Source organism: Punica granatum, chromosome 8 (genome assembly GCF_007655135.1).
Source record: "Punica granatum isolate Tunisia-2019 chromosome 8, ASM765513v2, whole genome shotgun sequence".
Taxonomy (NCBI): domain Eukaryota; kingdom Viridiplantae; phylum Streptophyta; class Magnoliopsida; order Myrtales; family Lythraceae; genus Punica; species Punica granatum.
The window spans coordinates 13,765,880-13,837,968 of record NC_045134.1 but is presented as its reverse complement, the minus strand read 5'-3'; the positions used below and the strand labels follow the sequence as shown (position 1 = coordinate 13,837,968).

At 38.7% G+C, this 72,089-nt stretch overlaps 4 protein-coding genes and 1 pseudogene across 9 annotated transcripts; 2 read left to right on the top strand and 3 right to left on the bottom strand.

The window, feature by feature from the left end:
- Positions 1 to 22,055: 22,055 nt before the first annotated feature.
- Positions 22,056 to 24,754, top strand: LOC116188760 (annotated as a pseudogene).
- Positions 24,755 to 38,904: 14,150 nt separating this feature from the next.
- LOC116188481 (E3 ubiquitin-protein ligase RZF1) lies at positions 38,905 to 40,492 on the top strand. 3 transcript variants are annotated; one of them, XM_031517866.1, is made up of 2 exons: positions 38,905 to 39,904; positions 40,255 to 40,492. In XM_031517866.1, exons 1-2 carry the CDS (start codon positions 38,917 to 38,919, stop codon positions 40,290 to 40,292), a joined length of 1,026 nt encoding a protein of 341 aa, XP_031373726.1. In that variant the 5' UTR covers positions 38,905 to 38,916; the 3' UTR covers positions 40,293 to 40,492. The 3 variants fall into 3 exon arrangements, with proteins under 3 accessions (XP_031373726.1, XP_031373729.1, XP_031373727.1); XM_031517869.1 differs by having other exon boundaries at positions 40,206 to 40,492; XM_031517867.1 differs by having other exon boundaries at positions 40,203 to 40,492.
- A 68-nt stretch (positions 40,493 to 40,560) lies between these two features.
- On the bottom strand, positions 40,561 to 45,364 carry LOC116188483 (prolyl-tRNA synthetase associated domain-containing protein 1). Of its 2 annotated transcripts, none has more exons than XM_031517870.1 (13): positions 45,203 to 45,364; positions 44,992 to 45,111; positions 43,624 to 43,683; positions 43,481 to 43,534; positions 43,288 to 43,348; positions 43,063 to 43,139; positions 42,917 to 42,966; positions 42,402 to 42,484; positions 41,897 to 41,967; positions 41,662 to 41,818; positions 41,184 to 41,326; positions 41,009 to 41,107; positions 40,561 to 40,823 (listed from the first exon to the last, which is right to left on the bottom strand). In XM_031517870.1, exons 2-13 carry the CDS (start codon positions 45,028 to 45,030, stop codon positions 40,752 to 40,754), a joined length of 966 nt encoding a protein of 321 aa, XP_031373730.1. In that variant the 5' UTR covers positions 45,031 to 45,111; positions 45,203 to 45,364; the 3' UTR covers positions 40,561 to 40,751. The 2 variants fall into 2 exon arrangements, with proteins under 2 accessions (XP_031373730.1, XP_031373731.1); XM_031517871.1 differs by having other exon boundaries at positions 45,197 to 45,357.
- Positions 45,365 to 53,070: 7,706 nt separating this feature from the next.
- LOC116187239 (ethylene-responsive transcription factor ERF014) lies at positions 53,071 to 54,263 on the bottom strand. Its single transcript, XM_031515891.1, has one exon. The coding sequence runs from the start codon at positions 54,085 to 54,087 to the stop codon at positions 53,356 to 53,358; it is 732 nt and encodes a 243-aa protein (XP_031371751.1). The 5' UTR covers positions 54,088 to 54,263; the 3' UTR covers positions 53,071 to 53,355.
- A 10,458-nt stretch (positions 54,264 to 64,721) lies between these two features.
- On the bottom strand, positions 64,722 to 68,654 carry LOC116188426 (aminoacylase-1). Of its 3 annotated transcripts, none has more exons than XM_031517780.1 (7): positions 68,567 to 68,654; positions 67,373 to 68,362; positions 66,863 to 67,000; positions 66,007 to 66,246; positions 65,414 to 65,927; positions 65,133 to 65,309; positions 64,722 to 64,959 (listed from the first exon to the last, which is right to left on the bottom strand). In XM_031517780.1, the coding sequence occupies exons 2-5, from the start codon at positions 68,231 to 68,233 to the stop codon at positions 65,823 to 65,825; spliced, it is 1,344 nt and encodes a 447-aa protein (XP_031373640.1). In that variant the 5' UTR covers positions 68,234 to 68,362; positions 68,567 to 68,654; the 3' UTR covers positions 64,722 to 64,959; positions 65,133 to 65,309; positions 65,414 to 65,822. The 3 variants fall into 3 exon arrangements, with proteins under 3 accessions (XP_031373640.1, XP_031373641.1, XP_031373638.1); XM_031517781.1 differs by having other exon boundaries at positions 65,715 to 65,927; XM_031517778.1 differs by having other exon boundaries at positions 65,133 to 65,927.
- Positions 68,655 to 72,089: the final 3,435 nt, after the last annotated feature.

Here is a 72,089-nt window from a genome sequence, read left to right as displayed (position 1 = left end):
TGTTCATGTTGTTGCTGTGCAGCCATGGTCTTCGGCATTCAAAAGAAGTAATTCGTCTAATTATAATAGAATGATGTTGGATGAATTGTGGCGTTGCATTTGATATCTGAAGATGCACCTAGACAGATTAAGCGAGGTGCAATATCTATACGTTTTTCGAGTAGCTATTTCATTAGAAGGGGAGTCAAAATGATGCGCAACGGTTGAGGTTGATCTTCGTACAAATACACCAACGTCCTTACTTGTTCTGATCAATTTGGGCATGCCGAATAAAGAACAGATCTCAGGTCCGGGTCGATTTTAACATATGGAACTGAAATCAAAGTACCGAAAGTCTTCCGATGAAGTGTTGAATCACCGGATTTTGAAGTTCCAAGAGGGAGCCTGCTTTAAGGACACCGTATTCACCAAGAATACGCATACGCTCTCTATCTATAGGTGAGAGTAGCTAGGTACCTCCCTTATTAGAAATCGATATGTCATTGATAGATAAAGTTCTCACTCACTCAGTTGTAGAGATAGAAGAGAATTTTATTTACAGGTTTCAAATATAATCAAAGACAGTAATCGGATATTTACTAAAATCTTTTAAGATTTTAAATCAAATCAAATGTAATATTCATAATATCAGTATAATTATGATTTTTTTTCTTAGTTATAAGACAGATTTGTGAGTCTATCATGAAAAAATAAAAATCATAATAAAAGAATACGAGTAGTCTAATTACGAGAAACGAATATGAAACCTTAAAAATATGTGTCACTGCACTATTTTTTCTTTCTACTGCTCCTTATTTTAGGGGAGTCCACATGGGATAAGCATAAGGGAGAAATTCTTCTCCTCCCAATGCATTAATTCTAATCTCCAATTATCGTGAAATTATCACACTCCATTGTCAAAATTTATTATCACTAATTGATAGGAGAAAGCTAGAAAGTTTTTTTTTTTCTAACCAAGCAATAATTCTTCTCGCAAAATCTATACACAAAGTATAAACAAAAAAAAAGGTATAAGATAGATCTATTAATATAAGTTTGAACCGAATCGGTTCAATAAGGAATAAAATTCTCCAATCGTGAACTATTGTTATTCATTTCTAATAATCTATTATTAATACTCTGCCACGGAGAGGGAGAGAGGGAGAAATGTGGTGCGTTGGTTGTTGGGCAATCACAATCTTGCTTGCATGCGAGAGACTGCGTTTATTTAGGGAGTATTACCACCAACATTCGAAGATTCCTTCGAACGTACCTTTCTATATAAAGTTTATGCGTATGATTACGTGTTGATGCACAATTAATTATGTATTCAGCGTTTGTTTCATATATATATAATTTATAAATAAAATTCTATATAAAAGTCCAATTAATCATAATCATTGAACTTGCATTTGGGACCACCATTTGTCTCCAAAATGGACCATTCAACACTTAATCCCGGGTTGTGCATGCTGCCACACCTTCTTCAAATAGAAGCTGATTATGTGCCTCCATGTATTATATTTAGGTTTCCTAAACCATATATTCGAACATCAGCTAACTTAGGTTTGGTGGTCACAGCTCATCCGGCCATTATCCCCCCAATTATACATGACTTAATTTGTAAACAAAATCGATAACAAGTGCTTGAATACTTAATTCAATAAAAAAAAAATTGAACAAGTAGTCGAATAGATTCATTTTGACCTTGAAACCTACTTAATTGGTCGAGTTCCACGAGTTGAACTGCATACATTAATTTGATTCATACTGCGTGACCTTGCCATGTGGCTGGTTTTCCTTCTCAATCAATGCACTGGATGGTTCGGAGCTGGAATTTTTTTTTTATTACGAGATATTCTCAGTCAATCGATTAAAACTAATATTCACTTGGATGAAGATTTGCCACATTGTATTGATTATGCTATACTCATATTAACATTCCAACACCATCAAGGTCTGGCAATCTAAAGGTTAAAACTTGAGTCAATTGTCTTGACGACTTAAGTTTGAGCTACCCATGCCTAACCATAATTCTCCTAAGGCAAGAGTTTTGCGTGTAGTGGAGAAAGCCTGCAGGAGATTATCACTTGAATTTTGGGAGAGTTCATGCATGCTGACATAACTGATCCCTAACTGTTTGGTCGTGGATCGCGCATGCACTCTATGAGGATAGCCGTGCCAGCTGAAACTACCCAAACCCGAGGGTGTACTTCAACCCCTCTTTTTTTATTTTATTTTTTTATAAATCATACACCAAGAAAAATTAATATTCCAACATATTGATATCATCGACGCATCATCGGACTTTTCTTCCAGTATTATAAAAAGAAAATAATAAATTAATCTCGATTTAGCTTAACTTGTTAATTTTTTATTATAAATTTTGAGCCCAATCACTTTACGTCCTCTCTCTTTTATTTTTCTTAATGTTTTTGTTTGTTGATCAATGATATGATTTCCTATAGTGACAGGGTTATTGGTAAAGCAATGGACGGCTAAATTACGTATATCAAATTGCCAATTTGACTTTCAATTTACGCTTCTCTAATGTTGGATTAATTTTTACAATAAGTAGTCACAGATATAATGCTTATTCATTAAAAAATTACTTTGATTTATGAATACGATTTTGGACGAGTTCTTAGATTTTGTTACCGAGTCATATTTAAAATATGAAATTACCTATTGCACGTCAATTAAAACGGTTCTACTAATAATTTCTCAAGAAAAAAAAGAACTTAATAAAAAAATTGAACGTAAAACACTCATACTACTATCGATGTGAGTTGGTTCGGGTCATTCGGCGTTTGTTCCTTTTAAACAAAATCTCAGGTTTGAATGTTGTGAATGAATGGTGAAAATCTATGATTGAAAGTATTTTTACCCTTTACTACGTTGACCCAACTCGTACACAAATTAGTTGAGGCTTTTTCAACTTTTAAAAATCAGTTGAGGCACTAAGGAGAAAAAGACTAAATACTTACTACTAACAAATCATATGAATATTATCATGCCATGTAGAAGATTTTTAGGATGACTTATTAGAGAATTAGCAAAACTCGAGTGGCACGCATGGATAGCTTTGGTTTCATAGTGTTATTTTAGAATCACAATTCTAACTTAACTCAACCCACTACAAAACAAAATAACTCATACAAAGTCAAAGAGTGGGTCCCATTTATACCACTTTTTTCCATAACAAAATAACATAACTCATACAAAGTCAAAGGTGGACTCCATTTATACCACTGCTTTTCAAAATTAAAATCTGATTTTAAAATCCTACTATGAAACCAAACGCAACATTAAAACCTTTGATGTACTCTTGAAATGTACAATTACTTATTTGATCATGATACTGTAATTTTGATATTTATTCAAGAGACTAGTTTTAGGGCCCATGGGATGAACGGGTTATTTTTCTCAAAATATATATCATTCATTTTCTTAATGTGTATACTTTATCATCTTTTGCATAGTGTCTATAATATTTAAGATCTAATAATAACCGAATTTTTCAAATGTATTTATACGTGAGTACAACTATATATTTTGTAAAATTGATATATATATATATATATATACTAATAAGATATGTTGTTAAAAGTGTTATATAAGAATTAATATACAAATTTATATAACAAAGGATATTACCTTTGTTGAATTGAAGACTTGGCTAATATAATTGCATCCATGTTTTAAAATTTTAAATTTCGAGGAGCCTTCACAATAAGAATTATATAGCAAATTAAACTCGTGAGATAGAGCAATTGAAAATTTAGCATATATATATCAGTATCGAAAGTATTGTATTAACTCAAAATAAAACCTAATATATATATTGATGTAATAAGTTATTTTTAAACGGTTGGTTGTAATAATGATTAGAAAAAAGTATGTGTGAGAATTTATTATTACGTGAAAGAAAAAAGACAAAAAAAGTAGGGATTATATTATTGAATTGATGAAAGAATATAATGGAGTAGAGTGGGATTAAAATTCTAAAACCAAACGGCACCTACATACTATTCTACCTCTATTTATCATAGTGTAGTTAAGTTCATATTATATATAGATAGATTAATTACAAATTAAAAAAAAAGAAAGAAAGAGGGAGGGAGGGTTGAAACCTTTCAATCAATTATCTATTATCTGTTGGGTGATGCTATAATGATTCACACCCAAAGACAACCACCACCATTATTTTATTCTTAACTGTCGTATTCCATAACATACAATCATGACCGTACAAATGTCATATATTTTATTACTTTGAGATTCATCCCCAATGTTTTGACTATCTATATACTTTCGGCCAAGTATCTTCTAGTCAACATACGGTCTCGCCCTTGAACGAGACGGATTCAGTTTGATATTTCGATATTAAACCGAACCGAATTGCACTGCTTCAACTAAATTAAAAATTATTTAATTTGTTAATCTAACTATACATATATACAAATCTCACCTTTGTGACACACTTTTTGTGGTGCCTTGCTTCTCGGTTTGTCTATAATTCTCTTCTTTTTGGTTTAATTGTAATTCAAAATTAATTTTAATTTTTGGACTTAAAAAATTACTTTATTAGTTCCAGTGCAATAAACGGCCGCAATAAATTCTACCAATATTATAATATATATATATATATATATTGAGCTTAATCGAACCAACCTGCTTACCTCTCAAATAAGATGGATCAATATTTCTCTTGAGATCTCTTAATTAGCATAAAACAAGATCAATATCTCGTTTCATTAACTTCTTTTGATCTCAAGCAAAAGCATCGTGCTTTTGACGCTTGATCATAGCTAGTACGTACATAGTAGATGTTATTCAAATCAATATGTATGTGCTCAATAATATACGAATATTTACATGCAGAAAATAATAGGGGAAATAAAGAAACTAATTTATTTAATTGTACGACTAGTCCATTACATAACTCAAGGGAAAGAAGGTCAATTTAGACTTTGAAAATTACGTAAATGAAACTCGTGCATAATCTTTTTTGAATTTATAATTCCCTTATATCTAGATCGAGTGATACTTGCCTATAATTATATGACTCCACATATTAGCTAATATAGGTATTTTTGCTCACGGAGGAGATTGAGTATCAACAAGGAGACGTATATGGCCGAAAATTTGAATAATTAAACTGTGATGAGTGAATCTTAAACTAAAACAATCTAAAATGCGCGTTGGTTAGAATTTTAAGTGATGGTCATAAATAAAATAATCATGGTGATTATTTTTGATGCCAACCGCTCTAGAATCTCCAATTATCTGTTACTATAATAAGGAAAAAACTCCCTTAACTTGAATTTATGGCCTTGAACGTGGCCTTCTTATTCTTGGATGAAGTAACTTCTCATTTCTCCTCCCATAGCCTCCTCCCAACTTCCCGTAACTTCTTCCCAACTTTTTTAAATTAAAAAAAATTTGTTGAAATAATTTGCAGAAAAAAGAGGAAAAGTAATAAAAAATCACAAATAGAATTTCCTTCAGTGAAAACGGATTATACTTCCGTTAATGACTATTAGAAACAAACTTAAATATAAACTATCACGTACATGATGCAAGTAGTGCATATCTGATAGTTCAAGTCCCCTTTTGTAAATATTTACTATTGCGTGGTTTGCTTGAAATTACTTCATTTAGTTTGATTGTCCTTTCAAAAAGCGAATATCTTTCCGATTATCTTTTGTCGTCCGTGCATAGTGTAGGTGCATCATTCACCGGTACACACGTAAAACGAGAGAAGAGGAGGAGAGGTTAAAATTGAATGGGAGAAGAGAAAAAATATGTATGAGTAAAAAGTAAGTGGACGTTAGTTATTTGATAATTGCCCAAAATCTTGTGGTTGGAGTTAATTAAATATAAAATTTGGAAAAATGAAACGGGAGGACAGAGGTGTTCGGACTATATAATAGTAAATCTAAAGAAAAGATGAGATGTAAAGATAGAAACCAAGGCGTCGCAAATCATATAGAGTATAGACGGCTCAATGGATGATTATTTTAAATACTATTAAAAAATTAGAGATTTTACGGCCATTGATATCTAAAAAATAACCACCATGGTTATTTTATTTTTGACCATCGAATTTCCTGATATAAGACCATGACCATACAAGTGTCCCATATTTTTTTCATAAAGATTCGCCATTGATATTTCCCCGACGGTTAAGAATAAAACAACCGTGGAGGTTTTTTTTGGTGCTAAGCGCTATAGCATCACCTTAAAAGTAGCGATATGATGATGTAAAATTGCTCATGGGGGTTATGCAAATGCAATGATATTTGCGATCAACTTAAAATGAAGAAGTTTCAAATTCATTTCTCAACAATGGAAATTCCTTACACCCCTTTATTTCCACTTCCGTTAGCCCTTACTAGTCCCCCGGTCCTGGGGTATGTTCGGGAAAAAAATTGAATGCTCTTAGGCCTAGGGGCTTAGCCCAACATGTTTTGGCATAGGCTTACCACAACATGTTTCCTGACGCCCAATGTTGTAAAGAAGTAAAGCCTAATTCTTTAAGGGCATGAGCCTTTCGAGGTAGCCCAGAAGGCTGAAACCACCTATGTCCAGTCCGATACACTAAGCCCAACAAAACGTTGAAACGAAGATGGTGTCTTAGGCTCTACTGAAAAATCGATGAATCAATTATACTATATGAAAGTTGGAAAGACACTAGGAAGTGTAATGACAACATTTTTCTAGAAAATTCAGCTTAGGGTTGATTGTCTTTTCAACTGCTCGAAGAGTTTAAATTTAAAAATGATATTATAATCATTCTTAGCCGTTATACTAAAAAAAGCGCCTTTGCCGGTGCAATACATGAGTTTTTTTGCGGTGTTTGTTTGTGTTAAAATGTTATTAGAAATAAAAATTCTAACTGAAAGTTTTCTGCATGATCTTCGTTTAGAAACTGTAATGACATATGACAAAAATACAATTATGAGAAACATATGAGTAATTCCTTTATCAAGTGATTAATGCTATGAATATGCTTTGACAAGAATACAAATTTGTATTTCCAATTACCATATCATTTTTTAATCGATATTATAATAAATTATTTTCATGCCGTACAAATCATTATTAAATAATAAAAAATGTATTTGTTTATTTTCTTTAAATTATAAGAAGCAAATTATTATATATTAGTGCACAGAAATTCTACGTTAGTATATTATCAACGTTCAATATATACATATTTAACTGCTGCAACTATAAAATGAAATAAGAACAAAAAGCCTATTAATGAAATTTATTTAAAATATTTTTTGTTTATCGAGGCAGACAATTTTTAAAAATCTTTATATTTGAAACATTTCCTCGTTAATAAAATTAAAACTTATTAGTTTTTCTTTGAAAATAAAATTAGTCACTTACACTAAAATGTTTAATGCGTAATAAACATATGGATTCTCCTTTACTTTTCGTACTATAAACAAACTTCTCAATTCCCGAATAAATATTAAATTTTTTTTAGAATAAGAACTTATTAAACCATGAATAAATATTAAAAACAATAATGAAAAAATTATCTTGATAAACTAAAAATTTCTCCATAAATATTAAATAAATTTAATTTAATTTTTTCACGTATCAAGCGCAGTGTATGGGACTGCATTTATAGCATTCCAATAAAACATAGAAATCCTCGTAGACTGTCGTTCTGCCCTACAAGACTCACGCATTATCAGCATGTATATGTGCAGACTAATTACATAGCAAGTGATGATTCACTCTTTGTAATTGCGGTTTTTTATTTTTTTAGAAGAATAGGTTTTATCTAGAATGGCAATGATTGAACCCATATTATTCATTTATCAATTATTGATGATCTAGTATTACATATTCGATTTTTCTTCAAGACTTATTATTTTATTTTCTTCCAGAATTTGGATGTCCGAAGTTCAAACTATACATGCCTATATATAAGTCCATTTTAACTCACAAGCCTTTTACGACTAGTCATAAATAAAACTCGGGTCAGGGTCGAAATTAACATACTAAACCAACATGCGAAATGATCGAGAAATTTATTGAATCACCAAGCTGATTGGAGTCACTATTGGAATATGATCACAAATGGAGCATACCCTCTTTCCACAACTCAAATGTCTCTTCTGATAGTTACTCGAAAATTTATCCTAGAATTCTCTCTTATATTCTATCGTGTAACAGTATCAACTATGCTTACTTTTGTATACTCATCATTGTGGGTTGAGAGTATGTGACAAGCCCTACATTTATAAAGGCAAACAAATTTTTGCGATTTAATTCAATTGTAGCTTCCCAATACTCACCATGATTCACCTCTCACCTATTTGGGTGAATAATGTCCATTGGACTCGGTGGCTCCTTAATTTAAAGGCGAGTTATAAAGCAATATTATCGCACTTAAATTGGTCAATGGTGGCAGCAACGGAAACACAAAGAAACTAGGTAAGTTGGTTGGGCATGCACGGGTCACCTTATTAGTTACTTACACATCACGATCATGTATATTTGCATGTTGGTTTATTCATATCATAATTTTAGTATATTTAACTTGAATCTTCTATATGTTTGAAGATCCCCAAGTCTCGAGTTAATTCATGAGGATTGCCGAGTCGTGATGTGTGATTGGTGATTTCAATGATTTTGCCGGGTTTTGAGAACATGTTGATCCGAAATTGAGAAAGCGGGTCGAGATCATCATTGCATGGCTCGGATTAATTGAGGTCTGAGACATTTATGTAGAGGCCCAATTCAATGAAGTAATCACAGAAAGAAGACCAAGACAAAAGCCGTATGAAGTTTTGAGGAGCAAGCTCGTTCGGTCATTGATATTTATATATACTAATGATTATACAATCGCATAGTGTTAAATATAACAAGATTTTATTAATTTTCAAGATTGAAATCGCCTCTTACTTGCATAATTTTCGTATTATTGTAAAATTACCAAATTATTTAGATAATACTTTTATAAGAGCAGAAAACCTGTAGTTTTGATCCCGTAAGGTATGGGGTCTTAGATCAACCCAGGTCGTACTCTTGTAGTTTTTTCTTCTTCTAGCTCTTATTAATAATTGGATAAAGTTTTCGTGTTTATCAAAACAAGAACTGACTATCTACTACAAGAAAAAAGAAAAAAAAAAAAAGCTGTCCCCACGTAAGCTGCCCTCTTAAAATCTTAACACTAATCTATTAGATTGAATTTAGGAAAAGAAATTCCTCTTTCATGGGCGAGAATAACTAGGAAAGGAATTGGTCGTGCTCCAGAGGCTTACTTAATAATTAATTAACCTTTTCATTTTATTTTATTAATTCTCTTTCGATCAACATAGCGTAATACCCGAAACCCAATAACCACTATTAATCCAGTTTCGAACAGAATCAACTCACTCGGGAGTAGAAATTTCTCAATCGCGAATTTTCACTTCTCACAATTCTTGGATTTGAAAGTTTATTTAAGAGAATATATGTCGAATCAAATGATTCAACTTAATTGATTATTTATTAATTTTCTATAATATCATAATAATTGATTAAAAATTACATGGATATTAGAGCAGATGGCAATCACCGTCCATTCTCCATTGGACGGTCCACATCAAACTCCCCTCCCTCCTCCCCCTGTCCCACACATATTAATATACCGTGAGAGCCCCGTCCACGCTTCCCACTTTCCCCAACCCCCCTCTCTCTCTCTCTCTCTAAAAAGCGTAGATTTGTAGATGGAAGGCTCTCTCTCCTCTCTCACTCTCTAAAGTTGCTATCTTTTCTCATTTGCTTGTTTGAAACTTCTTCAAAGGCTCTCCTGCTAACCCGCGCACCTGCTCTACTGCTAACCCTGCGCCACCCTGACCTTAGCTATGCTGCCAGTGCGGTTCTGGTAAACCAACCTCGTCAGAATCTCTCGCTTAAAGATCAACGATGAAGATTGGTACTGATTTGGTGCAGTGGGGCCCAGTTCAGCCATATTGGTTAAGATGGACGACCAGAAAAGCTAGCTCAAGCTCACCCGGACCCACTCCTCCCTCATCTAATCATCCCCCACCTTCCGATCCTCCGCCCATAACCTCTCCTCGCCCATTGCCGAGGAAGCACCCGTCCCCGTGGAGGACCCAAAGCAGAAGGCCTTCGGGCCCAGTCCGGCCCCGATTGTTCAACACAACCAGGCCTCGTCGGCCCAAGTCGGGCCAGTTCTCGCCATGGCGTTTTCGATAGTAGCCGTCTTCCTATTCTTCTTCTACTACCGGAGGGAGGAGACACCCACTTCGGAGAATCTCCTGCTAGCCTTGATCTTCCTCGCGATCACGCTCTACTTTGTGCGCACCCGAATTTCGTCTCGTCGGGGCACGCATGCGCGCGCCTAAATGCAACGCGGCTTGGGAGTATCCACCTTCCCGGGGACGCGCGACGGACGCACGTGAGAAGGAGTCGCCACTACCTGTTTACAACCCGAAGGTCGAGGGCCGGTGAGTTGCCCGGGTCTAGGGGTACGGGGTACACCTAATCTGCTAAGGCATATGGTCTGCGAAACCCGAGGTTCCGAATTCGGGGGTTCTGTTACATGCGAGTATATATCTCGCATGCCCTATTGGTACTCTAACTTGTCTAGGCTTGCAATTTTTTATTTAATTACCGCTTAATTAAGTTTCGCTCATCTTACGCGTTTTGACACCGTAAATTCGAAGGAACACTCAGACCGTTCGCTCTACGACCGGGATTCTTACATGAATAAACATACAACATAAATCCTTACATTGTCCTCTCAAATAAATAAAATACAAGTTATAACAATTGAATCCCAGTCGGTTCGCGTTCGGTCATTATTCCACTCGTGCTCTCCGTGTAGTTTGAAAAGACTGAAATCGAAATTAAGGTGCGCACCCGGTGTTTAGGGGATTAGATCCCGTAATCTACGATTGGGGCATTGGACCCCATGTGAATCGTATCCTAAAGGATCGGGCTCGACCCGCATAACAAATAAGTGCAAGAATGCAACAAGTAAGTGCCAATAAACAAACAATGAGATTTTGTTATTGTCGAATTTACATGAGTTAATCAATTATTATCCGGGGTATCTTAGCATACAAATCCTACCCTAAAACAAACAAAAGGGATGATGGATAAGGCATGTAGCATTCGGCATTATTTAAACGAACCTGACAGACATGATGTCCGTAATCAAGTCTCGAATGTGTGGGTTATTTTTAAATTATTTTGTATCGTGGCAATATGGCTTTTACAGATTAAGAGTATTTTCGCCTAAAACCCAAAACCTAACCCTCTACTTGACTATTTGCCCATGTTTGATTAAGCCGAGTTTGTGATTAATTTGTTTTCCCATGTTTCAACCCGCTCTAAACACAAACCTACGCTAGGATTACGGCAGGACAAGAATCGGTAATCATGCCCTTGAATAGGTAAATATGTGTGTGCATGAAAATCAAGATTACGTTGTACGTATCTCGGTGCTTTCGAAATTGTGAATTTTGAAAAGGGCATGACTAACAATTCTTGAAATGTCGATGCGATTACAAATTATTAATCAATTCATGCAATCCAATTAAAGAAATCCAGTGATTTAATTTAGCCAAATTTAACGGCCCGATTATCCCGTATGTAGAATTTTATGTTAATTAAAAACTTGCCGAATGCTTTAGTCTACGGATTTCGAGCCGTCGAGATAGCCATTAGTTGACCGCCCGATAAACTCTAATTTCCGACATTATCACATATAATTACAAAAATAAAAATATTTAAATGGGACACATACATTGTCGGTGGGTGATCCAAGTAGGAAAGGGTCGGATATTTTTTAGAAAATGTCCAGGGACTGATTTTAAAGACTTTAAAAGAGCAGGGACTGATTTGAAAATTCGGATAAAGTTTCAGGGATTGATTTGAAAATTCTGGAAAAATTGGGGACTGTGTAAAAATTACTGAAAAATGTCCCAGGACTTGTTTGAAGCGAATTTGAAAATCTGGACTGATCTGGAAACGAAACAAATGGCCCCAGGACTAAACTGAAACAACTTGGAAAGTTCCTTGGGATGCTTGAAAAATTCTGAAAAATTCAAGGACTGATTGGAAAATAGTAAAATGATTGGGACTTGATTGAAAAGAAATTTTGAAATTCGGGGCAGATCTGAAAAAGGTGAAAAATGGCCCCGGGACTAAACTGAAACAACTTGGAAAGTTCTTTGGGATGCTTGAAAAATTTTGAAAAATCCAAGGACTGATTGGAAAATAGTAAAATGACCGGGACTTGATTGAAAAGAAATTTTGAAATTCGGGGCAGATCTGAAAAAAATAAAATGCGTCCTCTGGACAGAAATGTGACAAAACGAAAAGTTCGTAAAATCAAGTTCGGGACAAATCCGATCACCCACGCGACCCAAGAACACTCATTTCACATTATATCCATCGAGCAAGCATTAATATTCAAAAATAGAGCCCTAAACATGCCACTAAGTTGGGAATTTACCTTGTTTGAGAAGAATAGGGGTAAATCTGTAAATAAAGAAAACTTTCGCCAGACAACTTGGGCTGCTGGGAAGTGGGCCGAACTGGGCCAAAGGGCTGGATTGGGCCGACGGGATTCGGACTGGGCCGAATGGGCTGGTGGGCCGAACGGACTGCTGAACCGAACTGGGCTGGTCTCCGGGCTGGATCGGGCCGAACTGAATGGAATTTGGGCCGAGTGCTACCTGATTTCGATTAAAAAAAAATTATGGAAGTCGGGTATCCGAACGGTCTAAACAGACTCGACTGGGATGGAAACGCCTGGAACGGGAGCTTGCTGGTTCGTGCGGCTCGAGCTGCTGGCCCAGGCTGACGACGATGCTTCGGGCTTCCGAGAGGCGACCAGAGGTGATCGAGGGAGACTCCGATCCGGCGTGTATCTACTTCGACCCGGCAAAGAGAATCAGACCCGGTTAGAAATTCTATAAAAAAATTTGAAACGAAGCAGAGAGACGATCCGGTCTGCGGTTCCGGTGATTCGGGTGTCGCGATTTCCAATTCCGGGTAGTCGTTGGAGACGGCCTCAAGGTTACCGGTTGACGTGCCCGAAGACGGAGAGTATGGAACGAGTCGAAGAGGGAGGATAAGCCGAGTGAATCCGGGAGTTGTGGGCGTGAGAATTATCGGGGAAAAATCCGGGTTCCTTTTAGCCGAGGGCAAGAGCTCCGGGTTTTTCTTTTCTTCATGCGAGCCGTGGGAGGAGCTGAGGGCGAATTTGAGGGCTGCCGTTTTCTTTTTTTTTTTTCTTCCACAATCCACCCCCCCCCCCCCCCCGATCCGAGAGCGAGAGAGAAAGAGAGCTCTCTTTCCTCCTTTTTTTTTTGGAGTCCCCTTCCCTGCCGCTAGGGTTTCGCCTGAAGAAGAAGAAGGAAAGGGAAAGGAATTCGGGCGAGATTTTAGCCGGAGATCGGCAGATTTGATCCTGAGAAGAAGGAAAGAAAAAAAGAAAAAAAAGGAAGAAGAAGAACAGGAAACGGAAGAAGCTGGGGGGTGCGTGGCAGGGAAAGTCAAACTTTGACTTTCCTTTTTTTTTTTTGAAAATTCAAATTTAACGTGCGTCGAAATTAAAATTCTCGTCTTTGCAATTGGATGTCCAAAAAATGATCCGGGACCGGCATTGTGTTCAGAAAAATTTACAGATCAATGTTATGCAATAAAATATTTCTCGACCTTGAGTTTTCTTCTCGGATTTGAAAATTGACGTCGACGCGCGCGAAATTCAAAGACACCCCGTAAAAATATATATATTTTTTAAATTAATGTTAAAAATAGAAAAATGTCACTTTTTCGAAGGCCATGAATGCTCGAGCAATTTACTAGAAATACTTCCCTCATACGAGGTGACAAAGTGACGATTTTGTCTCTTTGGAGCCGGTGGACCGAAATGAGGTGCTGACAGCTTGCCCCTCTTTGGTTGCGTGCTCGGATAGAGGATGCAGCCAAAGACTATAAGAAGCACCTTGTTTGGTCCCGGCAATCGTCTGGCCTGTTGCAAAATAGTAAAAACCATAAATTAGTAAATGTTGACGCATACTTGAAAGACATTAAGTGAGAACACGAAGTCCGGAAAGTAGTAAATGAGGACACGAAATCCGAAAAACAATGAATGCTGACACGAAGTCCAAAATGCAGTTGATGCGGACACGAAGTCCGGAATGCAGTGAATGTGGACACGAAGTTCAAAATGCAATAGATGCGGACGCGAAGTCCAAAATGCACTGAATGCGGACACGAAGTCCGAAAAGCAGTAAATGAAGACACGAAATCCGGAATGCAGTAGACACGGACACGAAGTCCGGAATGCAATGAATGTGGACACGAAGTGCAAAAATGCAATAGATGCGGACGCGAAGTCCAAAATGCAGTGAATGCGGACACGAAGTCCGGAAAGCTGTAAAGATAGACGCGGAGTTCGAAAAGCAGTAAAGATGGACGCAGAGTCCGAAATGCTGTAAAGATGGACGCGGAGTCCGAAAAGCTGTAAAGATGGACGCGGAGTCCGAAAAGTAGTAAAGATGGACGCGGAGTTCGAAAAGCTGTAAAGATGGACGCGGAGTCCGAAAAAGCAGTAAAGATGGACGCGGAGTCCTGGACGCGAAGTCCGAAAAGCAGTAAAGATGGACGCGGCGTCCGAAAAGCTGTAAAGATGGACGCGGAGTCCGAAAAGCAGTAAAGATGGACGCGGAGTCCGAAAAGTAGTAAAGATGGACGCGGAGTCCGAAAAGTTGTAAAGATGGACGCGGAGTCCGAAAAAAGCAGTAAAGATGGACGCGGAGTCCTGGACGCGAAGTCCGAAAAGCAGTAAAGATGGACGCGGAGTCCAAAAAACAATAAAGATGGACGCGGAGTCCGAAAAGCAGTAAAGATGGGTTTACGGGTCCAAAGAAAGTAAAAAGGTGGGTGTCCAAACCCCAAAGCGGTAAAAGGTGGGTGTCCAAACCCAAAGCGGTAAAAGGTGGGTGTCCAAACCCAAAGCGGTAAATGTGGGTGTCCAAACTCAAAACAGTAAAAGGTGGGTGTCCAAACCCAAAGCAGTAAAAGGTGGGTGTCCAAACCCAAAGCAGTAAAAGGTGGGTGTCCAAACCCAAAACAGTAAAATGTGGGTGTCCAAACCCAAAGCAGTAAATGTGGGTGTCCAAACCCAAAGCAGTAAAAGGATTCGGTCATCGAGGATGGCCCGAGAACGCGAGAGAGTTGACTTGGGCCCGTTGATGCTGACAGATTTGTCAGATGATGGTGCTAAGTGCCTCCTTGAGGGCCTTTCACTCGAGTTTGAGATTGTAATTTTGTCGTATGAGACAGACATGAGTCCGTCAAGGGGAAATGCTCATTTGGGTTCTATGCACATCTCTTTGTTAGTCATGTGGACAGTGGTGCGCGCTGAGTGTACAGGGCTGATACTGTCCCAAAGGTGTTGATCTGCAGTCGATTGACATTGTTGCCGCGATGAAGTTGCTTCGTTGGTGCTTTGCCCCTGAGACGGCAGTGTGTTTGATCTGCCGGAAGCTGGCCCTGTTGCTGGATCGATTGTTTGTTGCTCTTGCTGGCAGCTGGTCTCACCACTGAAGCGATTGCTTGCTGGAAATGCCCCGGTCTTGCTACTGGGACTTTTGCTTGCTAGGCGGTTGCTTGTTGCTCCGCCGGATGCCGGCCCTGCTGGGATGGTTGTGCTTTGCTGAGGGACCGGCGTCTTGCGGTGCAGGACTCGAGCTTTGAAAGTGCCTACGTACCCTCTTGGACAGGGGATCAGAGTCTACCGTAGTTCTTGCGTTTGATGTACCTGTGATCCTGGTATTATCAGTAAGTCATGGGGTTACTAACAATGTATAAGTACAGGTAAAAGGATGTGTTCGCGACTCATGTTCTTCAGTTTCGGGTCGCCGAGGTGACCCGTGGAGAGTTTTTACTTTGGCGCTGCGAATGAAATCCCATTTTCGAAGGCCTCAATGTGAGGCCTCCAAGACTCCTGTTGGCCATGCACGAGCATATCGAGACATTTTCAATGATGCTCTAGCGGCTCTGTCGATTATTCGACGCGCCCGTCGGCTTAGGACCCTTATCGTCAGGGTGCCATAGGACGGCTGCGTTTATAACCCGCATGGGGATTTCTGTGCAAATTTGGTCAGACCTGGGTCTAGTCATTTCCAAAGTGTTATGACTAGACTCCCGAAAATGAATGTCTAGGACTTTGGCTCTGTGGTAGCCGATTGTAGGGTGGCTGTGACCCGTTTGGAGTTATGCGATTGACAAATAGAAAAGAGAAAGCTTAGGTAACACGCTGCCCCAGGCTAAAAGGATACACGAGTTCACGCCTGCCGCGAGATATACCCCCTTTTTTCTTTCGACTTCTTGTCCTGTAGGCTATTGCGAAGTGCTCGAATGGTGTGCTTGCTTGTGCACTGTGCTTGGGGAAGAAACCGCCTAAGACAGTTGAGCCACATTAGGGAGTTGATCAGGGATTGTGTCAGAATAGATAATCTGGTCATTTCTCTTGGGGATCCCTAGTCTGTGCAATGAAGGCCCAGGGTGACTGTTTTGCTCATCTCTCGTTTTACTCTCCTTTTGCTACGGTCACCCGCCTCAGGGCCGTACCTCTCAACCTAAAGGGGATTAGCTCTCCTTTTGCCACGACTGGCCGCCTCGGGATTTTCAGTCCTGCCTCTCTCTTGCCCTAACTTTTGCTTAGGTCGCCCCGAGGGGTTTTCGACCTAGCGGGCTCGATTATTTTGTCTCTCGAGTTTGCAAGGGCGAAGGGTTCGAAGGATTCGACCTCCGAGTACGTTGTGTTCTGTCTCCGTCGAGAAGTTGCGTCTGCTGCTCCCCTTTTTGTCGGGGTTTGTTGATTTCTTCTTCGAATTGGCGGTGCTGGAGTTTTATATCTCGGCGGTACTTTGTTTTGTTCATTGGCGGGTTTTTCCCGCGTCTTTTCTCTTTCTCTTCATTAGCGAGTTTTTCCCGCTTCTTTTCGCTCTGTTTTTTTCTTGCAGCTGGGGTTTTTTTTTTGTTTCCCGTGTATTTGTTGGAAACTCCTCGACTTTGCATTGCGTGGTCGCTTTGGTGTACCTTGCCCTATTTCGTGAGGGTCAGCCCTTCATGGAGATTTGGCTTCAGGATATTCGGAAGCCGAACTTCGCGCTGCTCGTCCTTGCAAACTTTATACATGATTTCCCCTTTCGTCTAAAAAGAAAAACAAGATTTGTCTTGGGGTGCAGGTGATCGAGGTTGCCTCGGCATGAAAGTTGAATGCGGATGCCCTGGTCTTCGTGGTCTGTGTCGAACGCCGTTCCTAACCGTGTTTTGTCGTTCCCGTGGAGGGTGCCCCTAGGAGGATAGGTGCTTTGAAGTCGGCGTACGTGCTTTGCTTTGGGGGCCATGCTTGCTATCGACTGAGATGGTTGGGTTAACAGCATGTGGCTCACTCAGTCGTTTTTGTCTTCGGCTTCGTTAAAAGGGGGGTACTTCCACATCAAGTCTCTTTCCTGGCGAAGTATAGGGAGAGAGACCCGATAGGAGTTCTCGTGGAGGTGTGAACCTGTATATCGCTCTTCGCCTGTAGCCGGCGTGCCCCTGTGAAGGATGACAAAGAAGATGATGTATTAGGTGATTATACGGTGAAATATGTGGTAAGAAATGTAATGTGGACCCATGGGAAGTTCCCTTATCCAGCGCGCGACCCATGGGGTGTCGCGCGTGGGGGACACTCAATTTCGGGAGTATGGTCATCGCCACGCTGGAGCAGTTAGACTGTGACTGGGAATCGCATAGTTGTACTTTCCCGATTGCAGGTTGATCTGCGCAGCCGTCCTAAGGAAAGCTCGAGGAGCCGAATCCCATTGGGACATGCGAGTCGGGCAGGTCCGACAGAACCAATAGGGCGTCTTCGAGACTGTTCAAGTGCCCCTTGAATGGTTTATTCATGCCGAGAGCTTGCTTGGAAATGCGAATAAATGTAAAAGAGCTTTTAAAGGAGAGTGGTGTGTTGCCCCGGTAGCAGGTCGGTGGCCATAGCGGAGGGTGGGTTGGGCCCATTCTTCGATCGGCAGTGTGATCATGCTGGAAGTCCCGTGGCGAGTGGGCTGAGACATGCTATGTTCGTTGGAGCTGTCGCCTGTGATCTTTCACGGAGGGAAGGTCGATCCTCAGTGTTTGGAGCCCGAGGAGGTAGCAGAGAAGTGTTTTCTGTCTCGATTTTAGAATTCAGATTGCCTTCTTGTCTGTTATTTCCTGCAATAGGAAAAGGGGAACAATGAAGGAGTAAACTATGTTCGCAATTTCAATGTAAGGGCGCAGGGGATCGAACTAGCCTGGTAGGCGTCGTGCGAGCGCGCCGAAGGTATGTGCATGGGTAAGGTGGAGGCATGCTCGCACGACGCGGAAGGACGCACCCGGTTGTGCTGGTGGATGTGCTCAGTTGCGCGAAGAGATGTGCGTGCGATCACGCGATGACGCTTAGTTGCGCGGAGTTAGTGAGAAGTTAGCTTTGCCGAGGAAGGTGGATCGGCCCTCGGGCCACAGCTCGCCTTGCCGTGGAGAGAGGGTAAAGGTCGCGGTTGGTCTACCTGCAAAGAAGGTCTCCACTCACTCGTGTGGTGGGATGTTAGTTGTTATGCAAAACAGTAAATGAGTGGGATGCATGCGATGCGTGAGTTTTCCAAAACTAATGCCGTCATTCACATTGACTCAAAAGGTTCAAAGTTCAATGCAGGTTTTGAAATTGAAGTCCTAAGTTGATTTTCCACTGCGCCCGGAGCGCGAGCCTACGCTGCTTTGGAAAGCGCCAATTCTGTGCCGAGACCTCTCCAAGGCAATGTTCGTTTGGGCCAATTCTTGATCATGTCTCGAAAGCTCGATGTAGGGGCCTGCGAGTTTCCTTTGGAGTTGACGTTGTTCTGTGAATTCCTCATCCTTCTTGGCTATATCCGGCGAAGATGAATTGTCTCGATTCTGATATTGGTGAGCCGATCAAGGCGGCTGCATTTGAAGAGAAAGATGCCCTGATAGGTGTGCCGGTCTCATTTTATGAAGGTCCGGTGAGATCCTTGAGTGTGGCTAGTCGTGGTTAACTGGTGTACAAGACTAGTCCAGATGCAATTGCTTGTTTGGCGGTGGCAAGACACGACCGAGGCGCAGACAAGAGGCAAAGCGGGACCAACAAGAAACCGACTTAGGACTCGTTGATATGAATGACCCCTAGTTTTTTTTGAAAAATTGTGCGATGCGTGCTTGCAGAAAAATAAATGCCCACGGCTTAATATACAAAGTACAAGGTACATGTACATCTCTCGAAAATAAGAAAGCCTCAAATGGCGCGCAGGCCGACTCAAATGGCACGCAGGCCGACTCAAACGACAAGTTGTTGAAGGCGATTAGAAGATTGTGTGGAGGCTTAGCACAATGCATGGTTTGGTGCTACAGGGACCGTGCTATCTATGGATGGGGGTTCTCGACTCGAGGGTGTGAATTCCTCGAAATCGAGCAGGGTCTTTCAAGGCCGTGTCGGCGGCCCAGCCGCGCGGCGTGCCCCTACTCGGAACCCTTATCTAACCTGTGCTTCCTAATATCGGTCGTGGGACGCGACCCATAGGTACCTAGAATTAGGATGATATGCAATGCATGCGTAAAATAAATGTGCGTAAGTAGATAAAAGATAAATTGCGAAAAACGGTAAATAAACAAGCAAACAAAGCAAGCGGGGACGAGCCCGAATCCTCTAAGTGTCCCCAGTGGAGTCGCCAAGCTGTGCGCACCTGAATTTCGTCTCGTCGGGGCACGCATGCGCGCGCCTAAATGCAACGCGGCTTGGGAGTATCCACCTTCCCGGGGACGCGCGACGGACGCACATGAGAAGGAGTCGCCACTACCTGTTTACGACCCGAAGGTCGAGGGCCGGTGAGTTGCCCGGGTCTAGGGGTATGGGGTACACCTAATCTGCTAAGGCATATGGTCTGCGAAACCCGAGGTTCCGAATTTGGGGGTTCTGTTACATGCGAGCCTATATCTCGCATGCCCTATTGGTACTCTAACTTGTCTAGGCTTGCAATTTTTTATTTAATTACCGCTTAATTAAGTTTCGCTCATCTTACGCGTTTTGACACCGTAAATTCGAAGGAACACTCCGATCGTTCGCTCTCCGACCGGGATTCTTACATGAATAAACGTACAACATAAATCCTTACATTGTCCTCTCAAATAAATAAAATACAAGTTATAACAATTGAATCCCAGTCGGTTCGCGTTCGGTCATTATTCCACTCGTGCTCTCCGTGTAGTTTGAAAAGACTGAAATCGAAATTAAGGTGCGCACTCGGTGTTTAGGGGATTAGATCCCGTAATCTACGATTGGGGCATTGGACCCCATGTTAATCGTATCCTAAAGGATCGGGCTCGACCCGCATAGCAAATAAGTGCAAGAATGCAACAAGTAAGTGCCAATAAACGAACAATGAGATTTTGTTATTGCCGAATTTTTTATGAGTTAATCAATTATTATCCGAGGTATCTTAGCATACAAATCCTACCCTAAAACAAACAAAAGGGATGATGGATAAGGCATGTAGCATTCGGCATTATTTAAACGAACCTGACAGACATGATGTTTGTAATCAAGTCTCGAATGTGTGGGTTATTTTTAAATTATTTTGTATCGTGGCAATATGGCTTTTACAGATTAAGAGTATTTTCGCCTAAAACCCAAAACCTAACCCTCTACTTGACTATTTGCCCATGTTTGATTAAGCCGAGTTTGTGATTAATTTTTTTTCCCATGTTTCAACCCGCTCTAAACACAAACCTAGGCTAGGATTACGGCAGGACAAGAATCGGTAATCATGCCCTTGAATCGGTAAATATGTGTGTGCATGAAAATCAAGATTACGTTGTATGTATCTCGGTGCTTTCGAAATTGTGAATTTTGAAAAGGGCATGACTAACAGTTCTTGAACTGTCGACGCGATTACAAATTATTAATCAATTCATGCAATCCAATTAAAGAAATCCAGTGATTTAATTTAGCCAAATTTAACGTCCCGATTATCCCGTATGTAGAATTTTATGTTAATTAAAAACTTGCCGAATGCTTTAGTCTACGGATTTCGAGCCGTCGAGATAGCCATTAGTTGACCGCCCGATAAACTCTAATTTCCGACATTATCACATATAATTACAAAAATAAAAATATTTAAATGGGACACATACATTGTCGGTGGGTGATCCAAGTAGGAAAGGGTCGGATATTTTTTAGAAAATGTCCAGGGACTGATTTTAACGACTTTAAAAGATCAGGGACTGATTTGAAAATTCGGATAAAGTTTCAGGGATTGATTTGAAAATTCTGGAAAAATTGGGGACTGTGTAAAAATTACTGAAAAATGTCCCAGGACTTGTTTGAAGCGAATTTGAAAATCTGGACTGATCTGGTAACGAAAAAAATGGCTCCGGGACTAAACTGAAACAACTTGGAAAGTTCCTTGGGATGCTTGAAAAATTCTTAAAAATTCAAGGACTGATTGGAAAATAGTAAAATGATTGGGACTTGATTGAAAAGAAATTTTGAAATTCGGGGCAGATCTGAAAAAAATAAAATGCGTCCTCTGGACAGAAATGTGACAAAACAAAAAGTTCGTAAAATCGAGTTCGGGACAAATCCGATCACCCACGCGACCCAAGAACACTCGTTTCACATTATATCCATCGAGCAAGCATTAATATTCAAAAATAGAGGCCTAAACATGCCAATAAGTTGGGAATTTACCTTGTTTGAGAAGAATAGGGGCAGATCTGTAAATAAAGAAAAATTTCGCCAGACAACTTGGGCTGCTAGGAAGTGGGCCGAACTGGGCCAAAGGGCTGGACTGGGCCGACGGGATTCGGACTGGGCCGAATGGGCTACTGGGCCGAACGGACTGCTGAACCGAACTGGGCTGGTCTCCGGGCTGGATCGGGCCGAACTGAATGGAATTTGGGCCGAGTGCTACCTGATTTCGATTAAAAAAAAGAAATTATGGAAGTCGGGTATCCGAACGGTCTAAACAGACCCAACTGGGATGGAAACGCCTGGAACGGGAGCTTGCTGGTTTGTGCGGCTCGAGCGGCTGGCCCAGGCTGATGACGATGCTTCGGGCTTCCGAGAGGCGACCAGAGGTGATCAAGGGAGACTCCGATCCGGCGTGTATCTGCTTCGACCCGACAAAGAGAATCAGACCCGGTTAGAAATTCTTTAAAAAAATTTGAAACGAAGCAGAGAGACGATCTGGTCTGCGGTTCCGGTGATTCGGGTGTCGCGATTTCCAATTCCGGGTAGTCGTTGGAGACGGCCTCAAGGTTACCGGTTGACGTGCCCGAAGACGGAGAGTATGGAACGAGTCGAAGAGGGAGGATAAGCCGAGCGAATCCGGGAGTTGTGGGCATGAGAATTATCGGGGAAAAATCCGGGTTCCTTTTAGCCGAGGGCAAGAGCTCCGGGTTTTTCTTTTCTTCGTGCGAGCTGTGGGAGGAGCTGAGGGCGAATTCGAGGGCTGCCGTTTTCTTTTTTTTTTTTCTTCCACAGTCCACCCCCCCCCCCCCCCCCCCCCGATCCGAGAGCGAGAGAGAAAGAGAGCTCTCTTTCCTCCTTTTTTTTGAGTCCCCTTCCCTGCCGCTAGGGTTTCGCCTGAAGAAGAAAAAGGAAAGGGAAAGGAATTCGGGCGAGATTTTCGCCGGAGATCGGCAGATTTGATCCTGAGAAGAAGGAAAGAAAAAAAGAAAAAAAAGGAAGATGAAGAACAGGAAACGGAAGAAGCTGGGGGGTGCGTGGCAGGGAAAGTCAAACTTTGACTTTTCCTTTTTTTTTTTTGAAAATTCAAATTTAACGCGCGTCGAAATTAAAATTCTCTTCTTTGCAATTGGATGTCCAAAAAATGATCCGGGACCGTTCAGAAAAATTTACAGATCAATGTTATGCAATAAAATATTTCTCGACCTTGAGTTTTCTTCTCGGATTTGAAAATTGACGTCGACGCGCGCGAAATTCCAAGACACCCCGTAAAAATATATATTTTTTTAAATTAATGTTAAAAATAGAAAAATGTCACTTTTTCGAAGGCCATGAATGCTCGAGCAATTTACTAGAAATACTTCCCTCATACGAGGTGACAAAGTGACGATTTTGTCCCTTTGGAGCCGGTGGACCGAAATGAGGTGCTGACATACTTCATGTCCCGGAACAAGCTGCTAATATGAAACAATCTGTTGGTGGTCAAGAACTTGAAGGAATTGCACACCAAGCGGCTCGGCTTCTCGAAGAAGAACCATCGGCCAGTCCAGTGGTTTGTCGGGGACGAGGGCTCTGCCAATCCAAACCCTAACCCTAGAGCGGGAACAGGGTATACGTCTAGCAATTGCAGCCACACCTAGGTGATTTGCGAAGGGGTCGAATTTTACAGCAATTTGGACTTTTACGAGGGCAAATTTCACAAGGGGAAGTGCAATGGGAGCGGGGTGTACAACTATTTCGCGAATGGGAGGTATGAAGGGGATTGGGTTGACGGGAAGTATGACGGGTTTGGGATCGAGAGCTGAGCCAGGGGGAGCCGGTACAAGGGCCAGTACCGAGCCGGGTTAAGGCACGGTTATGGGGTTTACCGATTCTACATGGGGGATTCGTATGTGGGAGAATGGTGGAAGGGGCGGAGCTATGGGATGGGTGTTCAGACTTGTGGGGATGGGAACTGCTCTGTCGGGGAGTTCAATTGTGGGGTCAAGCATGGACTTGGTTGTTACCATTTCAGGTGATGAAAGTTGTTAATTTTGAAGGTTTCAATGTTGTCCTTGTTTGGTAATTTATTGGTGATTCTATCTTGATGTTCATGTAACGTGAATGAAGGGAATCAGATCACTGTTTTTGCACTGTTTGGGTGTTGACAGGACACTAAAAATTTTGATCCGTGTCCGAGGTTGCTGTGTTCTGGGCCAATCCAAATTCTCGAACATGGCCCCTATTTCGCAAATTCAGATCATATCTTAGTGTCGTTTTGTTCATCAAAGAAAATTGAATCAACTCTTGCTGCTCGTTGTATGCCTTACTAATTTCGATTGATTTGCTGATAAGTGATTAACAGTCTATGAGCTTTGGCTTGCAGGAATGGAGATAGGTATGCGGGAGAGTATTTTGGGGATAAGATCTACGGTTTGGAATCTACCACTTTGCCAATGATCATTGCTATGAGAGATCGTAGCATGAAGGTTAGAAGCAGGGCGCTGACATGTATAACTTTCGGAGCAGTGAACGAAGATGCGGAGAATGGGACTCCGGGACACTCAAGACCCCTTTACCTGCGTTCTCTTAGTTTGTCCTTCGGAATGCACAATTTATTCCATTTACTTCCTGCATTTCGATTCAGCCTAAAGCGATAGACTTTTTTGGCATTTTGAAAAGTTGTATCCACTCGTCAAAACTACTTAAACTTTGGTGGGGAGATGGTATGAAACAACTGCCTGACATTGTTGATAAATCTAACCTGTTGTAGTGGCATTTACAGACCTGCAATTGCATGGCCTATTCGCTTTGCCTTTTTCTTTGAGTCATGTCATTGTACTGTAGGTAGCAAGAAAGGCTGCAGAGAATGTCATTCACCTTCGGCGGGTGGACAAACAGGTGACCAAGGCAGTCATGGCTGCAAATAGGGCTGCTACCGCCGCGAGAGTTGCTGTTGTGAAAGCCATTCAAAACCGAATGGACGGAAAGTTTTGTGACTTGGACATCTAAGAGATTGTTAGTAAGAACTTCGTTTTAGTCTAAAGATGTAAATTAGATGGCTGCTAAATCTTCATCATCTACTTAAAGATGAGATGTTACCTTGCCGAGCAAAAGCTCCTCAGAGGTCGATAAGAGAGTTCGCCTTTCTTTTCTCGGTCGGCTTCTGAGCTGTAACTTGTACATAATAAAACTCATGCTAATCAACGGAAAGAAGGAACTTCTTTTCCTCTCCATAAATTCAACTACAATAGACTGCCATGTTCAGGCATCAGCCTCAAAGGTGCACGTTCCGAGTTGGCCTCTAAATCGACAAGAGCTCGAGTCTTCTGATACACCTTTTTCTTTGCTGGATGATACCGAATCATCGATGTTGTCGTGAAATGTGGATGAGAGAGGTCTATAACTAACTGCATAGGTTGAAGCCACAAGCGGTGGTTATGAGTAGCTGTTATTGGTTTTGAGTTGCATGCTAGAGTTGTCTCTTTGTGACATTTTTATGTAACTCAGTATATCGAGTCAAGCGTTGTCATGTGATTATTTTCGCTTTCAAGCATTCGTCGTGACTCGAAGCCTACTTGTTAAAAAGTTTGTCATTCAATTTTCATCATCGGATCGCCTTCCGTACATGGATCTATCAATGAGCCGCATCATTGATCAGCAAAAGGGACTAGACAGAGACTTGAATAAAGAGAAAGATGGAATGGATCTTGGCGCCATGCCAATTCTCTTTATGGGTCCCAACATCCATAAAAGAAGATGACAAGAAGATTACTAATAACAATAAAAGGGCTCGACCATTGTTTATTACATGAAATCAAAGTTAATTTTCATCACTGAGAATACAGGTCAATAGTAAATTAAATTCTTATACGAACGAATTTGATTTGTAATATAGGAATTTGAAATTCATCCATATATTCATGTCAGAAATTATGCTTGAACACGATCATTTTTAAGTCAATAGACAGCAGATATACGTGGTCTTATCGGAAATGTCCAAGCTAGTCCTTGTGTAGGTCGTCCAAGTTCCAACACCACTTTCACTCAAAGCACACACAAGGCGACAAAGGAGGAGGATTGAAGATGGCGTGGGAATAGAAAAACATCCAATTTCAAGGGGTAGTTAACGTTAGATTCTGATAATTTTAATTTAATTGAATACAAATCTATATAAAAAATATATATATCTATTTAATTTGATAAGGAGAGGAAGCCATGTGACTTCCCCTCTTGCAGGTAGGCTAATGTTTGGTTTGAATTTGTTATTAGTAACGATGGCACATGATTGGGGATGGTGGTGGGTTCTTTGTCTCTTAAGAGTTCGATTTCTTCGGTTTTTTTTCCTTGTGTTTTGGATTCGATTTGGATCCAAGAGACTCATATTTCCGATTATCACGAACATTTAATTAATGATTATAGTCGATTTAAAATGTGAAAGGAATATCCCTAATACTCATAAGTTGCAGTGATATGATTAGGACATCGATATCCCTGATAGTGATAGGGATATCCGAGAAAGATACTGGGCCGAGATCGAGGTTCTAATTTATGACGAGTACAATGACGCATATAAGGATAACAAAGGCATCCAAAAACTTGCAAGCCATAGTAATTAGGACTATGACCATGAAGAACCTCAAAGGGTGATATGAAATTAAGGGATCTTGTAGGTAACCTATTGATAAGGTATATGGCTATTTCAAAAGCATAATCCCAAAATTTCGAAGTAAAAGAAGCATAAGACAATAAGGTGAGACCCCTGTCAATAATATGACGATGTTTGCACTCGGCTAAACCATTCTATTGAGGAACATGGGAACAGGAGATGCGATGAAAGATGCCGTGGTTCTGCAGTTCAGATTGAAAATCTGCAGAGAGAAATTCCTGAGCACCATCCAATTGAAGATATGTACTGTAATGCATAAACAGATTCTCTATTTGAACACAAAAGGCACGAAATACACGAAGAACATCAGATCGTGACTTTAGAACATAAAACCACAAAAATTTACTATAATCATTAAAGAAATGAATATGGTAATGATGACCAATGTGAGAAGTAATCGATGCAGGTCAGAAAATATCAATATGAACAAGCTCAAACAAAGATGAACTCGTATGGAGAGAAAAATGATGATATATTATGTTTCCTTGTTGGCAAGCAGAACATAAAATAACCAACATGATCTTTATTGAGTGAATGAGAAGAACGACGAACAATCGGATAAGAGGAGTGTCCTAGACGCTGATGCCATAAGACACTAAATCTAGATGAGGAAAGATGAGCTTAAGGACCGACAGTGCCCTTGCCTCCTAGGTGAAAATAGTAGAGACCATCCTTAACTGGGCCACGCATAAGTTTCTAGTGCGTATGACGATCCTAAATGAAATAATCTGGGTGAATCTCAAACAAATATTATCTTCAGCAAATTTGGATACATATATTAGATTTTGGAAATATTAGGAGCATAGAGTATGTGATTAAAATGTAAAGGTCGCAAAGAAAGTTTAATGGTAGAAGAACCATAAGCTAAAATCGAAAGAGATTTATCATCACCCACAAAAAGATAGTTCAAACTCAGATTTTTTCTCGGATACTGAGATTAGACAAGTGTGAGATCACATGATGTATAGCTCCCGAGTTCATGTACTAGTCTAGATCATAAAGTGTCTGAGAAGAACCATAGGTCATATGAGCTTGGCCCCCTAAAAACTAATTAAACTGGCAAAATGGTGCGGTGTGGCCGCTTCGATTGCAGGTCTGACAAACGACATATCAACTGGACCGAAAATGCTGCACTAGGCTGAACTGTTGATCAGGCCCCAAGAGAAAATTGGCTGCGGGAAGCAAAGAACATTGGACTGGGCCGACTGAATTGAGGCCTAAAACTGGTCGGTCCGCTGAAAAGATGCCCAAAGTTTGTCGAGCCAACACGTGAATCTCTACCGGATAGACCTGACCCAGATTGACATAACCCAAACCCGAGATGTTGCCCTCTCCACCCGACTCTATTCCCCTTTCCTCCCTTATTCTTACCCTTGTTATGACCACGATGCCCATTCTTGTCATCGGAGTAATGAACTTCGATTGGGTCAGCGCCAAGGATTTTGGAGAGAAGTGAGAGAAGGTGAATGGGGTGCTTGAGCTCCATGGGTGGCAGCATAAAGGCGACATTCTTCATGTCCGACAAGGAGAGACTGAAGTTTGTCTGTGCTTATGGTGAGCATGAGCTCGAATTGAGCAAGAACTATTAGGTCCAAGGTTATCAATTGATCGATGGTCGTGGAATCATGAATCATAAGATTCTATTTGTAATTAAAAAAACAACACACACACACACACATATATATATATGTATTATACTTTCCTTAGCAGTCCAGAGCAGAAAAGATCAATCATTGTTCATTCAAATAAAGACCAAAAACCAACAAACCAATAAGAAGTCATAAAAGCACGAGATATTGTTATAAATTATCGAAAATCACAATTCATAACTTAAACTCAAACTCCCGAAATAGAAATAAAAAGTTAACAACATAAATTATAACATAGGATAAACAAACAGATCTAATCTCAACCAAATCTTCATCGTCAACTCCAACATCTTCATCATACAAAGTATCAAACCCATCTTCTTCAGGAAGCTCCAAGTCATCAACCGTGAATGCTCTCATGTTCGCATATTCTCTACATCTTCATCGCCAATTTGAATAACTCCACCTTCTTCATCACCATTATCCCCGACGACCAAGAGCACACAAGTTACAGTTATGTCTTGAGGTTGCAGTATTCTCTGTCTCCTCTTTAGCAATTCATTCATCATTGGAAGAAATGTCCTATACTTGAATATCAACTTGTTTCCTGATCTTCTTATTTTTCAATTTCAAATTGTACATCACAAATACTAAATTATTCATTTTCTTTTGATGCAGTCGATTTCTTCTCTTTGTGTGTACCTAAGCAAAACAATTAGTAGATATATTAAAATGAATTATGGTAACACACGGTAAAAACAAGAATCCATAGAATACCATTTCAAAAGCACTCCAATTACGCTCAAATCTCGAACAACTACAAGTCAAACCCAATATCCTCATATTGAATCTTTGCAACTCTGAGGTATCCGCACCATTTGACTTCTACTAATCTACCGATGTCTTCTTGAACCTCACAGACTTTGTAGATGAAAATCCAAATAGCCATATTTTATATTTGAATTCTTCTAGCTGTAAATCAATCTTATCACTCTCTTCATAATTTAGCATCCTATTCATAACCTTATATAATTCACACATGACTTCTATATCAGCTCTAAAATCAAAAGAGAAATGTAACTGAGGATTCAAGTAATAAGTAGCAGCATGTATAGTCCTATGAAGTTGAATCTCCTATCTCTCATCAATAACCTTCCAAATAGAATCATAGCCAAAAGCATGAAACAAGCCATTATTAGATACTTACAAATTTCAAATATAATTAAATATTAAATATATAGTAGTTTATAAATAAGTTTACCTTTTCCGATCATCCTTGAAGTTTGCTTTGATTTTCTGCTTAGCTTTCTCCATCTGATTATAAATAAAGCACATCGCGGGCTTTTCATCCGAATCCGCCATGCGGAGCACCTTAATGAGATCATGTGCAGTATTCAAATATATATTAACATTATTCCAAAATCAGCTATCTATAACAGCACGTTCTGCATACTTTTCACCTTTTAACTTCGCAAATCGACTCCCCTTCCATTACTTGGATACAAACATAATCCTTAGAGCGTTTTTATTGTTGAAGAGGCATTCCAAAGTCAAATAAGCAGTAGCAAAACAAGTCACAGCCAGTTTAATCAAATCTCCGCCCTTGGTGAAATGCTTCAACATTGTGATAAGAAGTTTTCTCGAGTAAATGAATGCCGTGATCTTTCTACCTTTTATTATCGTCAGCTCATGTACCTTCATCTTTTTCTCCAAATCCCCCAGCATAAGATTTATGCAATGAGCCGCACAAGGAGTCCAAAATAACTTCTTCATTTTCTCCATTAACATCTCACTTACCGCCCTGTAATTAGTAATATTATCCGTGACAATTTGAACTACATTCTCTTCTCTAACTTGCTCCATTATATCATCTATCATCTCAAACACTTTATTTGCAGTCTTGGAGATGTCTGATGTGTAAATGGAAGTCAAAAAAATTATTCCCTTGGGGCTATTCACTAAGAAACTGCATATGGAGCTTCTCTTCTTATTAGTCCAATCATCTGACATTGTACAATATCTCGACTTTCTCCACCCAACTTTATGCTCCTAAAGCAATGGCATAATATTATAAACTTCTTTTCTCAAATATTTATCTCTAATCTCGTGATAAGATGGAGGTTTCAATCCAATGCCATACTTCCTAATTAAATAACACATCTTTTCAAACTCAGTATTCTTCACACAATTAAATGAAATTGCACTTGTATAGAAAAAATGAGTAATCCGCATGCACACATTTTCTATCAAATATTTCTTCACCATCTGATTAATGTTGATGCTTTTGCTTGCTTTGAATATTCAAATTTATTAAATAAACTAGAAATTTCAGTTGTTTCCTTTTACTTCCTATTTACACCAGCCCTTGCATCTTCATTATCATTATCAAGGTCTACAATATCATCATCTTCCAATCCACAACTACTAGCTTTTTTTTTTCTTTCATTGCAAAATCCTCTAAACGCATACTAGTCGTGAGCATATTATTCTTCACATCATCAGGAGCAGTAGGACAAGGTGCGTTAATCTTGATACATCCCAAGTGATACTTTAATCTATAGGTACTTCTAGAAACTATCTTGTCACAATATTTATAGTTAATCTTTAACATCTCTCCAGAAAACTTCATAACCGTGTGCCCATGCTGGATCATCTCTAACTCTACTTGCATTTTTTTTTTTTCAGATTTGGCCACTACTCCTGTATTACTAGGCAATGCACTACCAGATCCACTTGCAGCACTCACTCAATAAATCAAACCAAATTTAACTCAACTTAGTAGCAGTACGAGCATTCAGCATCGCACAACACAATCATTCAGCAGTTCAAACTTCAAACAAGCATTTAGTAGCAAACAAAGAAGACATAGGTTTAGTTCTGTTGGGAATTGGTGTATGCCCTAGAGGCAATCTATCATCAGTTCTGTAATATGATATCTATTTCATTATAATACGAGGCATTTCTGTTATTGTGTAGATTGCGCTAAATATGATTTTACACAATAATGTCCTTGGAATAGTATGTTCAATAGGCATCAAGTGTGACTTGATTGTGAGATCCTATAATTACCGAACATTATTCCTAAATGTCCATAGTCAAAGTATTATCGTTAATTAGGATAACGATAATACGGTTAAACTAGTGTGGGTGTTGATTGATGATCAAGTCTCATAGGTCATGGATATGGAGATATCAAATCACACCACATGTATACATTAAGAGTAATGTGTATTGGACTGATCCGCCATGAGATTGCTACATGGGTTATTACGCGATTGTCATTAGCATATCTCAAAGTGACTATAGTGTAATGGTCCTTTGACTTGAGGTCACCATGGATTTCTACGTGTAATGTCGTATATTTTGATACTGTCAAACGCCACCGTAACAGGCTGGTTATAAAGATAGTTATTAGGTATGCCACAAAGCATGAAAAAGAATGTGAGTGACCAAGATAGGATTTGTCCCTCCTACGAAACGGGAGCGATATCTCACGGCCACTTGGTGGTTAAGTCTAAAAGTGTATGCATACCCAAATGAGTCGATATAATGATATCGAGCTCATTTGTTCTGATAGACTTACCCGGTAAACCAAGAAAGAGAGATATTGAGCCATACAAGGATGTCATCGACCATGCCTTGGGCTCAATAGAGATATAGAGGACAATGGATTATATTACACGGTAATATAGGTCACGAGGTTCGTCGAGAAATTGACTTTCCAATTACTTGAGTAACAGTGATGCATTGTTAGATGTCGTTCACTGTTTGTAATATTGAAATAGAGATTTCGATATTACTGTCAACGTAATTGGGAACCTATAGGGTCACACACGACGATTAAATCGATGGGATATTTTGAAACAATAAAATCGTCTAATAGAGATTAGATGATTTATGGTGCGACTAATTAATCGGATATTTAATGAGATTAAATTTGTCGATTAATTAGACTCGATTTATTAGATTAAATTGACCAATCTGATGCACGATTAATACGGTGACACATTGGCCAATAGTTCAATGTCACCTAGACTTACACATGTCACTTGGAGCCTTGATTTTCCTTATCCCACATCGGTCATGGGAAAAGAATTTGCCTCCACATTTGCTTATAAAAGCAGTAGAAGGGGATGGATTCAAATATGTGTATGTATGCTTATATATCTATATATATATATATATATATGAGACAATGTATGCATATATAAGTGTACGCATATAATTGTAGGAACAGTTAAAGTTGAATTGTTCAACTTTAATTAATCCTACTAGTTTAATAAATTTCGAGTGTCACATCGATGTTTCTTTCGAGTATTGGCCGCTAGCACCGCCGATCTCGAAAACTCGTCGACAAAGTCGGTGTGGATACCAGTAGAGGCGTTACGCGTGGGACGCTCGGTCGACAACTTTAAATATTCCAGGTACGCTTTTATTTACTCTTATTCTTCTAGTAGGTCTTGGAATTAGTTTCACGGGTATGAAATTTTGAATTTTTGTTCCTTTTTCGCTTCCGTTAGCCCCGTGGAACTAGCAAGTTCAACATACCAAACTCAGCTTGTTAGTTCTCAGCCATGTAGGATTAGGATTGATGGTAAAAAAATGGATTAATCATGTTATTTGGCTTCAGAAAATGAAATGTATGAATCTGTGGTGTTCTTAAAATCTCGGCCATTAGAAGATTTTGGTATAAAAAAATTGAAGCAGAGCAGTACCTCTGTGATGGTTTATTAGTCTCGGCTAATTGCCAGTCAGAGAAAGTAGAGTAGAGCAGTAGTTTCTAGCTTGGGCAGTCGGAGAAAGCATGAAGATGAGCACTTGGGCTAGAGAAAGCTCGAAGACGCAGAGTAGCAACTCGGGTAAGAGGAAGCTCGAAGAAGCAAAGCAAAAAGAACCGGAGCAATACCTCTGTCAGCCTCGGACAGCAGCTCGAGTGGAGATTTGAACAGAAACAGCAACAACAAGAAGCAAAGCAATCGGAGGGAGAAACAAAGTAAGATGAATTGGAGTAGTACCTCTGTTAGCCTCGGACAGCAGCTTGGGCAGCAGCTCGAGCGGAGAGCAGAACTGAGCAACAACAAGAAGCAAATCAATCGGAGGGAGAAGCAAAGCAATAGGAGAATAAGCAAGTTGGGGGCAACAAATTGCAAAGTAATAAGAGAAGAAGCAGCTTAGGGCAACGATAGAATTGAACTCTAAAGCACAAAGTTGACATATTGAAGAAGAAGAGGAAAAAAAAGGGTTGGGCTACTCTATGGGCTAAGCTTCAGCCCGACTTTGGTCTAGACACAGAGGGTTGGGCTGCTCAATGGGCTGGCTTCGACCCGACTTTGGTTGGAGATAGAATCCCAAATTCGGCCTGATTCTATGACTCCACGAGTTTCCTCCCGATTCAGCCACGATCCTACCATTATGATCCCAGCCATGGAATCGAAATGGCTAGTCACCCCTTGAATCGTATAATCATACGATTCTACGAGTTAAATCATGATTCTAACAACCATGATCGGCTCCCATTCATGACCAAGCCCAGTGTGAATACGCCGATTAATCTCGGTCGTGATCTTTGGTTTCCCGATCTGAGCATAGCTAAGGGCGTGTTCCTTCACAAAGTTGATAAAAGTGGCCAACAATTGAGAGCCCTTCTTCAAATCACGCCATCGCAGATCAATGAGGTCTTCTTGTGCGGTTGTCTAATTGACGAAGGTATTAGCCAGAGATTCCCAGGCCTCGTGAGACGTCTTGGTAGTGAGTATGGTGACCTCGATTGCCTCGGTGATAGCAAGCATCCCACAGGTGAGGGCAAAATTTTCTATAGACTCCCATCTCAAATAGTCGGGATTGGGTGCTTCAATGCCATTGGATCTAACGATGGTCTTGCTTGGGGCGATGGCCTGACCTTCAACGTGATCCAACAAGCCATAAGTAGCAAGCAAGCAAAGGTGTCATTATACCTTTCCAATACAGGTATTTTTTTCCATCGAGTTTGATAGAAATTGTCGGAATAGTTGAAGGAGTTTGAATGATGAGGGATAGGGATGAAGAGGGAATGAGTGATGAGGATGAGGAAGAGGTGAGTGAGGATGTAGTGTCAACCATGATCACTAATCAGAGGATAAAGAGGAGAATGAGCGTAAGCAAGTGAGCCAAATAGGAGTTATATGTCTCGGGCTCTGATACCATAAAGATCAGGACAATAGAATAGCTGAAGCATCACTTGACTGTGTAAGGTGATACATATTGTATTATATAGGAACTGTACATAGATGTAGAAACGGAAAAACATCAACTACTATCTATACATCCCTAAAGTGTGATAACTATATATGGAAAGCTAAGATCTCATATAATTTACCCTATATTCTCTGTTAAATACAAATAGATAAGTTATTTTAACACTTTTTTCTGTTGAATTCTAGGCCTTTTTTTTTTGCCCCAATAATCTTTACTCCTTGCTCGGATCCTCTTCATTCTTAATTTGATAGAACTTTTGATTAGTCCACAGACATGGCGGCCATGAGTTTGTTTGTTTTTTTTAATCAAGGGGGCTAGGTGTCATTATTGTCACTCTCACGTGGCATAACCATATGGGTCTAAATCCTGCCACAAATGTCTCAAAGCTACACCAATTCACACAAAGGTCTGGGGTCATCATCACCACGACCTTAATGAGAATAGTGGAACACAATCCATCCACAAAGTCTTTAGTTAAAATTATTGTTATTGGAATCGGACCAGACCGGCCGATTCGACCGGTCAGACCAAGAACATACACCATGTCCGGTCCGGTCTGCTTGAAAACCCAAATTGCATATTTGACCGTCGGACCCATTGAACTGGTTGGTTTGAGCAAAATCTCTTTGAACCGATCGGTTCTGAATTTGCTGTTTGTGTTTAAAAATGTTCAAAATTATTATGCTTGACGTAGGATTCAACCTCCTGACCTCTCACTAGCTACCTCTACACCACTCACTAACCACACTAGCCATGCTTCTCATTTGGTTTATGTCCTATTTAAAACATTTATATTATTGAATAACCGTGTAATTTTTTTGAATTGATGAATGTTATAAATCGATTTTCTTAATAATATAACTAAAATTTATATTTTAATTAAACGTGCGGTCCGACCCATCGAACCCTCGATTGGACCCGTAAACCCATGAATCCATATTCCTTCCGGTTCAACGTCCGGTCCGATTCTGATAACACTGATTATAATACTACAACAATAAGTGAGTTTGACAACAAATATATAAGGCTGCATGTAAATTACAGAAATAAGTGTGAAATCTATGCAACATGAATAATGTCATTGATAATTGACAATTTATTTTGTTGCTAATGCTATGTATCGGACCATGACAATCTTGATTGAAATGGAAACCACGATATCAATGGAAACCCCGCTATTGACAAATTCGCTGGGTTTACTTGTTTCTTGGGCTTACGAAATGGGAAACAAGCACTCCCTTGATGTGTTCTATGGCAAAGTCAATCTTCGGTATTAAGGACATAAGATTTCTTCACGGTCAGAAGGATGAGATTATTATTTGGAAGATGTTGGGAATTGGTTGGTCACCTAATGGAGTCGTCTCTTTTGAATTTCTTAGCTCTTAGGAGGAAATATTACACAAACAAAATTCCAATAAATTGATCTATCTTCCTTCCCGAGTCTCTCCATATCCAGAAGGGAAAAAAAACCAAAAATCTAATATAAATTGATTTAAACGGTTCGGTCTTTGGTCTCCTTAACTAAGTTCTCGAGTTCAAATATTGTAAATGGGAAAATTTTATGCCGTGAGAGCTTTACCCCCTTAGTGGACTAAACCGAATCGAATGGCCAATTAGTCATGATCTGTTAAGCTTCCTGATATCATGATACACATCGAAAAAAAGAAAAAAAAATTAAAGGAAAAAGATAAATGGGAATTCTTATGACAGTTTGGTTGGGTTACAATGCGTCATTAGCCCGACAAGAGATAGGAAGAGGAGAAATTAAAGAGTATAGGATATATTCCGAGCGCAGAATATCTCATCATCAATAAGAAAACGAATGCTGTTGTTGAATCCCTTGTCTCTCTCATGACCATCTTTTGCAAAATATACGTGAGAATCTAATTTAATAGCATTGTGTTGGAATTGATTACCCTAAAAAAAAATATCAAGCAAGAATCTCGACATATATTTTTTCTGGTACACATGAAGATAATTTTCCTTATGTATATTATTTGAAAATAACATAGAATGCTTTGCATTATCACAAGTAATAATGGATGTTTGACTTTGTAATTCGAATTTCTTGACATACAGCAAATATTCAAGAGAGTTTTTATTTCCAACGGGCATGGATGATGTAGGCTCTTATGTCAGAGGCATTGTGTTTAATTGTTTACGTCAAAATCGTACGGCAACCTAATCAGCAATACGTGAGAGATTCAGGCATATGATGAAGTAGTTCCAAGATATGAGAAGTGCCACAAGCCGGCCCCCATCGATTCAAAGCATGTACCACGGCCTAAATGTCCGCGAGATTGATTGGTGGCTAGGGTTAACTTCAAGTAATAATTCGCTCCTCAAATGATAACGGCTCAGGGATTTAGCCGTTTGAGTTCTTTACCAACTTCCTACACACGAACACTAACTCGAGTCTGAAAACGAATAAGCGGCTACTCGGCCTGCCCAATCAATATTCGGCCAGCTACTCAACCTCAGAAAGCCAAACCGAAAACCGGTCAAGTTCACCCATACAAGTGAACTCGAACTTAAGTAGACTTTGGCAAGTGATGCCGAAGGATAATAAAGTCCTGTCTTGATGCTTGGAAGCTCCAAAGACAATGATAATTTCGATTTGCAGGGAATCCGTTGAAGGATAAACGAACGGGAATTGAAAACGTGTGGAAAAATAAGGTACAATAAACAAAAGTGGGGGTAAGGTAAAACACGGCAAAGTAAAGTGCGATAAACGAAAGATGTAATGAAAGTACGAATTTGATTGATTGATGTGCGAAACCTAATAACAGGCAAGACGACACGTATATATAGGCAATATAATGAAACCCTTAAAAACATATTATAATAAAATACGCCACAATATACGATATGGAGATAAAATCCAAATAGGAAACTAACTCCTAGCCTACCTAAAAATAAGATATATAGAAAATGGAAAAGATATCCTACTCATATGTCACGAGATTAGACGAGATATTGCATGACTAATTGCATGCTTGATATTTAAGATTGCTCGGCTGTCAAAGAAAAATAATTCCTCTGTCGCCGTTGTTGATTCATGCCCATATACATGTGTCTATGCATATAATTTCCATCATGGGCTCACCTTGCCGGGCCCTCTTCAATTGGGCTCCCCATAACTTGGCTTAACACTTGTGCCCAAATCCAACTCGGCCCGTCTTCGTTCCTCCAATCAATCCGACCCGATGTTTTTCCAAAATCCGGGAAAATCATCGAGATACCGTGCACACGTCACGGCTTGACTATTTTCGATGGAATGCGAAAAATAGGTGTAAACATCAACCCATTATATATATGTGGTTGAATGTAGTGGATGATTATGATTTAATCCTTTTTGTTCATGCAGTATGACTGCACATCCTCAGGTCGAATTACAACATGATGCTATAAACGACTAATGTTATTTCCCAAGACGGCGAAGAAAAATAATTCGATAAATAGTTCATTAATGATATCAATTCCATAGAAACCCATCGAGGGACGAAAGAGCTCATCTAAATCTGCAAGTTCATGATAATATATGGATCAGCTGAGTTATCCATGTGATTAAGTAATCAAGTTAGATTTCCATGGTTACTGAAATGCCTGAAAAACTAAAAAGACACCAATTCAATAAGCAGAAAGACGAGGTAAGGATATCCCTGTTTACGTCACTAAGATCGATAGGGGTCTCGATACGTTGACGGCCAATGGAAGTAAGCTTGTCGACATGTCGTAAATCGTTTAAAGCCAGATATGCCAGAAAAGGGAAAGAAATAAATAGAAGGATGAATACATTTACCGGATCTCTTAAATTAGGCTCAACTAGTTTTGGGTCCGAGAAACAGAGCCCAGCCCATTATATGTGGCATGGTTTTGATTTAGACTAAGCCCGTATTAGGCCCACTAGAATTAGAGAGGGAAGAAGTTAATGGTCCCCATCATTTTTCTTTTGTTTACTCGTCACACTGTTCTCAACTTATTAATTGAGACTAATTTCATTGAGGTGTCGATTTAGCAAGTCCCCTCATATTGTATCTTGTAGTGCTGGGGCTTCGGCAAAAGCATGTCTGTGTCGTGTATGGAAATAGAGCAAAAAATGACCATATGCATCAGTAAATATCATTTAACCGCAACAGTCAATATCGTCGCGGATACGAATTATTATTATGAAAGCCGTGTAGGATGGTACTGATATAATTTAATTTATAAAACAATTGCGGATAATAACTGCAAGGTAAGAATATTATTATAATCTTTTTACACGTTTTATTTATCTTAAATTTGCGTTACCAAAAATTCAGCTCACGGAATTTTATTTAACTTGCAGCTCGAGTATATACGAAAGGGTTTTACGTTCGAGTTCGCCCAAAGACTAGATTCCTCGGCATCGTGCATAGCATCTACAGTCCGGTGATTGCCCCATTTTTGCAGCCTGCGGAGGCTTCTACAAAATTTTGAAAAATTAAAACTTAAAAATAACAATACACGTCTGAGATTGGATCGATCCATGACAAAAAAACATTCCTTGCTCTTCTTCTGAGGGATTCCTCCCAAAAAGAATTGCTTTGTGAAAAACCAAAAGTCATTCTTTTCTTCCACACTTCCTTTCTTGTGTATATGTGCGTCCGTATACATATATATAATGACAGCTTGGGCCAAATTCTATGATAAGCCACAACATGTCCTCGAGCCTGCCTCGTGTTCCGTCTCGCGATGCCTCGGATACGAGCTTCCAGCTCTATTGGTGCTATCACTGCCACCGCACTGTGAGGGTCGCCGTAGGAAACCCATCCGAGCTCGCCTGCCCTAGGTGTCACGGGCAGTTCCTGGTCGAGATAGATTATACCAGGCCTAGGCTCGTGGTCGATTTCACCCAGTTTGATCCCTCCCCAGAAGCCCGTCTGCTCGAGGCGCTCTCTCTCATCCTCGATCCTCCTATTCGACGGTTGAGCTTCGTTCCTGAAGACCCTCAGCCTGAGCTTGAGGACCGACCTCGCTCCACAAGGCGAGAGATCAATGTGGAAGCTGGGAGGGACCGTACTAACATAGAAAGTGAGATATCAGGGTCCCGGCGGAGGCGCGGACATAGGAGAAACCGTAGTCTCGACAGAGGAGAAGACTTAGACGCGGAATCCGACATTCCTGCTAGACCGAGAACTTGGATAGTTCTTAGACCCATCGATCCTTTTCGACCAATTATACCGCCACCAAGAACAAGAAACATGACGCTAGCGGGAATCGACCCAAGAGAATACTTCACAGGGCCAGGCCTAAATGAGCTTATAGAAGAACTTACACAAAATGACCGGCCTGGGCCCCCTCCAGCCCCCGACTCGGTGATAAATGCAATTCCGATCGTCAAGATCAATGAAGGACATCTTAAAAACGACTCCGATTGTTGCCCCGTGTGCAAGGAAGAGTTCAAGGTAGGGGGCGAAGCAAGGGAATTGCCCTGCAATCATATCTATCACTCTGAATGCATCATCCCATGGCTAAGGCTCCATAATTCCTGCCCAGTCTGCCGGAAGGAGGTGCCGGTCACATCAAGTTCTGATTCTCATGATGGTGACTCAGACTCACAGGATGGAGGACGGTGCAACCGATGGATGAGGAGGAGGAACCTATGGCCATTCCGAACCCGTCATCAACAAGTCCATCCTCGGGCCGGTGAGAACTATTAAAATTTATGCATACGGTGCATATGCTATCCAAGTACATAGTAAATATCCCAAAATTGTATTTCCTCCTGATAAAATGCAGGAGATATGTAAATTGTATCATCTAAGAGCTAAAGAGGAAAAAGATTTGCTTCAGATTTATCGATTTCAATAAAAAAGGCATTAGCATTATACAATTTGCTAAATACATTGTCATTTTTTACCCTATTTTAGTAATTTTTTGTTTTACTCTTTATACTGGATTTATAATTACTCTCTTTTTCTTTCTGCCACTCTAATTTTCCCAGCAGCTCATTGGTGGAATTCATGCTCTATTCTATAAATCTCATAATCTGGCAGGAGGCACATTAATGACTAGGACCAGGAATCAACATTAAGAAAGAGAACTCAAGCCCGTGAAATCACAAAGTATGGCCAAGATCAGTTTCCAACCTCGTAACCTTCAACGCATACCAGAGACTATATGCCAAACTCTAATCTTTTTCCTGCAACTTTCCATTTCAATCAAGATTGTGTTCAAAGTTTATCTGTAACAAGAAATCTTCAATAAAATCACATCAATCCGAGTTGTGATTCATCATAATTGTTGTTCCAGTATTTAAACTAATGAAGCAGCAGCAGCGCATGAAGCAGGACACAATGGAGGAAGATCAGAAACTGAATCAGTTATTTAACTGACAACTCGATCAAACATGAGAATAACTTCAATCCGTAATAAATATCCAAATTATCGAAAAATAGTACCTCAATTGCCGATTAGCTTTCTATAAATAACATCCAGAAACCACAATAACAATGACGATGGTATGTTAATCGATGGACCAATTGCAAGTAGCTCACACCCGCTTGGGTTGGTAGTGGATTCCTGCAGAGAAACCTTCCGTATAAGCTGTGTTCTTGAACATTACCTGCAACAAACATAAATGCGTCATACAATAATACAGGTTCATCAACCACGGTAATAAGGACTAGCTCACAAGACCCGTCTCTCATCGTGAACTCGTGAATATGCAGCCAAATTCAGCGAACCACACAGTGTGCAAGCTATGAAATGCCGTGATCATAGAGGAGGTATAGAGATGAAAATGCTTACAGCAAGATTCTTCAACTCTGCACTAAGATGTTTCCTGATAGTTTTTGAAACCACAGACCCCAGCTGTTCTCCATGTTGCTTGATTGAATCTCCTGTGATCTGCACCAATTGATTTATTAACTCACATTCATCGGTCCCATTAGATCGTGTTAAAGAGAAGAAGAATACAAGTTACCTCCGCAAGTAACAGGGCTGATGTCTTGTCAAGAATTTCTTCCACAAACTGGCCAGCATCAGAGAATGGAACGGGCGGTATAGACCCAACCAATGATTTGTCCTTGGCTTTTTCCACTTTAGCTGGAGCCTTCGTTGGTTTGGCTACACCATTAAACACAACGTGTTACGAGTTAAACCCATCAACAAGAACTTGATCATTACCCAGAGACAAAAGGATTCAAAATGATGATGCAGTTTCTACAGTTTTCATAACATTATGCTTGTTCTGAATTTAATGTCACCGAATCCGTACACATTTTGACTTTAACATAATTGAAGAGCAATAACACTTCCCAGACTATAATGTCTAACCTAACGAGAAAAGTAATCATCAGCTCTATACAATTACCAAAATTATTCTGTTTTATACGAAAAGAGTAATGACAGGTAGCTAAATGTAATGCGTAGTAAATTAGGAATTGGACCCAAGATGTTACCTTTCACTTCTTTAGGTTTAGGGTCTGCAGGGATATGATGCTGAGGCAGACTTTCCAATGAACCTATCTTCTCTGTAGAATCTGGAAGATCTATGCTTTCAGATGGAACAAGAGCAGCTAAATCTGGAGGCTGGTCCTTCCCTACTCTGGGGTTAGCCTGCAGGAGATCCGAAATCAAATGATACTGTCACAGGTACTCCCTTATCCACAAAAGAAAACCTTGACTTCTGATTACCTCCAAGTCAACATATGCGGGTTCTCTCCCAATGGACATGAGGTACTTGTTGAGATCCTTTGCCTGAAGAGCTGGAAGCCATGTGACAAAGTAGGATCGTGAAATTGTAGTGTGATGAAACACAGTGTATCAAAAGAATATATGAGCATTGGTGGAAACAATATAAAATTATAGGATATAACTGCATATATACTTCAGCCTGTGAATAATCTTAAAATATTAAGAAAAGAAAATCTATAAATGATATTTCCTCATGGCACTGCAGTGAGGAAAAACCAATAAAATCCATATATTAAGGAAAGTCTACACACCACTATATATATGCTTCTAGGGCAAACTCCACAATTTCTGCAGTCTTTTTGGTTATTTCTTATCAACATGAAGATCTAAATGGTCACATAAGAATTCCTCCAAAGCAGAAGACTATCTCAGTGTTCTGAGGAAAAATGGACTCTGAATATCAATTTGTGAAAATTTGAAGGGCAGAGAAAGAAACATTGCTTACAGATTGAAGTGTCATTCGCCAGTGGGTGAAAGATGCAGCTCTCCTGGGACTTAAAACCTTGATCAAGAATCAAAGAGACATTCCTGTTCCAAAGAGAGATATAAATAACTAGGTACATATGTTTGACAAAATATTATATGCCAAAAATCGTATATAGCCAACTATACTATGAAGTTTAAATATAAATGACAAGTAGGTACTGTTATGCTTTATTATGAAGTTTACATAGTACAAAACATTTATCATACATTACCAACTTTTTCCCCCATTGTAAACAAGTCTCCAAAGTAGCTTTAGAGTCAATGATAAAAGAATCAGCAATAAGTATCTTAAGTAGGCAGTGTCTGAACAGAAAAGGCTGCAGAAACTTAGTATTGTAATGCAGTTCTCATGTAAGCAGCCTATGTATATATAACGGTATAAAAACTAAAATTTCATCAGAGGCTAGAAACTGTACCAGCTGGTCGATGAGATGACTCAAAATTAGAAAATAACAATATTTCTAGAAGAAATACCTTGCAGATTCATTTGCCAGGGCAAAAGGTGTGACACAGCCCAGTGGTACCTTGACAAAAGAGGGGAATTGATTTGAGGAAAGCTGTTTACACTGATTCTGCACAAAGCTAAATAATAAGGGAAATGATCAAGGAGAAAAACCAACCTGCAGAATCTCACCCAGTGCCTCTTCAGGTGCCATTCTCAGACCACCTTTGCCCAGACCAAGTCTCTGAGAAAGAACTGCTCAACTTCAAAGCCACAAATCACTATGAACATCTCATAGATGTAACCATGCTTGGTAATGAGGCAATGCGGCCATTAACATATGAAATGGATTTTTTACACCAACAAAATCAATAATGAGAAACCGGTGAATAAAATGTATTACCTTTCAGATCTACTTTTGTCTCTGGCAGGGCAGAGATAATATAATATCTGTGTTTCTTGTCCTGCATATACAAGCAACTGTAAGTATTTACCAGTGAATACACTAGAATCCAAAGAAATAAATATTTTTTTTAAAGGAAGGCTAGAACAAAGTGGGAGATGGGAGTCTGCCTCTTCCTCATTAGGAAACATACCTTCAGGAACAAGTTTTTACTGAGTGCACTACCGACATCTCCAACATATTTTGCCTGACAACACATACCTTCCCTTTAAATTTCATTCACCACTCAAAGAAGTTAAGATGGCACAATTAGATTTTCAGAATCTAGCTTCTTACCTGAGCTTCAACTGTCAAAACAACAGGGTGATCATACTTGGTAAAATTAATTCGAAGCTCCTGCAAAGAGAACAGCAGACATACGATAAATTGGACATATCATGGACCTTAATAAGTTGACTACTTTGGCTTTAGCTAGAGGTCGGAAGAAGCTTTCTTATCCAGAGGAGAAAAGAAGGAAGAAGGAAATGGTGCAGGGACCTCCAAAAGAAATTTAGTTAGTACTTAAAAATAAATAACCCAAGTAATTATAGACAACTAAGCCTCTTTTAATATATCCTCCAGCTCATAATTTCCTCCCTCCCGATCCAAGTAATAATAGACAACTAAACCTCTTTTAATATATTCTCCAGCTCTTATTTTCCTCCCTCCCATTCTTCCATGTTTATTTCTTTCTAACAATCTTTTAAATGAGCACTTCATCTATTAAGTTTTTCAAGACACACCCATACTCATACACCAAGACTTTGACAAGTTCAAAATTTCATAAATTGTATAAACAAACAGAAGGGCCACAGTCCTGCGCAGATAACATTCACAGGCAATAGTAACACAAGACATACATGGCAAGAAGGTCAATCTAGTATCATCTTAAAAAACTGTAATCGTTCGGACAAATCTTAGATGCCCATTACATGGTCAGGTGATTATTGTCAAGGTATGATATGAATATCAGATTTTGTTCCAGAAAAATGCTTTAAGTTCTCCAAAACATTAAATTTATTGCTCTCTTCATCCAAATCAGATAAATAGTGTCAAACTAGGCATGAAAATCCCAGAACCTCGAAACCAACTCCAAGAACTTCCCAGTAGCCCCAGATTTACAAAACCACCACTAGTCCTAAAATCATCGAGCATCTCAAAGTCCCTAGGAACTGCAGAACCCTAAACTGCCTTGAAAACGCAGAAGGAAACCCAAAATTACCACTAAACTGCCACCAAATAGCTAAGTAAAATTGCTCTGTGAATCCCATTAAATTTTCCACTACCCTCACGAAAGGCCCGAGGCTGACACCCACGGGAATGCATTGGGATGAATCAAGGGATCTTTAGATGGTCAGCTGCTTAAATTTTTCAATACATAGAGCCGAACCCAAGCCATTTCCACCAGTGATACAAGAAAGAGCTTGGGGAAGGATGCTTTCAGACTATGCAATCTATATCTTTTCAACACCCATCATTGCAAAGCTAACCAATATAGTTTCTCATCAGCTTCTATACCTCGTTGAAGCCCGAACAAGGAAAACAAACGAAACAAAGATCGCAACTTGCAACGGCCCTCAGTTTCTCGACCAACAATATTCACAGCCGATGACGCCCACCATTACAACGACAAAGAGAGGAACAGCCAGAGAAATATTCAAGAACCTGTAAATGAGCTAGCAATTGTTCCCTTGTATAGCCCATCACTTCAAGCAGGGAACGGAGATAAAGTGGGAGACGATCGGAGGCAGTTGAGGTAGTCAGATTAAGAGCAGTATTACACTCCTGCATGGACCATCAGGCGACAAAATTCAATCCAGTGACCAATCCGCCAAGGAATCAACAGGAGTTTCAGACCCGAAACCAATACCGTCACCTCTTGCAATCCTCCGGCAGGATGACGCGGTGGGTGCAGCGGCCGGGGACCCCCTTCAGCCGCCTTCACACAGAGACGTCGACGACGACAGCAGAAAGAAGCGAAAGTGATTGGAAAGAATGTCAATTACGCCGCGCCGGAGGCTCTCTTTCATCTGTTTCCCCTGTCGCATGAAACTGCGGTGGTCCAGTTGGGACTCATGACTGGGCCGTGGGCTCAACTTCTTCTTAGCTTGGGCCGACTCATATTAGGCCCAATAGCAGACCTAACATTGCGCACAACGGGTGGTCCCTTTTTCTTTTCTTTTTTTTCCTTCTTTCTGGAAAGAGTAAATATAATCGCTTTATCTTTGTTCCCCCCTGAAATTGAAATTATTTCAAGGTAAAAAAGAAAAAGAAAAACGAATCCTTTCAAATCTTCTATCTATCTATAAATAAATTAAATTAAAACCATTGTCCTATATTGGAACCAAAACCGACTTTTTTTCCTAAATTCTAATTTTTATATTTTCATTTTTTTTAATTTTCCCTTTCTTTCAGTATTTTTGCATTTGACCAAAAAAGTTGCTGATAATCTAGTCAATTGTTCGAGACAAACAATCAAGTGGTTATTGTCCGATCAAGGCCCTAGCAATTGTTTTATTTTTTTAAAATTCCTATATTTTTTAAAAAAATTACATTTTAACTCCTGTTGCTAGTATTTTAAATTCAACCTGATCAAAATAGTAAGTAATTGAGGTCGACCCGTCGAGATAAATGATCCAGTCATTATACTCAATCAATTATTTCTAGAAAAATAAAATTTCCCCAACATTTTTCAAAAGAAGAAGAAGAAATGTGGTATTATAAATACTATATATGTAAATTAGGATATCTATGACTTTCTTTCAAAGTTTAGGTTACGATTGGAAAACCTTCTCCCACTCTTGGGAGTGGACCAATAAACATTCCAAACACATTACCTTTAGATTTTATCATTTTTTTTTTAAAGAAAAGTTACATATCCTAAGGGTTTAGTTTTGGGAGGGCGAGATTCTTAAGGGGACGAACTATATGATAGTTTTCCTGAATTAGGAAAACAAATATAAGAAATTTCATTAATATTTGAATGACTATGCGTAAATTTCTTTAAGGCATAAAAATTTTATGAGGCAACTGCTACCCCTAGCCCCCCTCGATCCTTCCCTGTTCATATCATTAATTTAGCTAAGGAACATCAGTAACGAGTCGAGAGAAGGAAATTCCAATTACATCATTTGAAAGAAAAATGTCTAAGATTTTATCATAACAAGTCATATGAGACAGTTTTTGGAACCGCAACGAAGCGCCATCATAATGCCTAGTTTCAAGCTAAAAATTGAACGACAATCAAAACATTTTTCGTACATGTTAATTTCACATCTTCCGACTTCCCATCTCGCGGCCAAGTCCACCCCAATGTCGGCGAGGCTCCGCCCCACCTTTCAGCGGCATAGTGGGCCCTACCCTCCTCCAACCCCTCCATTGACAACAACAATGATGGGGAACACCACGATAGGCTCCGCCCTCCACCAATGGCGACTGCAAGCTGTGGACCAAGAGGATCTTTAGGGAGGAGAATGAGATCATTGCACCTCAAGAGCTTCTACAAATCCATGAATAATTGCTTCTCCTCCTCAACCACAAAGATCGACCTGTCGACTTTCGAGAAGATGAACAGGTCCCTCGTGTCCAAGTTCACCGGCACCCAACTGTCAAAATGTTCTAGCGGATGAGGGCCAAGTACTAGAAGCAATCTTGCACTAAGTCCTACATCAAGACCCCACACAACCGAGAACTCTACCGGTATGTATGGATTGAGTAATTGGGATGAAAAGGAAGGGGTGGTGTTGATACAAAAATTTGGCATATATTTTATATACATCGAATACACCTCATTGGGAGCTTAATGATCTCCACTTTTACAAACATGCACTCCATCTCACTCTCTCTGGTGAGCTTAACTCTTCTATCTCTCTGTTTGTCGATTCACGATGTGATCATATTCTCAGAGTGCAAAATTGATATTGATAGTTACAAGAATCTTTCACTACACTATCCGCTAAGTCCACTGTCTAGTTGTAATCAATAATTTTGGATTATATTTTTTTGAAGTATTTGTTGTTTTAAAATTTAGTTTATAGTCTTCTTTTTTTTTTTTTGTCCGAGCCTAAATGAGCCAAACTCAAGCATTAGCTCAACCTGAGCTCGAGCTCGAGTCTGAGCCGAGCTTGACCCGGCCTGACTTTTCTACTAAACTTGGCCCATTGACCAAACCTTCTACAAGCTGAGCCCAAGCCTTTGATTTGTCTGACGCACTGAGCTCAAGCTTGGGCTTTCAGGCTCGATCAAGCTCAAGCCCAAGCTTGAACATAGGAAAAGTTTGACAAGCCCAAACTTGAACCTTGTACATTCGGGCTCGACTTGGCTCGACTTGGCTCGACTCAGCTCAGCTCAGCTCGTTTACACCCCTACTCACAATCATAAATAAGAAATTACAAAATATATCAAAAGAATGTGTAGCGCGGTGACCTATGCCATTGCCGGTTGATCTAGAGGTTGTAGATTTGATACATATTAGGACTACCCGTATCTCTTTATTAATTATATAGGATTTCTTTTTCATTATATGAGTTTTGATACCTCTTTTATAATTGAAAAGGAAATGACAAGTATATGTTTCTTTCCTTCTTTTGTTATTTCCCCCTCTTTTGTTTTTGGTTTCATTCTGATGAACTTTTCTAGGTTTCTGGACAAGTATATTATAGAAGAAGATCGATAGATCCCACATGAGATCACATGAAATGTTCTTACGTGTAGTTTTATCATAAAAAGTTGACACATTTAAATATATCATGGTCATGGGTGGGGCCATAATCTGAGGGAAAGAAAAAGAAATGGTCAAAAGTTGTCAAATGGTCCCAGTCATATGCATGCACTCCTGGTCAGTTCAAAGAATCCTACCTTAGCTAAGGCAATCATAACAATGTATGGTTTTATAGCACACACAGAGAAATTCAGGAGACCATATCCATTGTAAGGGACAATAAAGCATGGATACCCATGACGACCTTAAGTCGATACTAGAAGGAAATATCATGTGCAATAGAGATTTTTTTTTTCCCCAACTACGATACAATTTTGGTATATAAGTTATAACCTTCCACAGCCCCGAAAACTGAGAGAACTTTCCCAGGAAATATTTTATTACTTATTTCTAATTTTCTAGAGAAATTTCTTCGGAATTATTAAAAAAAATTCTGAGGCAAATGTACTTTTTGGATGGATTCTCGAGAGATTTTTTTCTCCGGAAATGGCAAAACTTCTAGTAGTGTAATTGATGTATGCATATGGCTTCATGTAATATACTTTTATTTTTTCGGTTGCAGGGAAAACATATGACCCATTACAATAAAATGAAAATTCTAGCAACTTCTTGTAATGTACTTTCATAATCCAAGCACAAGTGAAGCCTGCTCACTTAGTGAGCATTTTGCTAATGAAATCAAAATCTCATAGATTAGATCATCCATCAATTAGATATATGCAAAATGTTGTCATTTCGTTTTAATAACATGTATTATAGATAGATAAAAGGGTAGAGCTCAATATTGTATTTTTTTGCATTTATTTCCTCAAAAATGTTGTTTAAACTTTGAAAAAGATGCATTTGTATCCCTTGAAGTATCTCTTCAATTGCAATAGTTTATTATACAGTTGCATATACCTTTTCATATAGATTAAGCACCCTACACCAGTCTCTATGTCTAAATCATCATTAGATTTCTCTATTGAAATGTAACAAAGAAAATATCTATACTTATTTTAAGGAAAACAATAAAAATATTTATACTTATTTATACACATATGACGTTCTATCTATATCTATATTGCCCATAAAAATGTGAAAATTTCTCCGTATTGCGATTTTAAAGATACCTGTATTTTATACCTTGAAATTCCTAACTTGCCCATTTCTGTCTACTTTGTTTTTTTCCTTCATCGTCAATAAAGCATAAACAGAATTTATTAGCAAGATATAAACAGAAAATGAGGGGAAAAAAATTTACTGCCAGGTAGAACGAGGTAATCCTCTATTTCAGATAACATAATAAATTTTGCAAAGGGTTATTGACTAAACTTTTGTAACTATTTTAAAAATAGCACAAACCTCTTTTTGACAAATAAAATCACGGATTTTAATTCGATTGTCATTTCTGTCATCCGACTAATTTTCCATCCAATTTGTTGATGTAGTGGCAGACGTGCTTAGGTATCAACGGTATCATGCCATGTTAGCAAAATAATAATAATAATAATAAGGGTAAACTACAAAAAAAACCTAAATTTTGTAAAACGTCTCAGTTTTGTCATAAATTTTACTTTGTAACAAAGAAAACCACATGTTTTGATAATCGTCTCAGATTTGGCCTCCGTTACTATTACGTTAAAATTTTCGTCTATTTGCCTACGTGGACTTTATAGGACCCACCAAATTTGTACATCATCTTCTCTTTTCTTACAAAAATAACATAAGTTTTCATAAAAGTTTCAGTTTTGTTCTAGATTTTGATTTGTAATTTTTAAAAAATACATGTCAACACTCTATTTTGGTTCACCGGCTCCAAGAGAGAACATCAACAGCATTTCTGGTTACAACCCGAAAACTATTACAAAAGAAGACCCAACAAACCCCAGGTTACTATTCACAGTCGGGTTACTTTCCACTGATGGATGATTAAAATGACATTTTTGCCCTTCCTCCTTGTGATCATGCTAGGTTGTCGATTTCGAATTTTCCTCATGCTAAGATCCTCCGTGCATCGCTCCCGGGGCCGTCCAGTTGACATGGTTGACCCGGTTGTGAATAGTAACCCAGGTTTTGTTGGGTCTTCTTCTGTAATAGTTTTCGGGTTGTAGTTAGGAATGCTGTTGATGTCTCTCCTGGAGCCAGTGGATCAAAACGAAGTACTGACATGTATTTTTTTAAAAATTACAAATTAAAATCTAGAACAAAACTGAAACTTTTATGAAAACTTACGCTATTTTTGTAAAGAAAAGAGAAGATGATTAAATGTGCAAATTTGGTGGATCCCATAAAATCCACGCAGGCAAATAAAAACAGAAATATTAACGGAATAGTAACGGAGACCAAATCTAAGACAATTATCAAAATATGTGGTTTTTTTTGTTACAAAGTAAAATTTAGGACAAAATTGAAACGATTTATAAAATTTAGGTTTTTTTTCAATTTACCCTAATAATAATAATGAAAACAAAAGAAAAGTATAAGAAATTAAAAAAAGGAAAAGCTTGTTGGAGAAGGCGTTGTCCTTGCTGACTAGGCCAACCCCGGACTGAGTTATGGCGGGCTCAAAACACGTTGGCGACCTCCGTCCGGGCATGGGTGATCAGCAGGGGTGCCCACAACCCCCAATTTGAGGAACCCAGCAGTCTATCATGGAAGAGGAAGAGGTTGAAAAGAGGAATGGGAATTATCGTGAAGTTATGGACTATTATAGCGCGATGTAAGGATGAATATTTATTCCATGAATTTTGATGTGAATTGTATAAGTTTTAAATATATCGACAATTATGATATTTTTTGAAGACTTTTTAGATATAATATGATATATATAGTGAAATTTAAGGTTTCAAGCATTTTTGTTCATTAGTTTTTTTCGGTAAATATTTTTGTTCATGGCTTGTAATAACATATGTTTTTACAAGCCGTAAAAACATAAGTTTCGGAATATCTTAGGTTGTGTTCATGGTCTGTTAAAATTTTTAAAGTTTTTAAGGGTTAAGCTCTCACACAAAAATACTAGCGGTTTCACTAAGCGTTGAGAGGCGACCCTCACGAAAAGATCCTTTTCCCGAGGGCCATGACCCTTAGCAAATAGTAGCATTTCCCAAGGGGTGGACAACCGCTAGGTTAGTGGATGCTCTTATTGAAGGAGGTGGCCGTTGGGAAATAAGGTTTCTCTTGATGGTCGCTCACTGACCCTTAGCTAATCCTTTAGCCATGCAATCTTTCTTGTAGACGCCTGAAGGTCAGTCACCCTCAGAAAAAGCTTTTCTCGACGGTTTTGTCGCTTTTTGTTGAGGGTTGTGGCGCCCTAGTAAATATCCAGTTTTTTGTAGTGCATTGTTCCAAGAGAGATCAGAAAATTTTAAAATGATTTTATGCTAAAACTAGTAAAAATTATGACATACGACTCACCTGAAATTATAGTACGTCGAAATAGAATAATTTTACTTCTAGATGTTTTGAAAGAATTGAAACAGTAAAATTCAAAGATGACATGGAGCGTTGGCAAGTTCTATAAAAACCAAAATGTCAAAAGGCATTAAAAATAATTCGAGATGGCATCAATTTTCTACGGCCCCCATATTCCTTCCTATTAAATATCTGACATGTATCTTTGAATACGGAAACCATGGAGCTCTGGGCCATTATATTTCATTAGAAAAGAAAATGGCAAACATCATGGGGTCTCCGAATTGGAGAAACCAATAAATCAACCCTTAAATTTGCAATTAAATGGTTATAAAATATATTGAAAACTTCTTCTATAATCCTATCTCCTTATATGGAGTGATAAAGCACCAACCGAATTGCAACAATGACAAAGTATTAGTAATTTAAATAATTCCCGTAATTTTTCTTATCTTGGCAATATGATTGCTTCTTTCTCATCACGATAGCGTCAAATAACACAAGATTTCTCCAGAATATTCCCACGTCAAGAGAAAATTGGCTAGTATGACTAATTGAGGTGCCTCAGACATCTACAGAATCATCAATTATTATAACAAATTGAAGAAACAAAATATAGATGCGCCATCTAAGCGAACTTGGCAAGTCCTTAGCTCTAGGTGAGTGTCTTTACTGCTCCAACTAGATTAGTTAAACGTAATTTTATCATAGCTTGAATTGGATTAAATCCAACGAATCATCTCTAATTTCATCTACATTAATTATTGGTACATAGTCAAAGCCTTCACTTGGCAATTAAAAAAGAGTCTTGGTACACTAGGCCAGGTGTGAAGTGGCAAACTCGAAACCATGAGATCGAGAGTTCCATTTTCGTTAGTGGAACTTTAAGCCGCTTGGGATCTTCAAAATCTGGAGGCTGGGGCCCCCCATCGGCCACCTACCCTCAGATCGAGGTCGTCGACCAGTTCAGGCTACGCCAGCGGCCTCGATCGGGGGATGGGTGGCTAGCAAGGGTATCCCCATCCTCTTCTCTGATGCCCCTTAATTTTTTTTTGTTCCCTCAAGTTCCATTTTCCACAAAACCTTCCAAAAAAAGCCATCGACATAAAACCATGCTATATGGTGAAAGAATAGATATAATGTTATGGGATGAACAAGAATTTTAATTTTTTGTGAAGTATGTGAAATTATTTCATTTTATGCTACATAATGAAAATGATAAAAAATATTGTGATGTATGGTGTTATTTTCCCTTTATATTATTATTTTTTCTCCTGCCAAGGGAGCTAGCTACTAAGAAAGTTCTTAAAGGACAACTATAGACCTATTATATACCTTTAGATAACTTCTTATGATATGAATCTAATCATAAAAATAGCTAGTAAGTTCTTAAAGGACAACTATAGACTTATTATATATCGTCATATAACTTTTTATGATATGCCCACCGGAAAAAAAAAGGAAAAAGAAAAACTTTCTTGTCATATGAATCTATCTAATCATAAAAGTTGAGATCTAGCAGTATATAGTGATGAGAACCGTTCCTTAGGTGGAAGACAGAATTCATTACTAGTATGATGATTCGATGGACAAGATACAATTAGAAGCTTACAAGATATAATTAACAAAAAGAAAAATATAAATTTTTTTTGGCCTTATTGATTTCCAAAATGGAATTTGAGATATGACACAATTTGTGGGAAAATCATACAGAAGTTCGACATCAGTGTCATGAACTCACATGGGAGAGTCCAAAAAATGTCTCTACCCATGTGGGTTTTCTCCTACAATAATAATAAAATTAATTTCACTATAAAATACACCTTCGGCCGCTGTCAGTAATTTCCTGAATATCAATGAACAAATTACCGAGAAAATTTAATAATAAATATTTTGTGTAAACTAAAATTTTCGTATCAGCAGAAGCTCCACAGCCGAATATCGCCTTCTTCATTGAAGAAATCATCCATCAAGAAATTGGTAGCGATAGCGGTATCTAATGCTGCTCCATTGACCATTAGATCAACGTACTTTGGCGACTCCAACTTGCACCATGAGTCCATGGCGCTCGTCGGTTCGCTCTTGTGGCTTCCCCAGAATGGATCATAGCCACAAGCTGGTGAAACCTCATCATCGTGCTGATCCGATGGTGAAGAGTAAGACATTGACGGGGAGGAGTCGGCGATGGACGGAGAGAGGGAAGGCGGTGGAGGTGGTGCCAAAGGTGGGGCAGCCCCTCCCAATGCCTTTGCACTGCCACCAGTGGCTGCAGCAGCAGCAGCAGCTGCCACTCTCTGAATGGATTTCGGGGACATCAGGGGGTTGCCATCGTGGGGAATGCCATAGTACGAGGCAGAAGAGATCGGGAAGTTGAGGCTTGAGCTGGCGGAGGAACCCTTGATGCAGAGGAGCGCGGCGTCGTAAGCTCGGGCGGCTGCTTCAGGGGTGGAGTAGGACCCGAGCCAGATTCGGGTTTTCTGATTCGGTGCTCGGATCTCCGACACCCATGATCCCCAGCTCCTCATCCTCACACCCTTGTACTTCTTCTTCATATTCTTATTAACAGAGGACGGTGAAGCCTCGGATGACGCAGTAGGAGAAGTCGGGTGTAGCTTTGATGACTGGATTTTCTGCTCAGACTTCACCATAGTTAAGCCTGTGAGCGTTGAAGTTATAATGAGAAGGGAAGGGTTTGGAGTCTCTTTGGGAGTGTGTGTAAGTGATGTTTTGTTTCTTCTTTTGGTCTGAAATTGAAGAGAAGCAATGTAATATTTGGGAGATTGGGGATGACTACATGAACGTTTGAGAGAGGAAGTTGATGGCATATTTATAGATACTGCGGGATGAAGAGGGAAAGAAGGCAGGCATGGGAAAGAGAAACATGTAGGCAGCTTCCCTTTTCCCTTCTTGGTCAATTTTCAAAAGTAAAACAGTTTTTGTATTTTGCATATGCAGTGAGGTTATGTCTGAATTAGTTTGCGCATCTCAATTAGTTCACCCTTCTCGGATAAATCAAAAGCAAGTCATTCATGCCTTTAGGGAACTTTAACAAGGTGTAAAATACAACGCATACAACCATCAAATGGAATTCCTTGATATTGAGCGACTGATAGTTTCTTTTTTGACGAGCCGACGAGGTATATTCAGTTTATAGATTGAAACTTACGGTTTTTCGAATGTCAGCTTCACTCTACCTATGATATGCTTGGCAGTATTTTTTCCCCTCAATTTGTGTAAGATGCTGAATATAAATGGAACCTCGGCCTAGAAAGACATTTCCATTTTATTTTTTTTTGGGTATACTTCATGTTTTTGACAAGTATGGATAGATTGTATACTGCATTCAGCTGCCTCGGGCCGCTGGTTCCACTTCATGTTTCTTCTATTATTATGGTGAGTTTTATAGTGTGTTTGATTTTAGAGTTGAGTTGAGTTTTGATTTTAATTTGGTTGTAATAATTGTATTGTTGAATTATGAGAAAAATTGTGGAAAAATAATGAATAGTTGAAAGAATTTAGTATTAAAAATTAAATTGAGTATAATAAAGTTGTATGTGGGTTTATGTATGAGGTCCACCTTTTTAACTTTGAAGAGTTAATTTTTGTTGTGTAGTAAGTAGAGTTAAACTTTTAAAATCTAATTACGAAACCAAACGGAGCATTAGAACTTGGTAGTTACAATGAACATATATGTATATATATATATATATATTTTTTTTTTTTTGTGCCCTACAATGAACATATATATATATATATATATTTTTAATTATGACATGTGTATTGAGCATAGAGCAAAATAGATGGTTGTATAGATTAGGGTTTCATCGACTTATCTGAATCTTTTGCCCACCGTCGTTTATGTACGTCGACTTTATAGCTGCTCCTTTTCTCTAAGTAATGGGAAAAAAAAAAAGAACTCTCTCTAGTTAACAAAAAAATATTATTTTCTTGCTATGTGAAATGTGACCCTTATATTATAACAGCTGAAAAAGGTGTGAAAAATGTCTACTCCAAAGGGGAAAAAGTCGTAGACCAGCTTGGAAACACACACAAACACACATGATAATATGAAATTATAAGGAAAACAAAAAAAGAAGGGAGGTCTTTAGCTTGTGTTTCTGACTTAGTGAACAAGTCAGACTTCTTGGTAAAGTGACTAGATCAAGTATATGAAAATCAAAGGCAAAACTGAGAGAGGGGTGATTAATGAGAAAGGCCTGGGCGTCATGCAATGAAAACACTAGCTAAGAGCTTCCCGATTCAGTTATCGCTAATGAGAGTTAGCGTACTCATTTATTTATCCTTTTCATTCTTTTTATAATAGATTCGTGAATTTCTCTTAATATTGAAATAAAGAGAACAGTTAATTTCAATTCTAATTTCAGCAAATGATAATCTGGGTCTTGTATGGCCGACTTTTAAATATTATATTGTTTTCTTCTGGGGAAAGATATGTTCAAAATAGATTTCACATCCTCTCTTGGCTAAATTGATGCCATATATATAATATTATATATATGGAAAATTTAATAGAATTTGCAGACATGTGTAATGCAGAGAGAGTTGAAAGGAAACATAGGATGCTAGAGAGAGATGAAACTTCCCGGATACATGATAATAAAACCCTTATATATTAAATATTATCAGCAATATATTACTTATATATAAATATATCATTATTAACTTATTAAGATTTATTAAAATTATATATATATATATATGAGTGTTTTTTCTGCTTATGCGAAAGAATTCAGCAGCACAGCTGTGAATGCTCTGTCTCGCGCAACTCTAAAAACCGCGTACGATGTTATGGGACTGAGTTTGAAAGGGCCCAACCAATGCTGATGTTTCTCTCTCTCTTTACTTTCCTGTTTCGTTTTAAAAATTCGGATCCAACCTAATATCTCTATCTGAGGCAGTCCAATCAGATCATTTATATTAGACGTAGCGCATCCAAGGTATATCTATTTCATGACTTCTCAATATGAGGATAGGCAGTACGCATTAACCTCAACTGTTTTTTTCTGGTGGTGTACTTTGAAGCTGCTTACGATTGCTTGGATTGACTTCCATTTCAAGTCTCTTTCCTTCCTCTTTCCGAATATTATGCAGTCCAGTGAAGTATTGAGTGGGATCCTCCTCCCACAAATATCATTATTACCATTATCATCATAATTTAAAATGTACGGAATTATTATTATTATATATATATATATTATATGTATGTATGTATGGGCTAGCTGGTAAAATCATATGTTTTGACTTTTGTCCTATTTGGTACACGATAGGTTACTCGTCACTTCACAGCGAAATATTTTAGTGTTGTAGTATAACCTTGCTCGTGCACGTTATATTTTCTAACAGGAAAGTATGGCTACGTGAAGTAGATTGGACTCGTTGGATCGATAGAACCTAAACATACGTAGACGAGGAAGTGTATAGAATCCACACAAGATAAGTTGAAGTATCGAATCATTGGTCGGTTTCGGATGAAGAGACTGATGAACAGAATTAATTGAGCGCATCATGGATTCCCCTTTGAAGCATCGCAGACTTGAACAAGATGAAAGGAAGAAGATCAGTACATGTTTGACGATTAACGAATAGGCCCTAAAAACACTCCACAGACGTCGAAATTGAGGCAATAATTTGACACATGCGAACGAGTCCAATCCCATGGAACTGGCTAAAAATTATAGTACATTATCACATTGATTCATCTCTTGATTCACTTGATAAGTGAAAATTCACACCTATTAATTCAACATTTTCTTAAACTTTAGGGTTTAAAGTTTAAGAATCGGGATTTGAATCAACAGCGAAGTAATTTCACTGTAAAAAAATAATTATAATTGGTAAATTTTAATTTTCTTAAAGTATTAAAATTCTGAAGAGTGGATTGCTGCCTCCTCTCGACTCGCCCAGCTGTCGAATCGAAGTTCGGACAAGTGCATCGAAATAAAGACTTACTAAGAGAGTACTACGTGTTTGAAGTACCAAAAGAATACTGCGTCAATCCGTACAAAGTGCTCTCTCTCTCTCTCTCTCTCTCTCTCTCTCTCTCTCTCTCTCTCTCTCTCTATGTCCTCCCTCTCTTTCCTCGCTCGTTCCCACCCTACAAATCAACAAAGCATCAATTTATCAATTGTTAATTTATATGCTATAATAGCACACAACGGGCGACACTTCAAAATTGAGTTTTCAAGAGATAGCGATTTTCTGATTTCAGTGTGTGCATCACTTATCCCAGAATTTAATGGATCCCGACTAATTCAAATTTGAAATCTATCGGTTTATTAAGAGATAAAACTTTGATATTACTTAATAGAAATAATCAGCGAACCACCTTAACTAAGGCATATCATTTGCATTTTGCTTTTCTCGAAGGCATGTATGAGTACCAGGTGGCTGACAGCAATAATCAATGACAATTAAAAATTATTTTTGTATTAAATATGTTTTCATTTTCAGGCCATATCCTCCAATTTTTTAATTGTTCATCGTTGTGATGAAATATATTTATAAAAGGACTCCAACAATTGGTTTTGCCAATCTGAAATGGCCAGGAAGTTTCCATTTCCATATGAGTTTTGAAACCGATGCCATAGGTCTAAAGCTCTTTCATGGCGTTTTTATACCCCGGATCCATGTGGGTCCTTTTTATATGTCCTCTAACATCTAACAATTGCTATGGCCAGTCCAATAAATTGGCCTTATATCATGACAAGAAAAACGGGCTTCAGTGACGGAAGATTTGTGGAGGAAAAATCCGTCACGAACTTGTGATAAATCCATGACAGAACAATTATGGCGACAGCATCTCACAAACATTAGCAGATTTATAACTGAATTTTCTGACACAGAAATTATCCGTCATTGATCCTTCAAAGTTTTAGCAAGAAGCTTTGCGCACAATTTTTATAAGCCGATTCAGTAACTGAATGTGATGGATGTTTTGCCGTCACTCTTTTCTGTCACTAATCCGTGATTGATAAAGTTTGTCACAGATCTGTCACTGGTTACTATCCTTTTAGTGACGATTCAATGATGGAAATTTAAATTCTAAAAAAATAATAAAAAAAAGAAAAAATTATTATGCTATTTCGTGAGCTCTCTTTGTGGGTTTTCTGTACTGTTTCACAGCATTTCTAAGCGCGCGCTCTCCTTTAGCACTTCGCTCACCCCATGTAAACAGCCAGAAAGGGTACATGCGATGAAGGTTAACTATTAACCGGTCGATATTGGCCCGTCTTGCTACACTACAAAAGATAAGTTAGCATCAATAAATTGTTATGCGTTATAACCTCTTGGATATCCTATACATTTTTAATGCCCCTCTTACGCTTAGGCCCCGTATATAAGTATGATCAAATACTAGGCTAAACAAGCTTCAAACGGACGTAATTCAGGTAATTATTCAAGATTCGAACTCCAAACCATATTGTTTTTCAAGTCCGGATCTTAATTAATTTCTACTTTTCAGGGGAATGGCTCACAAATTGATGAAGCTTGCAAAGAAGTTTTCTCTAGCTCTGAGTTTTGACTATCTTCAGAAATAACGAAAATACTTAGCTAATTGATGATGCATCTCATCTTTTAAGCCAAAGCTTTATGTAAAGTGTTGAATCTTTAGTGATGAAATAAAACGGTGTGAATTTTGGATGTACTCTACCTTCTTTGAGCAAGAAACTGTAAAACTCTCGCACTAGCTGTTGAAATCAATAGTTATAGGTCTTCTTAATAGTTCATTTATGGACGCATTAATCTTATGGAACTTATTATTTTACTTTTGTAAGAGGCGTCATGATAATTAGATATTCCAAAATCATTTGATAGCGAACAGTTAAACCTTGACTTCTGAAAGGCAATCACTCAGTTTTACAGTAATTATCAAACCTACTATGGATCTTAAGTGTGAGATATAAGGGAAAGCACTCGATTAGCTATTAAATAAAATTAGGTCTGAAATTTCAACTTGAGCTCAACAAATTAATTCTACAAACCTTACGATCTATCTCTAATCAGGTTGCAAGCTGAGCTAGTATAAGCTAGGAGTGAGCAGGAGTACTTTTGATTGGTATTGACTTTGTTGGAGATATCATTCTGTTTTGGTACGATTGGTATTGACTTGTTGGAGCTATTATCGTTTGGACTATTGGTAATGAACTTTGGCTCTTATTTTGTTTTGGACAAGAAGTATTAAGGATATGTTGAACTCCGTATTGCTTTTGTGAAAGGATGGATTATGTAATTTATGTATGTGATGCGGATATGTGTTTGAAAAAGGTTGAAAAGTAGTAGAATTAAGTGAATTTGGCGATGCAGATTGAGAATTAATGAGGGATTTGTGATGGAATTTCACTGTGATTTGCGAATCAGTGACTGATTTCAGTCACTAATCTAAAACAAAATTCTCATGAAAATAGTTTCATTGATCCATCACATAAGTACGTCGCCAATCCATTGCAAATATCTGTCACTAAACCATCACAAATATATATTACTAATCTGTCACTAATCAATAACAAAATGACCCTGCATCCACTTCCTTTGAGGTGACTAATCAGTCACGAAATATTGCGAAAATTCCGTCACTCTTCCATCACAATTTACTGTCACAAATTTCGTCGCTAATCTGTCACAAATTACATTATTTTCGTCACCAATTTCATCACTAATTGGTCACAAGATGTCACATCTGTGACAAAAGATGAGCTTTCGTCGAGATGTATCTGTAACGGAAAATGTGACGGAATATATTCCGTCACAGAATTCTGTGATGAAAAATTCCGTTCCAAATTATATTCCACTCGAATTTCATCCACGGATTTGTGATGGAAATTTCTGTCACTGAAGCCTTCAGTGACGAAAATTGGGGCTTCAGTGACGGTAATTTCGGTCACTGAAGCCCCTTTTTCTTGCAGTGTATGACATTAATATTGTTTCTCATAATGATTGTTTGTCTACGTGAAAACACCGACGTTCATCACGTATAATGATGCGGTGTAATTAGTAAATTCTACTTTCACTAACCAGATTTTACTTACATTATAGGAGTTTGAAGCCCACTAATAGCTTGTAGCCTGAACAAATAATCAACATACTAGCGAGGACTAGTCTCAGTTGATATATTGAGAATACCTTGTACTCTGGGAAGAAAAAACAAAGACACGAAATTATAAAATGGGCTAGTGTGTAATTACCTTAACCAATTGGGTTCTTCTTTCTTCCTTCTTCTTTTTTTTTTTCTTTTTTCCTGAACGCAAGTGAATATTGAATCCCAATTCCACTCCCAAGTCGTACATTATGTGAGCGCGGAACCACATGTAAAAAGCTCACACAATTACGAATTGCATGTAGGATTTTCACCTGAAGGCCTAATTGAACTGAACCTCCAATCACTCATGGGATTAGCATTGGTCCACCGTTAAAAACAATTTTATAATAATAATACAGGAAATGACTCAATAGTATTGGCCTTCACAGTTGCATGATGAGGAAATCTTACGAGGGACCATGACCGAATCACTATGCTATCATGCAAGAGCATACTTCTTATTTGGCCGACTACACGCATTGTGTCTCCAGACTTACCCATCAATGGGCCTTTTTTATTTTTTTTGGCACTGTACGTATGGCTCAATTGGGTGAAAATTGGATAAGAAAACAAGGGAAGATGGGCATACGATTCATTTATTCAGATTGATGTAGACCTGACAAAGACTTGATTGTAAATAATATAGGGCTAGTAATCTTTTGCATGACATTACTCGCATAAGGGCTGAAAAACGACACTGCTCCCACTTGCATAACATTACAAGTAGAAGTGTCAGTGCTGAGATCCTCTAGACGTCATTTCTCAAATTCAGGTTTACGCGTTCGAATAGGAGAGTCGAAAGCATTTGGTTTTAGTAACCCTTGATCATGGGCGAAAAAGTGTCAGCATTACCGGAGAATTCTACCACGATAATTTATCATGGTCAATAATGTCCGCTCTTAAGACGATGTGGTACATCAACTAGAAATATCGTAAAAGAATAAAGAAAAAAGGGGTGAATGATAGCACTTTCAAGTAGGTCATAACGTATCAAGATGATGATGTACATCAACTAAACATTTTTAAGTACGACACATTATATATGGAAGTATTACTTGGGCGTTGTCATAGTCATCAAGATAGGTTCCGGATTTGATACTCATAGTGGGACTATTCGTACCCCTTTAGTAGTTATTAGGATTTCTATCTCACTGTATTAGCCACTAAGCCCATGAGCCTCCAGTGTAATCTAAACATGAAATGTAAATCGTATTATTAACTAATAAAAGGATACGAATAGTCTCACAATAAATAGCGAATCTAGAATTTTCTGATTATCAAGCGAATAAGTACACTAGGGTGAAATGTACAGTGCGGTTAGTGGGGTCAAATGACCCCAGCTGATATTGTTTTAGAATTGCATCAAGTGTTGTAAATATTTAATCTTGGCTAAATAAGTGGGTGTCAGTTATAGCTTTGACCCGATTTATTTTTCACTGTCAAGAAAAAAAGAAAACAAACTGGGGTCAAGCACAAAAATATACATAAATTATCTGTTGAAATTTGGTAATATGAAATTAGACATTATGTAAATAATACGTCACTTAAAAGTTATAGAATAAGACCGAATGCACCCATTGACTCTTAGATCTTGAATCTACTACTCATATGTAGCGCTGCTTTATACTCTCTTTGATAAGACATACTCTCTTTTTTTTTTCTGCATGTTTTTGTCACGATGACAAATTGTCATGGTAAAAAAAGAAAAAAACCTGCGTTATGTAATTATATATTGTCTTGCTGTCTTGCATTAAGTTGGGAAATCCAAAAAAAAATCACGGAGCACCCAGTAGCTGATGGATAGTTACCGGCAGGGTGTGATCGGGCGAAATAAATTGCTTTTTATTCTTTGGATTTTGATACAGATGCTCAATTTTAGTCTCTCTCTCTCTCTCTCTCTCTCTCTCTCTCTCTCTTTATCTTTGGTTACAATTTTTAGTCTCTCTTTATCTTATCTCCACTAGGCATCTTGTCACAATAAACCCTATGTGTTCAAGTAGAGCTGCAGTGACAAGCCCAACCTCATGAATCGATCGAGTAATCGTGGATGAAATCGGTTATTTTGTTATGAGAAGGCTTAAGATTATTAAGGTTCTACTCAACAAGGCCATTATATATACTAGAGTAGACCGTGCACCCGCTGTATGCGCGGCTGAATAAAATAATCGAAAAGATAAGATGCAGGTCGGTAAAATCTACTCGTGCATGGTAATTATATAAAATTGAAAATTGTGATGAAAATTGAAAAAATAAAAGAAAAGGGAAAAAATGAAAATTAGTTACTGCTCAACTGCTCAAGAGTCAAGAAAAAGAAAGGGACAAAATTAAAAGCAGTGAAAGTGGACACTGTATTCTACCAAAAAAAACAAAAGAAAAGAAAGTGGACACTGTATGTATTGAGGGAGACGAGAAGGGAGATGCGTGATTAAAATTATGCTCTTTGTTTTTCGGTAAGTAAAATTATACAGTTTTAACCCTATGTTATTGTGCAGTTTTACATTCCTTCAATAGAATAAAAGGATAAGAACAATTTTGTAAACTCCAACAGGAAATAAGATAGCATAGAATCAATGTGAATTGATTCAAACAGTTCGGTATTTATTCAGCTTAAACAAGATTCCAAGTCCGACTCCTTGTGAATATAAAAAATTCATGTTGGAAGAATTTTATCCATAGTGGGCCAACTCAGTTGGACTTGATTAGTCGGGATCTAATTGGATTTTTGGATACCGGAGTTTATAAAAAAAAAAAAAAAGAAGATAGTATAGATGGAGGGCGACCCTCGCACTGTCTTGCAGATGAGCAAATAAATAAATCTCATCTTCTGCAGACTGAATATATGCAGTACGGATAGTATACGGACAGATAGCAAAAACCGTCCCCCCGTCTGGCCTTGTCTTCTTGAGCGCTAGCATAAAACATAAACGGAGATCCATGATTCTGGTGCTTTCAATATTATATATGTCCATGCATCATCCGAGAAGTTCCGTACTGAGCTCAGAAACATAAATTAACGCGTGACCGGACTCGGTGTAGACAGCCTGTACGGCCCCGCCACCCCCGTATTCTGATCCAACCTCCTCGATTTCAACAAACTATTCCATACAGATACTGAAACCCATACAAGAACACCTCAAGTATCGCTACTTGCTATAAGATCAGAGATGTTGCCGAATTAGTTAGATCATGTACTTAAGGGAGACCAGTACACAACTGTAACTATATAGCCACCATGCTTGGGAGGGGCTAAAGTAACGATCGATTCACAATGTACTCCTTCACTCAATCTGCAAAGCACTCTCTTTGCGGGTTTTCTGTATTGTTTCATAGTATTTTTAAGCGTGCGCTTTCCTTTAGCACTTTGCTTACCCCATGTAAATAGCCAGGAGGGGTACATGCGATGAAGGTTAACTGTTAACCGATCGAATATTGGCCCCTCTAGCTACACTACAAAAGATAGTTAGCATCAATAAATTGTTACGCTTTATAGCCTCTTGGATATCCGATATTTTTTTAATGCCCCTCTTACGCTTGGCCCCCGTATATAAGTATGATCAAATACTAGGCTAAACACGCTTCTAACGAACGTAATTTAGGTATCTATTCAAGATTCAAACTCAAGACCGTATTATTTTTCGAGTTCAGATCTTAATTAATTTCTACCAGCTTCGTCTATTTTAGGCTGAGTTTATGATTGGAGCAGTGACATAAATAATGCTGGGGCATGAGATCAATTTTCAAAGTGAGTAAATGGGGAACAGAAAGTGGATGGGATTGGATATGGAGGGATGGGGGAAAGTGCATGGAAGGTGTTTGGAGTTTGGAGGATGTTGGAGGATGAAGCGGCAAAGATCGTTGGAAGATAAGAGTCCATCCATAATCAAATCCAAACCCTCCCATTTTTAATTGTCGACAGCATTTTTACAAGTCCCCCGGCATCCTTAGACATTTGAGATTATAGTATGATTGCTAGCTAAAGACTCGTCGAATTAGCTTCCACCTATCGAAGATCGTGATCCGGCCATATGCATGTCGGTATGGACAGAGAGATTTGTTTCAGAGTGATCGAACCAGATGTCTTACTAACACGATTTGGATATATCTCGAGAACTTTTCAGGCTGGGCTACAGGATGATCATCGAGCAAGTGTAATTTGGCCTCTAATAGCTTAGACTGAAACACGGATTAGGGAGGATTATGAAGGGATGGATTATGGAGGGTTATAATACAAAAAAGCGGTAATGTAAGTATCTGGTAAACAAATCCCGTATCCACATCTCTTCGAGCTTAAAAAGCTCCAGGTTTTCTCAAATAATCACCAGAAGTTGAAAGCAGCAGCAAACTGCGGGTCTGAAGAGAAGGTAGCTAGGGAAGTGCCGAATTTTTGCTCCAGGAGACTGCAATATCCAATTTGTCCAGGAGACTGCAATATCCAATTTGTCATCAGCCAAGACTCGATCCAACCGTTCTTTGATATACATAATAGTTTAACTAGAAGGCATCATCCAAGATTTACCAACTTATATAAGAAACAGTCAAAAGTACACAGACGACAATATAAATTATAAGGCAACCGATAAACGTTCTAGTTATTACCTGTTCCAATACAGAAAGTAAATAGATCCCAGAGATATATGCTTTGTTTGTTGTATCTCTTTCGGGATGCATCCATTTCTTTCCCAGCATGCAGATCGCAGAGCTAAACGAGACTTTCTGTTGCCAGCGTTTTGCCCTCATCAGTATCCCATTATTCTCTCGCTACCCCTTGCCTTGCTGCAACTCAGAACCCCAAGACCTTCAGAGCTCAATTGTAAAACATGTGCACATATTTCGAACAACAAGAGCAGTCATATGTTACAAGGATTTACCAAACTTACAGAAAAGGCCAATAGTACAGGTACAACAATCTGGAATTGCAATTCATACCGATCAAACTTCCATGAAAACAACAATACTGATCACTTCGGAGATGTTACTGTTATCAATGTTGCAAAATAATGGCTCGGGCTAAACCCACACCCCATATGGCTAGGGCCACCACTTTTATTGTCATGAACAAAATTATCCTTTATCTCTCCATAGAATCCAATTTTCTAGGGCCCACTTTTTAAGGGAAATTTTGTCCATTTACCATAAAAGGGGTGGACCTAGCCATATGAGATGTGGATTTAGCCCCACCTAAAGATAAATTTGCTGTTATGTCGGGTCAGAAGCCATCTCCTGTGCTCTTTATTCAACTCTATGCATTGCCGAGAGCTTGCAACATTTCCCGTCAACAGTCAGAAATCAGAGTGCAGGGCGTTGATCCGATTCTTGCGTGAAAGAGCTCAAAGAACTAATTATGGATTCATACACCTCAATCCCCTTCAGGAAAACCTTATCCTGCAAGAACTGCCAAGAGAAAATAACCCAAAATTGTTACTATTATCCCCGCACTTAGCAATGTAGAAACCTACAAACCGTTTACTACCTCATTGTGGTCATGGAGCAATATGGGAGTATTAGTCATTGGTGAGAACCCGAGAGCAGGAATCCCCATCTGCCTGATGTAGCGTGAATCACTGGTTGAAGATAAAATCTCGGGCTTTGCTAGCTTGCCTCCTACTGCCGCAATAGCTTGATTAAAAACTGACCACCATGGGTTAGATTCATCAGTTCTCGTCATCAGAGGACGCCCTTTGTGGTCCCTGATGGGTCCTGTCTGGGTTATCTGCCACATATATTAAAGAAATATCTCTTAGACATGTTTCAGAGTTTCTCCAACAAATTTCGAAGCACAGATAACTAGAGACATTTCGAGTCGTTCCAAAAAGAAATCATTTCAAAGCACATATCAGAAAACATATAAACGGTCAGATGGTGCACAACCATCATCGAGTGAAGCAGACCAGAATCTCTTTGGCAAGGTCCAAGCTGTGCTGCACATATTCGTACATACTATACAATCATTGAATGGGAAACTACTCTAATATCATGCAACAACTCATTTAGATCATTAGGACACTCCGCATTGTAGGCTCTTGAGAAAGATTTTCATTATCTGTATCTAGTTCCAAACCAGTAAGTGGAACCTGAATCTCTTCGGCAAGGTCCTTTTAAGATTCCGCTTACTCTTAGATTACTATGATTGGATAGGTAATTAAGCTAAGAGTAGGAGATAACTCATTGACATCATTAGGACAGTCAGCATTGCAGGTTCTCGGGAAAGATTACCATTGTCTAATACCAAGAGGATAAGAAAACCAGAAAGGAATCAACCCAGCCATTTCTGACTCCATCCAGTAAAGTATTACAAGTCGAGTATTGTGCTGAAACCCGCTACTTACCCGGTATGTCATTTTTCTGATATCAGGGGCCCATTCCTCAGCGATTCTTTTCTTCAACAGATCTGGGTCAGCAGTCGGAGGTAGGCGGCAATCAAAGCCTGCTTCTGCTTCAGAAGGTTGCATATTCATCACAAAACCCTATAGATATCCCAAAAGTTTGTTAATCCTATGAAGTGATCAAGTCCTTTGAAAATCTAAGCTTGCTAAGAAGATGCACTGACGACCTAAATCAAGCATGCACAAATGGTATCCTTCACGAGCAGACAAACCTCGAAACATATAGAACTATGGGTTACCAAAACGAGGGACCAGCATAATACATTAACAAACTTTTTTTGTTTTCGTAATACCTAAAAGCTAAAGATGCAGAAAGGCACATCACGGCAACATATATTGTAAGAGATATGATCACTCAAGCGCTTTGGTTACTTAGATACCACATATCAATGAAGGGAAGCTCAAGCTTAAAAACCAACAAGTAATGAAGATGGCCAAAGACAAGAAGCTCACAGTGGTGGAAGGAATCCCAGCTTTCACATAGACGGGATTAACTGAAATAACCTCTGAGTTTGCAGCCATCCCAGCTTTAACCTTATTGAACTGGCTCTCCCTGAATTTGCTGATGGCTTCCACACTCTTCATCATATTCTCCATTGCACTGTTATCATACATTCTGGAACCATGTCCAGGTTCTCCCATGGCCTTAATCACGAGCTGCCATGGGGACCTATCTGCATAGAACACTCTAAACTCATCGGTAACCGAAGCCTGCCCTTCATCCAAGTAAAACCCCACGTTCAATTCCTCAAACTCCTTTGATGGCACAAACTTGGCAGCCCCATCAAATCCCCCGATCTCCTCATCGGGAACATAGGAAATGTGAACTGTCCGAGTGGGCTTGAAGTTTTTAGCCTTGAGGTTCCGAATGGCTTCCAGGTACTGCACGGCTATGCACTTGTCATCCTGCGCCCCACGGGCAAAGATCTTACCATCAGGAGATCTGATGGCAGAGAAGGGAGGGTGCACCCATTTCTCGGGCTCTACGGGGACGGAGTCCATGTGGGAGTTTAAGAGTACCGAAGGGAGTGACGGGTTCGAGCCCGGCCATGTCACGAGAAGCACTGGCTTGCTCGGGACGAATTCGAGGACTCGGGTTTGGAGGGAAATGGACAGAGCTTGGGTCTTGAGGAAGGAAACTGCAGGGGCATAGTCGGGGTTCGGGTGGGCTGTGTTTATTCTAAGGTATTGCCTGAACCGGGCAATGGGTGAATCATCATTTTCTTCATAAGATGACTCCGCCAGATTAGCAGAGAGGAGAAAAGGGGTGTATAGTGCAAGCAACAACAATGGCAGAATCTGTTGATTGGCCATGGAAGCAATTGCTATTGCTGTGACACAAAGAAAGCAGCTCGAAGTGAAACTAACTACTCAAACCAAATCCGCGATAAAGCCGGGATCATCATCTCATATCAGTTGAAGCATCGTGGCAAAGCATCAAAGCTGTGAGCAAGCAGGGTAACAGAGCAGGATGGGAGTCAGCAAACAAAATAACAGAAATCACAAAATTGGTAGAGACTGAGCTGTGCCATCAAAGCTACTGTGAATCAAGAACTGCCACAAACCCGAGTTCCAACGATACCCAACAAGCAATTTAGAGCGTACTGATCGTAAATTGATAAGAGGTAAGGAGAACGATGGGAATACCTGCTTCGAGGACGGAGCACGAACTCAGTCTCAGGTGCTCGGTGACTCGGGGTCTCGGTTTCGAGGAGTGAGCGAGCTGCACTTTTGTTCTAGGTCAAACATTGTCTATTTCTTTATAAAAAAAAAAAAAAAAGAAAAAAGAAAAATTACCTTTCTCCCCCTAAACAATGGAGTCGGGGCTCCATTGCCCCATAAACTATTTTTCTAGAACATTGTCCCCTCAACTTTGACCAAAGGCAAATGTACCCCCCGGCGTCACGTCTACCGTTAAAATAAACAGAAATTGGCATGTGTTATGCACATGACCCAGAAAAACTAAATAAAATTTAAAAAACCCAAATTCTGGGGGAAAAAGAAAGTTGAAGGTCATCAGGCTCCTCGCTGACCCTCCCCCAAATCATTAACCCCACTTCCGCTCTCCAAAATTGAAGGACACGAAATCGGTGCCTCCACCGCTCCAATTTCCCTCCGTTCCTCTTTTTGAGAGGGAGATCCAGGGCGATGGTGGCTAGCGACGGTGCCACCAATGCCCCCTCCTTCTCCGATCGACTGAACTCTCTATTTTTTTCCAATTAATTTCAAAAATTGTCTTTTATTTATATTCTGAAATTACAAAAAAGCAAAAGAAAGGGGTCACAAATGAAAAACAGATAAAGTATGGGGCAATCAAGTAAAATATCATTTCAATCTATATATATATATATATATTTGTATTCCATTTTATAAAATGGGGGTAGAATTGTAAACGTTTAATAAATTAGTACGTTATATAGAAATTAAATAATATTAATTATTATTTTAATTAAAGGAAACATATCCAAAAAAAACATTAAAAAAGAATTCTAATCACTTAATGTTATTTTATAAGCAAACGCTATTTTATTAGTAAATATAATCACTTATTGATGTTTTAAGTAATTGCTATTTTATTAGTAAATAAATATACATAATTTTAAAGACATTAAAAATTATTAAAATTTTCTTAATTAATTTGAATAATCATTATTTACCTTATGAAAGTTAGATTGAGTAAATCTTTCATTAAGTGATTAGTCGTTTTATCTAAAATTATTCAAACTTGACGACATGCCTGTACTCATGCGCGTGCTAGAATTATTGTCTATTGGGCCCAATGATTTTTTTCTTTAAATATGAAATATAATCGACTGATATCATGAATAAAGAAATATTGTAAGTTTATTACGGGGCGAAGGAAAATCTTTTTTATTATAATTTTATTTAGGTTTAATAACCAAAAAAATCTCAAACTTTTCACTTTTTAACGATTTTAGCACGAACTTTTTTCTTTAACCAATTAAATCACAGGCTACCAATTTGATAAAAATATCAGCACACCGTCAATATCTCTGTTAATTTTAACCGGAATTGCTGACGTGTACGTGATTCATGGTGATTGACTGAGTAAATCCCACATTTTTAAAAGATAAAAATATTTGAAAATTTAAAAAATAGAAAAAGAAAAAAAGATAATTGGCTAACAGTGAGGAGAAGGGGAGGTGGCCAGCTGTGGAGGCCTCAACGCCTGCTACCACCCCCAATTAAGGTCGTTGGCGACATTTCTACTAGCCACCTCCCCTCTTCCTCACCATGTGCCAGCTACCTTTTTTTCTTTTTCTTTTTCTATTTTTTTTTTAATTTTTAGAAACTATTTTATTTTTTTAAAAATGTGAGATCCACTCGGCCAATCACTGTGAGTCACGTGGCATCATCACATACACGTTAGCAATTCCGATTAAAATTAATGGAGATATTGACTGTGTGCTAACATTGTTATCAAATCGATAGTTTGTGATTTAATTGGTTAAAAAAAAGTCCATGCTAAAATCGTTAAAAAGTGAAAGTTTGAGATTTTTTTGGTTATTAACCCTTTTATTTAATGAGTTTGGTATACTTAGAAGCATATCATTTTACATAATACCTAATTTTAGATTGAATATTTCTATGTCGATGCAATATAATTGTAAAAAATTATTCCACTCTCAATTGTGTAGTGATCCCGATTTGGAAAATGGCTTCCATTCTGAACTTGATAAAATTAAAAAAAGTGAAGCAAATGGAAAGTAGCTTGGGAAAAGTGTCTCAAGCAAAATGGTACGAGACACAAGTAGCTTCGGCTTCTAAGAAACGTCTCAAGCGAAATGTGAGGAAACATTTTGCATCTTAATCCATCTGAATGTTATCAACCTCAAGTGTTTATCTATATTATTCTTAAAGTATGCTTATAATAACTTGAGACATAATAAATCCTTGAGTATGACAAAACAAAAAAAAGTATTGGGCCACAAAAAGGATTCATTAAGATAACTTTGAATTAACCAACATGGATTGGTTTAAACTGTTCGGCGCTTGTTTCATTTAAGTAAAATCTTGGGTTTAAGTCCTTGTTAATGTAGACAATTCATGCCGAGAGAGCTTTACCCTTTAGTGAGCCAATTTGACTCGACTAGATTAGTCGGGGTCCAATTGGACTTTCAGATACCATGATTCACATCGAAAAAAAAATTACTTTGAATATAAAAGTACTCGTTGCGATGTATAAAGTCGTTACTTGTTCAGAGTCTAGATCAAAACTCTCACAGGCTCTTCTATAAAGAAACCTAACAGCTTAATGCAAATTGGTAAATTCTTTTATGGCAAAACAATGATACTTCTCCACATTACTCTGCCTCCATTTCTAAAAATAATGTATGAAAGACTCAACATACAGTTAAACAAATTCATTTATGAGTTAGTCCTTTGATTTTTTATTGCAGGTAAATTCAGTTTCAGAAACACGGTGTCGTTATAATATTGCACATGTTGCTATTAGGGGTGCTTATTATTTGGGTCACACCGTATAAAACCGAAATCAAACCGATTTTTTTTCGGTTTAGTTGGTTCAGTTCGATTTCAATTTTCCCTTTATGGTAAAAATAAATCGGTTCGGTTTTGACTGAATGAGTACCCCTAGTTACTATTGGGGTCACACTTAAGTTCGTGCAAGGAAAAGGCATCTATGTCCAACATGGTGCTTCTTGACGTGTTATCCTAACTTTTAATATTTTATATAGATTTACAAAACTTAGTATATGAATTATGAGTGAGAAAAGACAATTGCGAATACTTAATGTTAAAATTTTATAAACTCCATGATTGTTAATCTTTCATTAAGAATAAACTAGTTGGAAATTTTTTCTTTTGGATTTTATAATTACTTTCTTATAAGTTGAATTGATAATTGAGATCACGTCTATGAAATACTTTATATGAATTATTTGCTTCTGAGCTTTTTAATTAATATTATCTATCGTGGTATGAAATTTATTGTATTAAAGTTTATATAGTATAGGAACAATATTTTTTTTCTATATATTAATTTAAAGTATAAATCTATATTGGTAATTTTCTTAATATCTAACATGTCATAATAAATTTTCTTCGCATGGGTTCAATAGCCTAGTAACTTCATATTTTTAGCACTTTTAGCTTTTAAACTACCAAACAACTTTCACTTAATCAATTA

Bases quoted from the DNA above. Each gene is read 5' to 3' on its own strand.
- LOC116188481 (XM_031517866.1), top strand. From the start codon at position 38,917: ATGTCCTCGAGCCTGCCTCGTGTTCCGTCTCGCGATGCCTCGGATACG. The intron at 39,905-40,254 runs GTGAGAACTATT...ATAATCTGGCAG, and splicing joins ACAAGTCCATCCTCGGGCCG to GAGGCACATTAATGACTAGG.
- LOC116188483 (XM_031517870.1), bottom strand. From the start codon at position 45,030: ATGGGCTATACAAGGGAACAATTGCTAGCTCATTTACAG. The intron at 43,684-44,991 runs GTTCTTGAATAT...TTCTCTTTGCAG, and splicing joins AATTGCTAGCTCATTTACAG to GAGCTTCGAATTAATTTTAC. The intron at 41,327-41,661 runs GTAACATCTTGG...TTAATGGTGTAG, and splicing joins TAAACCTAAAGAAGTGAAAG to CCAAACCAACGAAGGCTCCA.
- LOC116187239 (XM_031515891.1), bottom strand. From the start codon at position 54,087: ATGGTGAAGTCTGAGCAGAAAATCCAGTCATCAAAGCTACACCCGACT.
- LOC116188426 (XM_031517778.1), bottom strand. From the start codon at position 68,233: ATGGCCAATCAACAGATTCTGCCATTGTTGTTGCTTGCACTATACACC. The intron at 67,001-67,372 runs GTGAGCTTCTTG...GGATATCTATAG, and splicing joins CTGGGATTCCTTCCACCACT to GGTTTTGTGATGAATATGCA. The intron at 66,247-66,862 runs GTAAGTAGCGGG...TATATGTGGCAG, and splicing joins TCAGAAAAATGACATACCGG to ATAACCCAGACAGGACCCAT.